This window comes from Magnolia sinica, chromosome 15 (genome assembly GCF_029962835.1).
Source record: "Magnolia sinica isolate HGM2019 chromosome 15, MsV1, whole genome shotgun sequence".
In the NCBI taxonomy this organism is placed as follows: domain Eukaryota; kingdom Viridiplantae; phylum Streptophyta; class Magnoliopsida; order Magnoliales; family Magnoliaceae; genus Magnolia; species Magnolia sinica.
The window spans coordinates 23,787,222-23,859,310 of record NC_080587.1 but is presented as its reverse complement, the minus strand read 5'-3'; the positions used below and the strand labels follow the sequence as shown (position 1 = coordinate 23,859,310).

The window sequence follows — 72,089 nt, the reverse complement described above, 5'->3', positions numbered from 1 at the left end:
TGCAAGAAGAGCTTAACCAATTTGTGAGAAATGATGTTTGGTATCTTGTTCTTAGACCTAAAGATAAAAATATTATTGGAACTAAGTGAATTTTCAAAAATAAGACTGATAAACTTGGTAATATAATTCGAAACAAGGCTAGGCTGGTTGTACAAGGGTACACTCAAATTAAGGGAGTTGATTATGATGAAACCTTTGCCCCAGTAGCTCGTCTTGAGTCAATCAGACTATTCATATCTATTGCTTATTTTAGAAAATTTAAAATTTTATCAAATGGATGTGAAGAGTACCTTCTTAAATGGTGATCTGCATGAAGAAGTGTATGCAGAATAACCAATGGGTTTTGAAGACCCTAAGAATACTGATCATGTCTATCGCATTACAAAGGCTCTCTACGGCTTAAAACAAGCTCCCAGGGCATGGTACGAGAAGTTGACTAAGTTTTTACTAAGTCATAATTTTCAAATGGGAAGTGTAGATAAGAGTCTTTTTGTTAAGAAACTTAATGATCACATTTTAATAGTATAGATCTATGTTGATGATATTATTTATGGATCTACCTGTTCTAACATGCCTGTTGAGTTTGCAGCTTTAATGAAATCTAAGTTTGAAATGAGCATGGTTGGGGAATTAAATTATTTCCTTGGGTTGCAAGTTAAACAACAACCTGATGGTATTTTTATTTCTCAATCCAAATATGCTCTGAACTTAATAAAAAAATTCGGATTTGAGAATGATAAGAATTTTGATACTTCTATGAGTACAACTTTAAGACTCTCAAAGGACTCTACGGGTAAAAATGTTGATCCTAAATAATATTGTAGTATGATTGGCAGTTTACTTTATCTAACTGATAGTAGACCTGATATTGCTTTTAGTGTTGGTATTTACGCTAGATATCAGTCTGACCTTAAAGAGTCACATCTAACTACTGTTAAGCAGCTAATGCGATATGATACTAGTGTTCAATTGGTTGGGTACTCAGATGCTGATTGGGCTGGTAATATTGATGACAGGAAATCAACCAGTAGTGGTTGTTTCTATATTGGAAATTGTTTAGTTTCTTAGTTTAGCAAGAAGCAAAGTTCTATATCTCTCTCAACTGCTGAGGCTGAACACATCACAGCAAGAAATGCATGTAGTCAACTTATTTGGATAAAACGTATGTTAAGCAATTATGGAATTGCACAGGAATCAATGATATTATATTGTGATAATTTCAGTGTTATAAATATTTCAAAAAACTCAATCTAGCATTCACGTTCCAAGCACATTGACATTAGGTATCACTACATTCGTGAATTAGTGGAAGAAAAGCTAATATCTTTGGAATACATTCCTACCGAAACTCAACTTGTTGACATTTTCACTAAACAGCTCGACAAAAGCAGGTTTAATAAATTAAAATTTGATCTTGGTATGTGCAATCTAAATTGAATATTCATGCTTATTTGTATTATAATATATATATATATATTTGATAATTTATTAATTTAAATTTTAAATTTTTATAAAAATTGCATGTTTATGTTGATACACGACCAGTTGAGGACAGTCTAAGACCGGTCGTAAAGCACGTTGATCTCTTTAATTTGGGAAAAACCATCATCTTCCTCATTCCTTCTTTTTTCTCAAACAAGTCATGGCACGACTAGTCAAACCCTACTGTTTGATTCGTCAAGGTTAGTGCATTTTTTCAGTCAATCTTGTAGATTCATGTTCTATTCTCTTCATTTTTGTCATTGGAGTACTTGATTTCAAGCTTTATTGAGATTTTGGAGTTTTTCTTCTCTATTTGCTAATTTAGAAAAACCCATCTCTACTTCCTTTGTGATTTCTTGTTGCTTTGAGTAAATGGATGCTATAGGGAAAAAGAAAATATCTGTGGTCCATCTTCTTCTCAATCAACTCCTATTACTCGGCACCATCTTCGGTCACCCAAAGATGATCCCTCATATGTGCGGGATTTGCGATTGCGTAATGTCATTGTTGAACGACCTGTTGATCTTGACCACATTGTTCCTTTTGGTATTTTTCCTCTTCTCCAAGCTGTAGGATGGGATAACAACTTACATTGGGATGAGCCTGCATATCAATCTATTGCACAGGCTATGTTTGCGTGTATCTCTGAATTTTCATCTGAGAATTTAACATTTAAAATTGATACTAGAGAAGGTCCATTTGATGTAGAACGCCATCTGATTTCGGGTCTTATGGACATACCTGTCAACGATGAGGGTAATCCTATTCATACTTTAGCTGAAAAACCATCAGAATCGGAAAAACGCATACTGACTAGAGATCTATGTAATATGAATGTGCAATGAACTCATAAAGGGAATGCGCTCCCCTCAAAGTATTTGTTACCCAGATACAGAGTTCTCCACAGAATTTTTATTTCAAATCTGTATCCAAGTTTTGGTGACAAAATAGAAATAACTTCATTTATGGTTCGTATTTTACATTCCATCGTCTCTTGTACTTAAGTTTATCTTCCATCTTTGATCTGTCATTTTATCATTCAGTTTCATCTCCATCTAGGTCATAGTGATATTCTATTTGCCTATCTTGTGACTATTTTAGCCACTCATATGTTAGTTGCTATGCCAGTTGGAGAGGCTCCTATCCATCATCTTATTTTTAACAATTCGAATATTAACAAGATGAAATTGCAATTGGCTCCTGGCCAAGTAGATGTTGGTGGTGGAGCTGAAGCAAGGAATGAAGATGAAGCTGGTAATCTTCCTGATGATGTTAATATGGATGATATCTTTGATGAACTTGAATATGATTCTTCTAATGATCCTGACTATGAGCTATCTAATTTTGATGCTCGTCTTCGTGCTCTAGAGGAGAAGGTAGAGAATATGAATGTAACCCATGATTTACAGTTTACATATATGCGCAAGTATCTTAGGCACTTAAACAAGGGCCTTCATCAACTTGATCCTACCATTCCTGCGCCTTCTTCGGGATCTGATTAAGTGCTTTACTCTTTGGTCTATATTAACTCTAATACTATTTTGCTTTTATTGGTGTGTACTTTAGTTTGTAAGATCGACTTTTGTTTACGCTGGTTATTGATGTGTGAACTTGGAATTTGCTTATCTTTCTTTCATATCTTGACTAGTCATCTCCTTTATTACTCTCTTATTCGTTCTCATCTTCCATTTCTTATTTGCTTCCTTTGTCATATTGTGACAAAAAGGGGGAGAATATTTTTATGTTTGCTTATGGTGAAATGGATATGGATGGATTGTGGATAATAGTAGCATTTTTTTTTGTTGATATATGTGTGTGCTACTCAGGGGAAGTACATAAGTAGGGAAGAATTTGTACTAGTTAATGACAACTGGTGCATGATTCTTTAACCAGGCTGTAACTGGTTTTCTTATATATGTCTGGTGCATGATTCTTTTTTGAGCATGTTGTGGTTCTCTTATTTTTTTTGAAGTGTGTTTTGTCACAAATTTGACAAAGGGGGAAATTGTAAGTGCGATGGTTTTATGTTCCTTTGGTTGTCAAATTTTGTGGTGCCAAAACATCAATCCATGTCTTGTGTAGCTCATTGGTATATATGATCAAGACATTGCATCACCTCTCTAAACACTTTGCTTCAAGTCAAGAACGAAGAACTACTTCAAACCATTTCAAGAAATGCAAGTACAAGCTACAACGAAAGAAGTGATCTTGTTCAAGACCCAAGTCAAGTGTAATTCAAGCTACAAGAAGTACAACTCAAGATTAAGTGTAATTCAAGCTCTAGAAGATCTCAAGCTCAATGTTACATCAAGGAGAGAGATCTCAAGCTTCACAATCTTCAAAGGTCAACTATTATCTGAAGAAATGAAGTCTCAATGTTCATACCTCACTTTTAAGGTATGATTGACCTTAGATTAATTTTAGGGTAGGTCATTTTATTTACGTAATTCAACTTGAATTACTTTACATGTATTTGGACTATTCTAAGACCTCTTACACTTACAAAGTCTACTTTTTGAAGATCCAAGAAATTCCCGGACCAGTCCTAAGTTGTTGCAATTTTTAAAAATTTTTCATTTGTTGAAACCAGTCCTGGAGTTTGCTCAACCGGTCGTGAACAGTGTCGACTCATTTTAGGACCAGTCGTGCACCTACGACTCAAACTCCACAACCAAATCTGGTGCCTCACGACCCGATCATAAGGTGCTCATGACCAATCGTGGAAGGATCACGACCGTCGTGGGCGACTTACGACCGATTGAAGAAACGTTTTATCCGATCGTGCTTAAAATTTTAAAAATGCATTGGTTTACGACGGTCATAGTGTCCTTAGGACCGATCGTAGATGCGATTTATACATCTATAAATAGAACACGAATTTCAAAGTTTTATATCGAATTTCAAGTAAAATCAAGGCATCATTCGAGATAAGTTTGTATTCATTTTAAGCTACATTGTGCATATTTAGTATTTTCTTTTGTTAGCTTTATTTATTTGATTTTGTTTCTATATTCTAATCTAATTGAAAAGAGGAATTGTTGCATTCCTTCTTCTTGGAATCAAAATCAAATATAGCTAGCCCAACTGGTTTAATTTAAAATCAATTAGAACTTAGAGTATTGGACATTGAACTTCGCATTCGAACTTCTACTCCGATTAGTTCTTCCGGGCTACAACAAAAGGAGAAATCTAGGTATTTTACTGAATTGTAAATTTTCTTTATTTTGGTTTTTGTTTGAGATTAAGCCGAAAAATCTCAATCTATTGGTTATCCGAGGAGAGCCGGAAAACTCAGAAGTGTGGAGTTTTTGAAATGTGTAAGCCCATCTGAAAGACACAATTGTGAAGGTTTTAGGTGAACTGTGAAACTTATTTTCATAGTGAACGCTAATATCCCTGTGTGAGGATATTAGGAGTGGAATAGCAATCTGCGTGGCTATTGTTCAACAATTGGTGAACACACAGCGAACCACTTTAATTCTTTATGTATTGTGGTTTGAATGTTTACTTAATTTCCTATCTTTTATCATTCAAAATTGTGGGATGTATGTGTGGATGTGAATGTTGTAATATTTACATTTCAAGCAATATAGGGAATGTTGTAATAGTTTAGATTTCAATTCTTGATATTTCCTTTCTATTTGTTCTAGTAAGGTTGTCCTACCATAAACCTTGGTTTTTATGGTGAAAGGTTGTCCTTAGAACAACTAGATTTTGTGATTTTTTTATATTTTCATATTGATTGGTTTAAAGTACTATCTTTACTTTATTCATTTTAATTCCGTTGTTAAAGTTTTAATTTGGCATAGTCCTTTTCACCCCCCCCCCTCCTCTAGGACATATAGCTAGGCCTTTTCAAGTGGTATCAGATCATAATACTCGTCAATGAAGCAATAGTATGAGTGACTAGCTTGCCTTTTTAAAATTTGATCAATGAAGGGCAAAAGAAAGTGGTTCTTCCTCGTGACGATTTTCAATTTCCTATAATTAATACACATTCTCCATCTAGTAGTAACTCTAGTTGGCACAAGTTCATTGTCGGCATTGGCTGTGATGGTGATTCCAGACTTCTTAGGAACCACCTGAGTTGGACTCACCCATTGATTGACGGATATAAGGTAAATGATACCCACATCCAATAACTTTAGTATCTCAACCTTAACCACTTCTTTTATGTTTGGATTTAGTCGACGTTGTGGTTGTCAGGAGGTCTTTGTATTATCCTCTAGATAAATGCGGTGAGTACAAATCAATGGGTCTATTCCCTTGAGGTCCGCAATCGACCATCCAAGGGCTCCTTTGTGCTCAATGAGAGTCTCAATGAGAGTAGAGATAAGCATACTCTCCTGTTCTGGCTCAAGGTGGGAAGAGATCACCATCAGGTATGTCTTATCTTAACCTAAATAAACATATTTCAATTAAGAGGGCAACGGTTTTAGGTCAAGCTTCGATGCCTTGAGGTTAGATGATAGAGGCACTACATCAATTTGGGGTAATTCTTCAAATTATGGCGTCTCTAGAGGGTCAGAGGATAAGGTCAGAAGTGCTCTATCTTCCACGAAAGAATCAATCAGGTTAATATCGGGGGAATTGTCATCATCCTCTAACTGTTTACCTGTGTTGAAAAAGATATTCAACTCCAATGTCATATTTCTAAAAGACAAACTCATGACTCCATTCCTACAATTAATGATTGCATTTGATGTGGCAAGGAATGGGCGACCAAGAATGACAGGAATTTGAGTGCTCATGTCCATGATGGGTTGAGTATCCAGGACGATAAAATCTACTGGGTAGTAGAATTTGTCAACCTGGACCAACACATCATCACTTATCCCTCTCAGTACACGAACTGAGCGAGCAGGAAGTTGTAATGTGGTCCGGGTGGGTTTTAGTTCACCTAGACCCAGTTGTTCGTAGACCGAGTAAGAGATCAGATTTACGCTTGCTCCTAAGTCAAGAAGTGCATGCTCAATCCAGTAGTTCCCAATTACACAAGGGATGGTTAGGTTACCAAGATCTTTATATTTTTGTGGCACATCTTACTTGAGAATGACACTCACTTTTTCAGTCAGAAAAATTTTCTTTTGGATGTTTTGTTGTCTTTTGGTAATGTATAGATCTTTCAGAAATTTTGGCATATGAAGGTATTTTCTTAATGGCATCCAGTAGAGGAATGTTGACTTTCACTTGTTTAAGCACCTCTAAAATGTTCTGAGAGTTAGAGAGAGGTTTTGGTGCAATCAACCGTTAGGGGAATGGTGTAATTGGCTTACCTTGAAGTTTCAGTTCTAACTCATGTGGAGTGTTGCTAGGTCTATCAGTTTCATCTACTTTCGTGTCCTTAGAATTTTCATCCCTTATCGGAATAGATTTGTCAATTATTTTCCTACTCCTAAGGGTGGTGATAGACTTGACTTGCTCCATTTAATTTGAAGAGCTTGAGCCACTAATCTCATATTGTGGTTTTAGATTTGAGAGAGGTTGGACTGGAAGAATCCCTTTCTCCCCAATTGTTAAGTGTGATTCCATCCTTTGAATAGATGATGCAAGCATTCCCAATGCTGATCTGATATCCTAGAATGCTTGTGCCGAATTTTGATTGAGTAGCTCTTGGTCTTGAATATGTTTTTGAACCGTGTCCTCTTAAGGTTTCCTTTGATCCAAGAATTGGTTAAGGATACCTTGAGGTGTAGCAGATTGTCCATTTCTCCAATTGAAATTTGAATGATTTCTCCAGCTGGAGTTGTATGTATTTGAGGAGGTTCCTTTGAAAGGCTTCTGGTAGTTGTTTACAGCATTCGACTAGTCATTCAGTATTTCTTGAAAAGTAGGTATTGTTGGACAATTTTTAGTTGTATGAATGTTGTAAGCACAAATACCATAGACAACTTCCTTATCCTTATCCTTCTTAAGTTCAATAGCCTCGAGTTTCCTTGTGAGACTGACCACTTTAGCGTTTATATCATCTTCCTCTTTTAAGAGATATATCCCGCCTTTCTCCTTTGATTGAGTAGGCTTAGATGCGGTGATAGTTCTTAAGGAGATGTCCCATGATTGTGCGGCTTCAGCGGCATTATATAAGCATTACATGAAACATGCATTTTCACTGCACACACGCACTCACTAGGCTTAGTAGCTCAAGCTTTCCTTTTTAATTTTTTTACAAGTGAGAGTAGGGAGCTGCAGGAGTAGATGCTACAGACTCCAATTGTCCTTTTTGTTTTGTACATATCAGTGTATATATATTTTTGTAATACCCTGAATATGTACATTAGGTATAGTAAATATGACATGGTTTATGTTTTGGTTTTGCCTTGATGTGCTCAATTGTACACAGTAATGTATGTTGAATATGATGAAATTTTGAGAAATGATACGTGTTTGTTGTCTTTACTTTCAGAAATCCTCCTTGTGGAGTCCCGCTTATGGGACTTAGAATAGGATAGTTGGAAGTCCCAAAATCGAAGTTCTACGGACCTCTCTCCCTTACTTGAGTAGGCTTAGATGCGGTGATAGTTCTTGGAGAGATGTCCCATGATTGTGCGGTTTCAGCAAGTTTATCAAAGTAATCTCACACTTCATCAACATCTTTGTTCAGGAATTCCCCATTGCACATTGTCTCGACGAATTGGCACATGAAAGATGTCAGTCCTTCATGGAAGAAATTTGTTATGCGCCATGTTTCAAAACCGTGTTGTGGGCATGAACTGACAAGATCCTTGAACCGCTCCCAACATTGGAAGAATGTTTCATCTTTCCTTTAGGCGAAGTTCATGATCGACTTTTTGATGGTGTCCGTTTTATGATATGTGAAGAATTTCTTTATGAACTCCCTTGTCATGTCATTCCATCTGTCAATAGATCGTGGACGTAGTGAATGTAACCACATCTTAGCCTTTTCTTTCAGAGAGAAAGGGAAAAGTTTCAGTTGGATTGTGTCCTCAGACACATTAGGAAAGTATAAAGTGGTTATAATCTCATCAAACTCTTTCAAGTGTAAATATAAATTTTCATATTCAAGCCCAAGGAACTTTGAAATGAGTTGGATCACTCCTGGCTTGATGTCTATGTTTCTTGTATTTTCTGAAAAACCATATAGGAAGGGGTGCTCACCCACACCGGTTGTAAATAGTTTCGTAAAGTACAAGGCGGGGGTGCTCGATGTACCTCATTCTCATCCTAGGCTCGCAATCGGAGGTTGCGGTTGAATTGCGGTTGATTGGCAACGATTACTTGATCGACTTTGAGGATCTCAAGTGGTGTCTGGTCATGTGATGGATAGGCAACCCTTTGACTAATCCTCCTTCACTCAAGAGACGTAGAGTGTTATCACGGACCCACTTGGGCATAAAACACTCTCAGCCTTCAAGTTCAGAATCTAACCTAAAATCTAAAAATTGAAAACTACAACAAATAAGAAGTAAGAGAGAGAGAGGGGGAGTTAGAACGAAGTTACCAGATGGGAGATGTTGTTCACAACCCCTAGTGTAGGGTCGTGATGTAGTAATAATTGAAAACTACAGAAATAAGAAGTAAGAGAGAGTTAGAACGAGGTTACCAAATAGGAGTACTGTGATCGAGATTGTTGGGGGTCAAATATTGCATATTGAACCCCATTTATATGTTGGTTTTACGAACATGATACTGCTTAATGTCTTATTTTACTCATGTTTGTGTTGCAAGATGAATTTAATAGCTTGGATTACAAAAGGTGCTTAAAGTATAGATTTGATGCTCAAAGATCACCAAGGCAAAGAATGGAACTTAGGAGATAAAGATTGAAGATTTCAAGGTCCCAAGATTCAAGAAAACCAAGTGGAGAAGGAACGAAGCCGAAAGAACAAGTGCAGAATACACATTGACTGTGTTGATGACATCGAGGACACATTCGATGACATCGAATTTATGAAGGAAAATTGAGTTGGTCGTTGGACAAATTGAAGGCATTTTTCGATGACTCGAGAACTTGTTCGATGACTCGAAGCCTTGCTCGATGATATCGAAGACATGCTCGATGACATTGAATTTTCTGTGGAATTTTGACATAACTTGTTAGACACATTGGGCACCATTTTCAATTACTCGATGACATTGAAGACATGCTCGATAACATCGAAGGTCTCTTTAATGACATTGAATTTATTGAAGAAATTGTATTAACTCTCTGTACTATTTTGGACGCATTATCGATTCCTCGAACAACGCTCGATGACATCGAAGGCCTCTTCGATGACATCGAAGGTAGGTTAGATGACATGGAAGGTCGCAGAGTCCAGATGAAGCTACAAAAGTGAGGAAAAAGAACGTATAAAATCCAACTTCAATGACATCGAAGCCTGTTGATGTCATTGAACAAATTGCACAAAGTTACGCTGAGTTACGCTGAGTGTGTAAATTTGAGGCAGTTTCCAGATTTTTCCAAGGAGGTGTAAAAGGAGGTGTTGCACAACTATAAATAGGAGTCCCCAGGGCATCCCTGGGGATCTATCTAATCAATCTAGATTTTGGGGGAGTAAAGCACAAGGGTGGAGAGCCATCACCAAGTGCTTTTTCTTCTTTCTTCCTTAGTTTTTCATGCTTTCTTCTAGGGTTTTAGATCCAATCATGTTTATAGTTGGCTAAACCTCTTAGCTAGGGCTAAGAGGTGAAGCTTGTAGCATGATGGGATGTTTCTATTGCTTTGATTCATGTTTATGTTGAACTCTCTTTGATTCTAGTTTGATTTTTAAGGAATACTTTCAGTTCTTAATGGTTTGTTGTGACTCAAATTACAATAGATCTGCAATAACTTTTAGTATATTCTTTTCATGTTTAAGGTTGTGAAATTAGAAAATTCTGTTGTTCACCATCGTCTGTTGGGCATGGTTAGATGATGGAATTCCTTCTAATCTTCACAATTCTCCTATGTTTGATTATGGAATTGGTATATCCTGTTGTTTGCCATTGTCTCCTAGGCATGACTAGGTGATGGAATCACTTCCAGTTCTCACAAATCTCATCCATTAAGAATTAAGTTAAAGGAAGTTCAGATTTATTTTTACTTCGATATCTTCCAATTGGATAAGATGGGGCTCTGATTCCAATTGTGTCCTTGAATCAAGCATAGATCTCTCTAATCTCTACAAGTGGATCCTTGGAAACTGTAGTTCTCAACTTTGAATTTACAAGTTTTAGCTAAATAATTCACAATTACTCTCTCTACACTTTTAGATTTAGGTTAACATCTTCTAGTTTTACTTCTAGTTGTTTTCAAAAGACACACAAGTTTAGTCCCTGTGGATTCGACCTCGGTCTCACCGAGATTATTACTACATTGCGACCCTACACTTGGGGTTGTACATAGGCCTTATACCGGGGACTAACATTTGCATTTTTCTGAGATTAACTAGTCTTGGAATTAGTTTAGGATTAGGGTTTTCTGAATTATTTTAAAAACTAACTTTGCTTTCTAATTCTAGGTTTAGAAACTTTCCTTTTCTGTTTTTAGAAACTACTTTCTAATTATATGATAGAAACTTTCTTATGTTTTTTTAGAAACTTTCTATTTTCTATTCTTAGAAACTTTCCTTTTTTTTTTTTTTAGAAACTAGGTTGCTTTCCTTATTTCCTTTTTAGAAACATCTAATTTGGTAACTTCTTTCTAGTTCTCTCCCTTTCTATTTCTTGATCTCTATTCCTTCTTTTTTCTTTAAGTTAGGTTGGAATCTGAAATTAAGGGTTGAGAGTGTTTCATGCCCAAGCGGGTCCGTGACAACACTCGACCTCTCTTGAGTGAAGGATGATTAGTTGAGGGGTTATCTATCCATCACAGGATTAGACACCAGTCGAGATCCTCAGAGTTAATTGAGAGTATGGCTGCAAATCAACCGGTCAATTAACCGGGAAGACAACCTTAACCTCAGGTTGAGGAAGTCTAGGATGAGAATGAGGTGCATCAAGTACCCCCGCCTCGTACTTTGCGAGACTATTTACAACCAGCGGGGGTGAGTACACCCTCATAAATGGTTTTTTCAGAAAATACAGGACACATGGATATCAAGCCAGGGGTGATCCAACTTCTTCTAAAATTTCATGGGCTTGAATCTAAAAATCCGTACTTACACTTGAAAGAGTTTGATGAGATTATAGCCACTTTATATTTTCTTAACGTGTCTGATGACACGATCAGGCTGAAACTCTTTCCTTTCTCCTTGAAAGAAAAAGCTAAGACGTGGTTGCACTCACTACGTCCGCGATCTATTAGCACATGGAATGACATAATGAAGGAGTTCATAAAAAAAATTCTTCCCATATCATAAGACGAACACCATCAGGAAGTCGATCATGAACTTTGCTCCAAAGGAAGATGAAACATTCTTCCAATGTTGGGAACAATTCAAGGATCTCGTTAGTTCATGCCCACAACACAGTTTTGAAGTGTGGTGTATAACAACTTTCTTTCACAATGGACTGATATCTTCCATATGCCAATTTGTCGAGATGATGTGCGATGGTGAGTTCATGAACAAAAATGTCAATGAGGTGTGAGATTACTTTGGCAAACTCGCTGAAACCGCACAATCATGGGACATCTCCCCAAAACTGAGCACCACATCTAAGCCTACTCAAGCAAGGGAGAGAGGTGGGATATACTTGCTGAAAGAGGATGATGATATAAATGCCAAAGTGGCCAGTCTCGCAAGGAAGGTCGAGGCCATGGAACTTAAGAAGGATAAGGCTAAGGAAGTTGTTTGCAGTATGTTTGTGGTATTTGTGCTTGCAACATACCCGCTTTTCAAGAGGCACTGAACGAGCAATCAAATGCTGTGAACAACTACTAAAGACCTTTTAGCGGACTCATCTTTAACACATACAATCCTAGTTGGAGAAATCATTCGAACTTTAGTTGGAGGACTGGACAAATGGCTACTCCTCAAGGAATCCCTAACCAATTCTTGAATCAAGGGAAACCTCAAGAGGATCCGGTCTGGAAACATATTCAAAATCAAGAGCTTATCAATCAGAGTATTGCAAACCCTTCAAGACCTTTTAAAGGCCATACAAGGGCGTGAGACAAAAAATTCAATTGGGAAAAAGGGATTCTTCCAGCCCAACCTTTCCCCAATCCTAAATCACAATATGAAATAAGTGATCCAAGCTCTTCAAATCAAATGGAGCAAGCTAAGTCTATCACCACTCTTATGACCGGAAGTAGATGAAACTAATAGACCTACCACACTCCATGACAGTTAGAACCGGAACTTCAAGGTAAGCCGATTGCACTATTCCCCCAACTATTAATTGGACCATAACCTCTCTCTAACTCTTAAGACATTCTAGAGGTATTGAAATAAGTGAAGGTCAATATTCCGCTACTTGATGTCATAAAACAAATACCTTCGTATGCCAAATTTCTGAAAGACTTGTGTATAACTAAAAGGTAGTAAAGTATCAAAAAGAAATTTTCTCTGATAGAAAAAGTGAGTGTCATCCTCAAGCAAGATGTACCACAAAAATATAAAGATCTTAGTAGCCCAACCATCCCTTGTGTAATTGGAAATTACTGGATTGAGCATGCACTTCTTGACATAAGAGTGAGCGTAAATCCAATTCCTTACTCGGTCCACAAACAGCTAGGTTTGGGTGAATTAAAACCCACCCGAACCACATTATAACTTGCGGATCGCTTAGTTCGTGTACCGAGAGGGATAATTGAGGATGTGTTGGTCCAAGTTGACAAATTCTACTACTCGGTAGATTTTATTATCTTAGATACTCAACCCATCGTGGACATGAGCACTCAAATTCCTGTCATTCTTAGCCGCCCATTCCTTACCACATTAAATGCAATCATTAATTGCAGGAATGGAGTCATGAGTTTGTCAAAAATATGACATTGGAGTTGAATATCTTTTTCAATACATGTAGACAGTTAGAGGATGATGATGATTCCCACAATATTAACCTGATTGATTCTTTCGTGGAAGATAGAACACTCTTAATCTTATCCTCTGACCCTCTAGAGATGTGCTTGGCCTACTCCCATGATTTTGATGATGATATGAGTAGGGAGATGGGGACCATACTGGATACTGTGTCGGTACTTGAAGTTAACTGGTGGAGGTCATAATTTGAAGAATTGCTCCAAACTGACATAATGCCTCTACCGTCTAACCTCAAGGCACCAAAGCTTGACCTAAAACCTTTGCCCTCTGATTTGAAATATGCCTATTTAGGTCAAGATGAGACATACCCGGTGGTGATTTCTTCCCACCTTGAGTAGGAATAGGAGAGTATGCTCATATCTACTCTCATTGAGAATAAGGGAGCCCTTGGATGGTCAATTGCAGATCTCAAGGGAATTGATCCTTCGATTTGTACTCACCACATTTATCTTGAGGATAATGCGAAGACCTCTCGGCAACCACAACATAGACTAAATCTAAACATGAAGAAAGTAGTTAAGGCCAATGTTCTTAAGTTGTTAGATGTGAGTATCATATACCATATATTCGATAGTCAATGGGTGAGTCCAACTCAGGTGGTTCCTAAGAAGTCTGGGATCACCATCGTAACTAATGCTAACAATGAACTCATGCTAACTAGAATTACTACTAGTTGGAGAATGTACATTGACTATAGAAAGTTGAATACCGTCATAAGGAAGGACCATTTTTCTTTACCCTTCATTGATCAAATTTTGGAAAGGCTCGCTGGTCATTCATACTATTGCTTCCTTGATGGCCATTTGGGCTACAACCAGATAGAGATAGCCCCTGAAGATCAGAAAAAGACAACATTCACATGTTCTTTTGGCACCTTTACTTATCGAAGGATGCCATTCAGACTATGTATTCCCCTATCACTTTTCAATGATGCATGATGAGCATTTTTTCTAACAAGGTGGGGCAATATTTAGAGGTCTTTGTGGATGACATATCTGTCTTTGGTCCATCCTTCAACGATTATTGGGAGAATCTTAAATGCGTGTTGAAGCGATGTGAGGAAAAGAACTTGGTACTAAATTAGGAGACATGCCATTTAAGGTTCGTAAGGGAATTGTCCTTCGACATATCATCTCATCCAAGGGAAATGAGGTAGATAAGGCTAAGATTGATCATATCTCTAACTTATCTCCACCTAAGAACATATGAGACATGTGCGATCCTTTATAGGACATGCCGGTTTTTATAGAAGATTCATAAAGGATTTTAGTCTCCTTTCTCATCCTTTATGTAATCTACTTCAAAAGGATGCACCATTGAGCAATGCTAGGAAGCTTTTACTAAGCTTAAAGGCATGTTGACTACCGCACCTATCATGGAGCCACCTGATTGGAGCCTTCCTTTTGAACTTATATGCGATGCATCTGACTATGCTCTTGGGGCGATTTTAATCCAGAGAAAAGAAAAGAAGCCCTACGTTATTCATTACACAAGTAAAACTTTAAATCCTACCTAAGTGAACTACTCGACTACGGAAAAGGAACTCTTAGCCATCGTGTTCGCTTTGGAAAAATTTAGGTTCTACTTGATCGGATCTAAGATCGTCATTTACACAGATCATGCGGCGCTCAAGTATCTTCTTTCTAAGAATGATGTTAAGCCTTGCCTGATTAGATGGATCCTCCTACTCTAAGAATTTGATTTAGAAATAAAAGATAAAAAGGGAGTAGAGAACATAGTGGCTGACCATCTTTCTCACCTTAATCTTTATGATTCCCTTGAGACAACATATATAAATGACATGTTCCCTAACGAACAATTATTTAAAGTCTCTCATTCACCTTAATTTATGGATATTGCTAATTATCTTGCTACAAGTTTCACGCTAACACATTGAATTGCGCAAGATAAGAAGAAATTTTTCACCAAGGTATGGAAATTCTTCTGGGATGATCCGTATTTATTTAAATATTGCCTAGATTAGATTTAAAGGAGATGTGTGCTAGACAATGTACACCGGAGTGTCATCTCCTTCTGTCATTCTCAGGCATGTGGTGGTCACTTTTCTGCTAAAAAGACCATGGCCAAAATTCTACAGATTGACTTTTATTAGCCCATTATGTTCAAGGACACTCATGAGTTTTGCAAAACTTGTGAGCGTTGTTAGAAGTTGGGAGCATTGTCCCATAAAAATATGATGCCTTTAAGCCTCATTCTGATCATTGAAGCATTTGATTGCTGGGGCATCAATTTCATGGGACCATTCCCTCAATCTTTTGAAAATTTATATATTTTGCTCACTGTAAACTATGTCACTAAATGGGTCGAAGCGATTCCATGTTAGAACAATGATCATCAAACGGTCATTAAATTCTTAAAAGAGAACATCCTTTCCCGGTTCAGAACGCCTCGGGCCATCATTAGTAATGGAGGCTCACATTTTTGTAATAGGCCATTCGCAAACTTAATGAAAAAATATGAGGTCTGCCACAAGGTGAGCACTCCATAACACCCATAGACAAGTGGGCAAGCTGAGATTTCTAATATGAAGATTAAACACATTTTGAAAAAGACGGTTAACCCTAACCATAAGGATTGGTCAATCCGATTGACCGATGCTTTATGGGCTTATCGTACAACATTTAAGTCCCCTATAGGAAAGTCTCCGTTTAGACTTGTCTATGGGAAGGCTTGCCACTTTCCTATGGAGTTGGAACATAGAGCCTATTAGGCAATCAAAAATTTGAATTTCAATCTTGACAACGCTGGCTCACTGCACAAACTTTAATTGAATGAACTTGAGGAGATCTGGAATGATGCGTATGAGAACTCGAGAATTTACAGGGACATGATGAGGTGTTTCATGACCAATATATTCTTCAAAAATCATTCACACCAGGTCAGAAGGTTCTTTTGTACAATTCTCGGTTACATCTCTTTCCGAGTAAACTCCGATCTCGTTGGATCGACCCTTCACTATTACTAATGTCTATCCTCATGGGGCTATCGAGATTCGGAATCCAAACAATGGCAATGAATTCAAAGTAAATGAACATCGATTAAAGCCATTTTTTCAGAAATTTGATTTAGAGGACATGTCCATACTTCTGACTGATCCTATGTACCAGGATTGATCTCCTAGTCTAATAGAGGTATAGGTAGGTTTATCACTTTCATAGGACTAGGGTAGTTTGCTTCTGCTTTTTTAGGATAGTTTGCTTATATTCTGTTGAGTTTTGTTTTGTGCTAACCCATCTTTACAATGAGATCATTGGAAAAGCCTCAGAATTCCTTCTTCAAGTATTACCTTTCCATTACTTCCCTCTTCTTTTCAGTGTCTCTTTTGTTTACAATACTTAATTCTTTTACATTAAGGATGATGTAGATTTTTCGATTGGGGATGGGAGATTAGGTAAACTAATTAATGTTTCCTCAGTTTTAAGCAAAATTTTTAAAAAATTTCAATGTTTCAAATTGAAATCTGTTTGGAAAGTGATGAATTGTGAACTTGAGAATGCCTTAAGTATGATAAGATGGAGATTGAATCTTGAATTGCTGGAGCCTAATCATCTAAGTAACTTATCACCTAAGTTCTTGCACTCAATTGATTAAGAGGTACTTTGAATGTCATGTTAATTTAAATCACAGGACACAGTAAATTCAATATTGCCTTCTGTAAGATGTACTAGAATTTCTAAGTGTTAATATGTAAATCATTGATAGATGAAGAGAATCGAGTCTGGAGAATGTTATCCACCTTAAAAGAAGAAAAAAACCAGTTAAGAAACAGGAGATAAACAAAGAGGTCATGAAAAAGAATGAAAAGAATGAAAGATTTGGAAAAGAATACAAAAATAAAAAGAATAAATAAAAACTGACTGTCGATATAAAATCAAAAAGTAGAAAAAAGAAGAAAATGGGATAAGTTCGGAATCAGTACTTGAGTTTCAAACTGATCTTGAAGTGATGAGCATGGCCAACATGATGAATTGATAGTGTTCATATGGGAAGTAAGCTGACTTTCACTAAGCACTTTGAAAAACTTGATATACAAATTATGCATCGATTTAATGGATAAAGAACCTGTTTGATTAGTTTCTTATGTGATTGGGTTATAGGTCTTCAACGTCTCACTTTCGTAATTTATTTATACCCATTTATACTTGAGTGAATAAAAGATTGTTTCTTGAAAAAAATTTGACATTAAGCAATGAGGTTTATTTCACGCATACTTTGCTCGGGACTAGCAAAATGCTGGTTGGGGATTGTGTTGAGGGTCAAATATTGCATATTATCCCTCAATTATATCTTGGTTTTATGAATATGATGTTGCATAATGTCCTATTTTACTCATGTTTGTGTTGCAAGGTGGATTAGGTGGGATGGGATTCTCATGTCCACCATTCAATCCACCATCAGCTTTTGGATAGGTGGACCCAGCAATCACCAGCAAACCGACTTTTCAATCCCATGTTTATAGCTAAGGAATTGGGAAGTACACCCCACGCAGCAGTCGTACTCGAACTCATCCCTGGATTCGAAAGAGGGATTTGGAGGGAAAATCGAATCCATCTCTCCCCATTCGTGCCACATGCATGTAAGAGTTGAGTTGAACTTCCACCATCCGCATTACCGTGTAGGGAATGGTAGCACATCCTCTATATAGGGATGATCGAGCCTTCCTCACGGTGTAGGACTTGGATTCATGAGCAAGGGAAGGGGGTTCTGTTGTGTCTTGCGGGCGTGCGGGTTTGGGTGGTCTCCACCCTTATATGAATTTCATTTCCTGCAATTTCATTATTTATCCTATATATCGCATGGGGCCTGCATTTTCAAGTAGCCAAGTACTCCCATGCTTGAAAACTTTTACTCATGTTTTGCATTTTCCCTCATGGGTTTGCTATCGCACCACCTTCTCGCCATCCTATGCATGGGAAGTGCATTAGGTTTTACCAATCATTCGGGGCTAATGGCACATCTCAAGAAATGAATAACATGCGATGGTATGTCTAAGGCCCGTGCTTCATATTTGTAGATGCTCGGTATATGCATGCAATAAAAACAACGATTTTGGGTACATCTCCTTCCCACTTTCTATTTTGCCTCCCAGCAGACATTACCAAAATCAACAGTCTTTGTTGGCATGGCATGTATGGTTTAATCCCTACTTGTACCGATTAGACCCTCATATGGGTTCGAAAGGAGATATTGCATAATATCCCTAATGATAATTAGGCATAGAGCATAAGCCATTCTGACATATTGTAGATTTTTTTGCCTATGTTGGTATGATTAAAACCCATCACATTGCCATTGTGATGTGTTTTCTTGGGATCACTTATCAATTGCGCCCATGAAGATGTATTCTTGCATCGGGTTGACAATCGAGGTTATAGGAGCTATCTGTATCATGCGATATCATACATCCACCTTCTCGGTGTCTACAATATTCTACTAAGTCCTTATATTCCCGAGCTCTACCTATGCCTAGTAGAGCATCTCACCTAATCGGTTCCCCTTTTGTTATATCCAATATCCTAAAGTAGGTAAGCTCTTATTCTTTATGCTTTTGAGGATGATAGACTTATTTTGTCCATATGAAGAGATGTATAAGATCTTCATGCCTATTTGCAATTGATTAGGGAGTAGGTATCCATGATAACACTAATCCATGCAATGAACTATGAGTAATCGATGTGTAACCATGGTTTCTTTATTATGTGTAATTATAAGACCCAATTTCACATCCGAAATAAGGATAAGTTCTATACTTAACTTATTTTCAAGTAGAAAGTTATGTATACGTCGATTGCTTTGATAATGAAGAGATGGCTTATCAAACGGTGTATTGTTGTTTACTTTGATAGTTGGAGGTTCTCACCTAACATGTTGGATGTCTTCTATTTTTCGCTAATTACGTTCAATGGTTTATCTGCAGATACTCGATAGAGCACCTTTTCCGAGAATTCTCCCTTTCTCTAATTGTGTGTCATTACTAGGTAAGTTTTAAATATATTTAAAATTCAAATTAATCTAGTAGAGCAATATTGTCATTCTTTCTTACACCTTATTGCATGTCCTGCGTATGGTACCAACTACACATTACTAACGGTCCAACCACTATAATTGTCCATTATAAGAAGCCTGAGATGATGAAGTAATGCGAATTCTATACTTACATGAGTCACCCAAAATAAATGGGTGACTTATCATGCAATATAGCTACGTGTACTTTCAATTGCAAGGGTGTGGAGTAACCTCTATGATGTATCACAATCATGACCACCTAAATCGGGGCATATTGCGATTACAATTGTGTCTAGTCTCCAAAATAAGACAATAAAATTTTACATCCACAAGTAATGTGTACATTTTCATGAATGCCTTAATTACATTCATGAAGCACAACCCAATTTGCGATCAAATCTCTTCGCATCTCCATTTATATGAGTTAACAACTCGATTATGTGAGACCCCACGCTTACCCATATAGGGCATTTGCCTCTTTGGGCTTCAATTCTTCGTGATTGGACCAAAATTTAAGTCCTACACCGATATTGTTTTGCTACAATTATCTCTATGACTTTTGCCCATTTCTAAGGATAATAAAATCTACACTGAATAGATGCGTAGAGAAACTCTTGTGAAAGCTTCTACCTAATTCTTTATTTGTAAATCCCAAACGCCTAGATTTCCACATGTTAATGAAAGCCATCTTCTTATGAACTTATATCTACTTCTCCTTTACATAATGAAGAGTGATCGAATTAAAATTTTAGGTTGCAATTTCTATATGTAAATCTTCATACCCCACCTATGACATATTGTAGAGGTCGCCAATAGTTATTGAAGTCTTTCTCTTCCAAAAGTGTAGGTGATAGATAGGTGATGGAAAATGAAGATGATGAAGAGATAACTGAGTTTGTCGTTGTTCCTCGCGATGACCGCATGCGTTGCCGTTGTTGGGGAATATTGTCGTCATTACATGTTGAGATAACCAACACGTCAAGGGGATGACTAGCAGGCAAGATTTATCAACTCTATCGTTCGTGCTAGTGACAGAGATTGTGTTACTCAGTTGAGGATGAAATAAAAAGCATTTTTCCATCTATGTCAAGTAGTGCATGAGCGGATGACCCTACGCGATACACGAAATGTTAGTTTGGAGGAACAACTAGTCGTGTTCCTATATACACTAGGACATAATGTGCATAATTGCATGATAGGACATAGGTTCTGTCGTTCAGGTGAAACTATAAGTCGTCACTTTCACCGAGTTCTGGACGCAATAGTCTCCTTATACCCTGAATATGTTAAGCAGGCCGGCGTAGAAACCCCGAATGAGATTCAATCAAATCCACATTGGGCCACATACTTCAAGGTACCATTATCGAATAAGGGTTCCTTCATGAAGTTAAAAGTTAAATTTTACATCATTCATACTAATCTTATGGGCTTGAAAACTCTCCCCATATAGGATTGTGTTAGTGCAATTGACAGGACACATTCCTGCTCACCTACAAGCATCCCACCATGCGAGCTTCCGCAACATAAAATGGATCTTATCTCCAAATGTACTTGTTGCTTGTTCATTTGAAATGAAAACTTTATACGTTTTAGCCAGTTGAAAAGGTTCTGCTTTAGATGCAAGGGTCCTTCATAACGCTCTGACACGAACTGATGATCCGCTAATTGTCCCACATGGTAATCGTTGTTCATTTGAACTATTGTCATCATTTTTAAATGTAATTTGTGATTCAACACCTGTTAAAAACATCATTCATTCAAATTTGTAGGAAAATATTATATTGTCGACACAGGATACGCTCATTCGCCTAGTTTTATGAATTCCTACAAAAGTATCAAACGTGGAGAGCGCCCGCGAACATGGAGGTATTCAATTATCGATATGCACAGCTACGAAATGCAATTGAGCATTGTTTCGTAGTAATGAAAGGCATATTCCCAATCTTAAAGACAGTCGTGCAGTATCATTTCGAAATACAAGTGAAAATTGCAATTGTTTGCTATGCTACATAATTTCATACGAGAAGAACACAAATCAGACCAAGATTTATGTGAAGTTGGTATACTTGTGGGGGACAGAGTAACCCTATACCAAATGAGGTATCAACAAATTATGAGAGGCAGTAGCTAGTTCAAGTCACTCAACGGGAGAAAGATGCTTGGATCAGAGTTCACGATGAGATTGTGGAACGCATATGGGCAGATGCCCAAAACAATAGTAGGAATAGATAAGCATACTCTATTTTATAAGTACTTTTGACTCTTGACATAGACAATATTGCCACTTTGAATAATGTAAAAGCAAGTATGTGTGAATTAGGAACTTTCATTCGGATATGATACTTTCGCTTCGAACCATTATTTAGCCTTTATTACGTTCTCATTGTCATATTTGCTGCTTGTACAGTTTACAATACCTTCTTTCATAAATGTCTGTCATATGCATAGGTGGGATGTCAGACATCTGGACAAGTCCTACACCGACACCAACGCAATCGTCAGTTAAAACTCAGGTGCTCCTAACTCAATTTTTCTCCTCATGAAAAGTTGGTGAAATCCCTTGCTGAGTCTCCATCCCGAGAAGCAAAAATCAAATGGACTAGAACTATAGATCAAGTATTGTTTGACGCATTGCTTAAACAAATTACGTGGAGACGTAAAGCCGACAATGGTTTTAAGAGAGAGGCGTACCAAGCCGCTGCTGAAGAGGTGACAAAGCATACTGAAATAGTTGTGAATTGGCAGAACGTGCAGAACCGGCTGAGGTATTACAAGAGAGAATACAATTTTGTTAGGGACATGCTCACCGCCAACGGCTTTGGCTGGAATAATGAGCGAATGGTGGTTAAGGCACCAGATGAAGTTTGGGAGCAGTATCTAAGGGTAAGCTCTTACAACTTTGTTGATTACAATCCATATAAAAAAGTTTGCATGTGTTAACAGCCCATTTGTGCAATACTATTCTTTACATACTTACAAGTGGTCATTTCTTGTAGTCTCAACCCCGCACTGAAATATTGCGTGGTAAGTGGATCGAAAGAATGAATGATTTACTGGTGATCATAGGTTCTGAACAGGCTATAGGACGCTACGCATAAGGAAGTAGAAACATGGCCACATCTTCATCTTGCATTCAATGAGATTTGGATGAAGAATGGATAGAGCTAGATGATGACACAGATGCTACTGTTGACCTATCTGAGAAAAATCTCACGAATTCAACTGAGAATTATCAATTTTCAACTAACAGCCTGTCAAGAAAAAATCAATCATTCCGAAACACTCCCAATCGTACATCTGATTTTGAGACTAATCATGTCAGGAGTAATTCAAAGAAACTAATGCGACCTACTTGTCCCTATGACGTACTTGGTATGTCTCTTAAGAATGTAGCCGAGGCAATGCGTGATTTTGGACTTGGAAAGGAGGTCAATCGAACAAAGTCTTAGATATCCTCGAAGAGGTTCAAGGGCTGACCAACTTTAAGTTTGTCGATGTTGGTCAACTCGTAAGTAGGGATGAGAAGCTTGCATCATTCTTTGTTAGTCTTCGACCAAAACGTCGTATTGAATGGTTAAAGAAGACTCTCTCTGATTATGTCGAAAATGTTGGTGGCAATTGTATTTGAAGGATAGAATTATATGTATGTGAAACTTTGATAGTGTAGCTACAATATGGACAAGTATTTAGTAGGGTGGTAATTTATACAAATGGATTTGAAGGACATGTAATAACTTTATACGTATATGTGTTTGTCTCGGGTCCTAGTGGATCTTTCATGTTTTTTCTCTATAGATGGCCACATGCATGACAGGTCTATATGCAAATATATTAAAGTGCCCCCTATACTTCAACTGGCAGGGGAGCACTTTGATGAAAACTTTTTTTTAGACTCGTTTTTATTTCTATACATTTTGAAATCAATATCAATCTTCATGTAGACCAAATCAAACACCCAGCAATAGGTACAGTAGTCATTATATATCGTACATTCTAAAATTATATTCATTTATGCTTACATGTATGTGGTTTATATACATAATATTTCCATTGTCAACATGTGAACACAGATGGGTAAGGATAAATATTACGTCATACTGGTCGGCTATCGTTCGGGCTTATACTTCTCTTGGAAGGAGGCAAGGTTGCAAGTCGAAGGATTCATAGGATGTAGACATCGTTCCTTCAAAAAATGGAAAGACGTGACTTAATGATGGAATGATAACTAGAATTGTATGAATGATCCATTTGTGGGACAACCCACAAGAGTGGAAACTTGTGATGGATTAGTAGCTCCATGTTGTGATGAGGTAGTGACACTAACATCATTTGGCTATCGATCCAACGTATGACCCCAACCATGGTTTCAAGGGGTACGTCGACAGACAAGAGCTCCTTGTCGGTTGGGGATAGAGTGGCTGGATTGGTAATTGGCATCATGGTTCTATTCTTCATTTTATATATTATCATTAAGCTCTAAGTTGTCCATGGACTTATTTTTACCGACTCCTAAGTTAGTATAAATCTGTGGTCAATATGAATTGTTTTGTGGTGCCTGATGGTGGACGAACTTGTTGGTTGGAATTGTTATAGAATTGTATAACTTCATGTTACCAATATCATGTTTTCAAGTTATGGAATCGATAACTATTGCATCTAATTGTGTTATAATATTTTATTACTCCGCGTAGATTTTGTAAGTAGTTCTCAGTTAGCATACTATCCTAACCTATGCCTACCTAGCTTGAAGCATCTATTGTCAATGAGTGAGGCCTCGTAACATGCTGGATGATGCAGTGGTTTGCACTCTAAACTTCAGATCCATATTTCGTATCTAGGTATGATTATTCTCTACTGTTTGAGTATAGGTTTATGAAATGCGTGATTTTGGTTCGTACTTGTTGATATAACAATTGTCTTATGAATGATTTTACTGCATTGGGTTGAATACATTCAGTTAGTAATTTTACTTTCTGCCTATTTTATTCATATATTATTGTTTAAATGTGTGGATTGATTCATTTATACTTTCACAGGTGGCCCCGAAATCTGGTTCAGACACTGGATAGCCATTGGCTGTAGGTCCATTGGCCCCGAGAATGTTTTTACTTGATCATAATGTTGTTCTATTATCGAGCCGCAAGCTGTATTTCAACATGAGTTCTACGGAGGCTGTCAACCAAAATTTGATGTATAGTAATCCTGGATTTCTAACACTAGATTTAGGGTTGTGACAAACAATAAACAAAGAATAACATTTACATGCAGCATACAAGGTATTTCCAACATGACATGTCAATAGGACACCCGGATTGTAAGTTATGTATAGAGATACACATGTATATTTTGAGAAAATATACTCAAATGACCTCGATGTTTTTAAATTCCTTGGAATACATTAGTTCAAATTACTTAAATAACATTGTTATATTGCTACTATAAGTTTAAACTTTTCAAAATCATCACAAAACATCCCATAACTCTCCTTTTTAGACAAACGCTAATTTCAAACCATTTTCAAGTCCATACATATGAAAACCCTTTAGCAACATTCCATTTTCCAGCACTCTTTCTTGTTGAGTGTGAAGTTGAGAAGAAGAAAAAGAAGAAGAGGAAATATAAGCTGAGGTTGGGAGCCAATCCTCTGATAGTTACAGGTGAGTGCATAGATTAGGAGCACGCATATGTGTACGTTGGGGTTTCCTTCAAAACCCTTTTGCTGGATTTTCATTTAGGGTTAGAAAATTGCTAGATTTTTCGTTTTAAGGTTAGGTTTTTGCTGGCTTTTCATTTAGGGTTAATAGATTGCTGGAATTTCTATTTTACTGTTAGATAATTGCTGGAATTTCTGTTTTAGGGTTAGGTTTTTGATAGCTTTTCATTTAGGGTTAATAGATTGCTGGAATTTCTGTTTTACGGTTAGATAATTGCTGGATTTTCTGTTTTAGGGTTAGGTTTTCGCTGGCTTTTCATTTAGGGTTAATAGATTGCTGGAATTTCTGTTTTACGGTTAGATAATTGATGGATTTTCTATTTTAGGGTTAGGTATTGCTGAATTTTCTGATTTCGAATTAGGTATTGCTGAATTTTCTTGAAAGCCCTATAAAAGATGAGATTTCTGATTTAGGGTTAGGTTCTTGCTGGAATTTCTGATGGAGTTGGTTAATTTGTTGTTGGATTTTCTTTTAAAGCCTGAAGCAGACTAGCTTTTCTGATTTAAATTCGTTAGGTTATTGCTAGATTTTCTTACGGGTATGGCTGGATTTTCTGAGTTAGGTGATTAGGTTATTAATGGAAGATTAGATGATAGAGATGATTTAGTTTTGTTTGTAGTCTTATGTATTTCTAACGGTTTCTCTCTGTCCCTTACAATGTCCGCCTGCTACCTGTTTGACAAAATGTTTAAAAGAAATATCCTTAATCCTTTTAATGTAGTTAATTCTTGAGAAAAAGCATGCTAGTGGCATGAAGTCTTATAGCAGAAATGATTGTATGATTGAGAGTGGTTGAGTCAGGTGTATATCATATGCATGATTCATAGTCGTTGTATCATTGTATGATTGAGAGTGAATGATTTATATCGTGGTATGGTGATATGGTGATCATCGTGGGCTGTGTTGCGACATACGATGTGTCTATGATGGGGTTGTGTTGCGACACACGATGTGTCTATGATGAGTATGTAAACCGTCTAGATACATGATGTATTACATGAGACCCCTATGATGAACTTAAATGTATGAGGAGACCACATGAAGAAGGTCGTCCTATGTTTGCCTTGAAAACCATGACATATAGTGCTTGTGTGTGGACTTATGCGTATGGTGATTGTAAATGCGATTGAACATACTTTGTTATAACTTGAGTTGGACACCACACTGGAAATGTGTAATTCGACAGGACATGATTAGAGGGTCCGTGGGTGAAAGTCCCTAAACCCCGATTGGTACCATTGGGAGCGACCAATGCTTAGACCGGGTGGAAGAACAGAGCGCTGGAATGCCGAAATACCAAAGTAGGCAGCGACTCCCACCGACGCGTGTCGATTGGTTGAGAGGTTTGACCTGACCTGCTTATGGGCAAGCAAAGATAGGTTGTGTGTGACGAGCTCGTAAATTGTCCGCTATCGTTTTGCCAGGCGACTTATGACTTTTCGCTGTTAGGCAGATAGTGAGGTTCAACACAAGTGGGTTAGACTAGTTCGGCCCGTGAACTATGTAGTCCCACCTCTGTAGTTGACCACGGTGGAAAAGTCTATACAAGTGGGTAGCAATCATATGCGAGTCCCACCTCTGTTTTAGACTTTGGTGATCCAATTGGGAAATATGGAAAGTTGTGGAAACGTTGAAAGAGTATGTATGTTACAAGTGGGTAGAAGTCCCACCTCTGTAATTAAAAATGATTTGGAACATAAAAAGTGGCATAATGCATTGTATCTTTAGTTTATTGTTATCAATTCAGAAAGCTTGTGCATTCCTGTGCATTATATAAGCATAACATGAAACATGCATTTTCACTGCACACACGCACTCACTGGGCTTAGTAGCTCAAGCTTTCCTTTCTAATTTTTTTCAGGTGAGAGTAGGGAGCTGCAGGAGTAGATGCTACAGACTCCAGTTGTCCTTTTTGTTTTGTACATATCAGTGTATATATTTTTTTTGTAATACCCTAAATATGTACATCAGGTATAGTAAATATGACATGGTTTATGTTTTGGTTTTGCCTTGATGTGCTCAGTTGTACATAGTAATATATGTTGAATATGATGAAATTTTGAGAAATGATACGTGTTTGTCGTCTTTACTTTCAGAAATCCTCCTTGTGGAGCCCCGCTTATGGGACTTAGTATGTGATAGTTGGAAGTCCCAAAATCGGAGTTCTACGGAGGCTGTCAACCAAAATTTGGTGTATAATAATCATGGATTACCAACACTAGATTTAGGGACGTGACAGAAAATGGTATCAGAGCATGATCTGGGAAATATCTGCATAAATCATATATTGTATTTGCTATACGTTGTTGTGTTAGAGTTGTTAGGTTCATGCTTTGCGACGTAGAGGAGTTGTATGGTTATTTAGTATTGTGTATATTGTATGGGTTTACTTGTTCTTTTTAGGCTAATTCGGTGTTTTGTCTATGGGATGTCGCCTAGAAAGAATTCGGTATTTTATCTATAGGATGCCGCCTAGAAAGAATCCTGTTCAGACTCCTCTAGTGCAACCTAAGTCTAAGTCAAAATCTACGTCAAAATCTGTTCCGACTCCTCCAATACAACCCAAGTCTAAGTCACAATATACGTCAAAATCTGTTTCAGATCCTGTTATACCTATTCCTGCAACACAACTTCAACAACTGTTGTAGGCCAGTGCTCTTTTTATGGAGTTTAGACGTCTAGATCCACCTTGTTTTTCTGGCAAGCCAGATCCTATGGCAGCCGAGTTATGGAAGTCAGAAATAGAGAAACTTTTTCAAGTTATGGGTTGTACTTCCAAGCAATGTGTTACCTTAGCGACTTATCAATTGCAAGGAGAGGCAGAACAATGGTGGAAGTCAGTTGTTCGTTCAGTAGATCCAAAATTTGTGTGGACATGGGAAGCATTTAAAGACCAGTTCGATCGTAAGTTTTTCCCCGTAGCTGTTCGTCGTCAGAAAGCACATGAATTTGATTCTTTGGTTCAGGGTGAGATGTCTGTTGCTGACTATGAGGCTCGTTTTATAGAATTATCTCGTTTTGCTCCACATTTAGTAGCCAATGATGATTTAAAGGCGAGGAAATTTGAGGATGGTTTGCGTCCTAGTTTGCGATCTCGAGTTAGAGGGTTTGAGTTGTCGACTCTTGAGGGAGTAGTAGCGAAGGCACAGATTTTTGAGTCTGATTGGAACCAACAACAAAGTACGCATCCATCTACTTCTAATCAGCAAAGGAAGAGGAGATTTATTTCAGAGAGTGGTAGTAGTTTTCAGCCCTTTTCATCCCCAAAGAGGCCTACAGTTAGATATGATAATGTAACAAGACTTGATGTAAGACCCCCAGTATTACCATCTGTTCCTCAACGACAGTTTTTAGCCAAACCTGATGTCAGATCCCCAGTATCACCGTCTGTTCCTCAGTGACAATTTTTCGGAGCCTGTTATAATTGTGGTGGTATAGGGCACCGTAAAAAGGATTGTCCCAATCCGTAGAAACAGCAGCTATATCAACCACTTAGACATCAGCAGCCCCAACAGCAAATGCCACCATATAGGACACAGTATAGGCCCCAACAATAACATCTCAACAACAGTCACAACGGCAACAAGGTAGACAACCCTTACCCCTTCAAACGCAACCTCGTGTTTATGCAATCCAGAAGAGAGATTCTCAGACTAAGGGAGGAGTCATAGAAGGTATACTTGTAGTATCATCCCTTTTTGCACGTGTCCTTTTTTATTCTGGCGCATCACATTCATTTATAGCAAATAGTTTTTGTCAGTCGTTGGAATTGCCGAGAACATCGATGACCAAGGGATTAGAGCTCTTGACTCCTTTAGGGAAAAGAATGGTGTTGAGTTCTATATGTCAGGACTGTCCTGTTTACATAGCAGAGTATGCCCTTCCAATCGATTGTTATGTTTTGGAGTTGTTAGAGTATGATGTGATTTTGGGAATGGACTGGTTATCCAAGTACCATGCAGTGTTGGACTGTACAGCTAAGACAGTCACCTTTTCTATACCTGACCAGCCTCGATTTCAGTTTGTGGCTGATCCTAAAGATAAGTTTATAGAGACTTTGATGTCCTGTATTCATAACAAGTCCAAAGGTATATGTATTGAACAGTTGCTGGTAGTACGTGATTTTCCAGATGTTTTTCAGGAAATTCCAGGTTTGCCACCCGTTAGACGTACAGAATTTCGAATAGATCTTATCCTTGGCACTGCCCCTATATCCAGAGCCCCTTATCGTATGGCACCATTAGAGTTGCATGAGTTGCAAAGACAGATAGATGAATTACGTCGTTTGGAGTTTATTCGCCCGAGTACTTCACCTTGGGGAGCGCCTGTGCTTTTTGTAAAGAAGAAGGATGGTTCTTTACGGTTGTGTGTCGATTATAGAGGACTTAATAAGGTTACGATTAGAAACAAGTATCCGCTCCCAAGAATAGATGATTTATTCGATCAGTTGAGTGGTGCGCAGTATTTCTCGAAGATAGATTTACGGTCTGGGTATCATCAGATTCAGGTTCGGGAGGAAGATATCCCGAAGACAGCTTTCGTGACTCGTTATGGACAATTTGAATTTCAGGTCATGTCATTTGGTCTGACTAATGCACCTATAGTATTTATGCAGTTGATGAATGACGTATTTCGTCCTTATTTGGACCAGTTTATTGTTGTTTTTATTGATGATATTTTAATATATTCAAAGACAAGGGTAGATCATGAGTGTCACTTAGAGATGATGTTGCAAACGCTTTGTGCTCACCAGCTATATGCATATGCTAAACTAGAAAATTGTGAGTTTTGGCAGGAAGAAGTAAAATTTTTGGGGCACACAGTTTTGAAGAATGGAGTTTTAGTTGACCTAGTTAAGGTTGAAGCAGTTTTGCAATGGAAACAGCCAGAGAATGCATTTGAGATTCAGAGTTTCTTAGTTCTAACAAGGTATTATAGACATTTTGTTAAAGGATTTTCTCGTATAGCTACCCCACTGACTTGATTGACTCGAAAGGATGCAATGTTTGTTTGGAGTGGAGCTTGTGAGTGGGCGTTCACAGAACCAAAAACTCGTCTTATAATGGCACCGATTCTCACTCTTCCATCTGGGAGTGAGGGATTCGTTGTATATATAGATGCCTCGCTTATAGGTTTGGGGCGTGTCCTAATGCAACAGGGCAAGGTAGTAGCATATGCATTTCGTCAACTTAGGCCTCATGAGCAAAATTATCCCGCACACGACCTAGAGTTAGCAGCGGTAGTTTTTGCCCTCAAAGTATGGAGGCATTACTTGTATGGGGTTAGATTCGAACTCTTTTCAGATCATAAGAGCCTGAAATACCTCTTTTCCCAAGCCGAATTAAATATGAGGCAGAGACGTTGGATGAAATTGATGAAAGACTATGATTTTGATCTTCAGTACCACCTAGGAAAAGTTAATATGGTGGTGGATGCTTTAAGTCGTCAGCCACAGGCCCAAGTGGCACAATTGATGATGCGAGAGTGAAAAATGGTAGAAGATATACCTGAATTTGATTTTGAGATGACTCTACAGTCCTCAGTTGTACAATTAGCAAACTTGACGATTCAGCCCTCTTTGATATCCCAAGTAATAGAAGCCCAACAGTTTGATCAATGGGCGTTGTTTTGTAAAGATGTGATAATAGGGAAAAGTCAACCGAAGTGGCAGATAGGTTTGGATGGACTTCGGTTTCAAGACAGATTATATGTTCCAGATATCTCAAAATTGAAGAAGGCCCTTATGGATGAAGCACATCGCACACAGTTTACTATCCACCCAGGATCTACGAAGATGTATAAGGATATGAAAAGGCAATTTTGGTGGACTGGAATGAAACGTGAAGTTGGTAGGCATGTGTCAGAGTGTGACGTTTCCAAACGAGTAAAGGCAGAGCATCAAAAGCCCGCAGGCGAATTGCAACCTTTGGAGATACCAGTATGGACGTGGGAACATGTAACTATGGATTTCATTGTGGGTTTACCAAGAACCTTATGTCGACATGATGTTATATGGGTTATTGTAGACCGTTTGACAAAGACAGCCAACTTTCTTCCTATTTGTATATCTTGGTCTAAAGATCGGCTCGCAACTTTGTTTATAAACGAAATTGTTAGATTACATGGTGTACCTGTGTCGATTGTATTTGACTGAGATCCGAGGTTTACATCAAAGTTTTGGAAGAGTTTTCAAAAAGCAATGGGGACGACTTTAATATTTAGCACAGCATATCATCCACAAACAGATGGGCAGTCCGAAAGAGTTAACCAGATTCTCGAGGACATGCTCAGATCATGTGCCTTAGATTTCTCTGGTAGTTGGGACGACCACTTGCCGTTAGCAGAATTTGTGTATAATAATAGTTTTCAGGCTACTATTGGCATGGCACCCTATGAGGCGTTATATGGTATACCTTGTAGGTCCCCAAATTGTTAGAGTGAGATTGGTGAGCGATGTCTTTTAGGTCCTGATGTTGTCCGAAAAATGTCTGAAAAGATTGATCTTATTCGACAACGTATGCTTATAGCTTAAAGTCGGTAGAAGAGTTTTGCAGATCACCGATGTAAACCCTTAGAGTTTGTCAAGAGAGACCGTGTATATCTCCAAGTTTCACCAATGAAAGGTATAACACAATTTGGTGTTAAGGGAAAGTTAGCCCCGAGGTTTATAGGGCCCTTTGATATTGCTGAACGAGTTGGCACCGTAGCTTATCGTCTCGCTTTGCCACCCCAATTATCTGGAGTTCATAATGTTTTTCACGTCTCGATGCTCCTTAAATGTGATCCGAAGATAATAGCACCTATTATTGACTGGCAATCCTTAGTAGTTCGGGAAGATGCATCCTATATCGAGCAGCCAATTTGTATCGTGGATAGAAAAGAACAAGTTCTTCGTACTAAAGTCATCCCCTTAGTTAAAGTCCAATGGGGTTATCATTCTGTAAAAAAAGCAACCTGGGAACGGGAAGTAGAGATACGCAGTCGTTACCCTCATCTATTTGATTCCTAGGTACGTATAAATATGATATGGTTATTATTGTATTGTATTGTTATAACCGGATATGTTTTGAAATTTCGAGGACAAAATTTTTTAAGAAGGGGAGAGTGTAAGACCCGAGGCCCTGAAATCTGGTTCACACACTGAATAACCGTTGGCTGTAAGTCCATGTGCCCCGAGAATGTTTTGACTTGATCATAATGTTATTCTATTATCGATCTGTAAGTTGTATTTCAACCCAATGTCCGAATTTTAAGATACGGATTTAAAATTAAACAATCTGAGAAATGACAATTATGTCTTTATTTTATCTAGCGGAGCCCCACCATCGAGTTTTCAAAATCCGTTAGGTACGAGAGCCTAACCATTGTAACCGTAGTCGAGTTACGGAATTAATGGCGAAAACGGCATGTCAATAGGACACCCGGATTGTAAGTTATGCATAGAGATGCACATGTATATTTTGAGAAAATATACTCAAATGACCTCGATGTTTTTAAACTCCTTGGAATACGTTAGTTCAAATTACTTAAATAACATTGTTATATTGCTACTATAAGTTTAAACTTTTCAAAAATCATCACAAAACATCCCATAACTCTCCTTTTTAGACAAAAGCTAATTGCAAACCATTTTCAAGTCCATACATATGAAAACCCTTTAGCAACATTCCAGTTTCTAGCACTCTTTCTTGTTGAGTGTGAAGTTGAGAAGAAGAAAAAGAAGAAAAGGAAATAGAAGCTGAGGTTGGGAGCCAATCCTCTGATAGTTACAGGTGAGTGCCTAGATTAGGAGCACGTATATGTGTACGTTAGGGTTTCCTTCAAAACCCTTTTGCTGGATTTTCATTTAGGGTTAAAAAATTGCTGGCTTTTCATTTAGGGTTAATAGATTGCTGGAATTTCTGTTTTACGGTTAGATAATTGCTGGATTTTCTGTTTTAGGGTTAGGTTTTCGCTGACTTTTCATTTAGGGTTAATAGATTGCTGGAATTTCTATTTTACGGTTAGATAATTGCTGGATTTTCTGTTTTAGGGTTAGGTTTTCGTTGGCTTTTTATTTAGGGTTAATAGATTGCTAGAATTTCTGTTTTACGGTTAGATAATTGATGGATTTTCTATTTTAGGGTTAGGTATTGCTGAATTTTCTTGAAAGCCCTATAAAAGATGAGATTTCTGATTAGGGTTAGGTTCTTGCTGGAATTTCTGATAGAGTTGGTTAATTTGTTGCTGGATTTTCTTTTAAAGCCTTAAGTAGACTAGCTTTTCTGATTTAAATCCGTTAAGTTATTACTGGATTTTCTTACGGGTATGGCTGGATTTTCTAAGTTAGTTGATTAGGTTAGTAATGGAAGATTAGATGATAGAGATGATTAGTTTTGTTAAAGTCATACGTATTTCTAACAGTTTCTCTCTTTGTCCCTTACCATGTCCCCCCGCTACCTGTTTGACAATTTAAAAGAAATATCCTTCATCCTTTTGATGTAGTTAACTCTTGAGAAAAAGCATGCTTGTGGCATGAAGTCTTATAATAGAATAAATCCCGGATTAGATTTAGATTTAGATTGGCTAAATCAGGTGCATATCATATGCATGATTCATAGTCATTGTATCATTGTATGATTGAGAGTGAATGATTCATATCATGGTATGGTGATATGCTGATCATCGTGGGTTGTGTTGCGACGCACGATGTGTCTATGATGGGGTTGTGTTGCGACACACGATGTGTCTATGATGAGTATGTAAACCGTCTAGATACATGATGCATTACATGAGACCCCTATGAAGAACTTGAATGTATGAGGAGACCACATGAGGAGGGTCGTCCTACGTTTGCCTTGAAAACCATGACATATAGTGCTTGTGTGTGAACTTATGCATATGGTGATTGTAAATGCGATTAAATATTATAACTTGAGTTGGACACCACACCGGAAATGTGTAATTCGACAGGACATGATTAGCGGGTCCGTGGGTGAAAGTCCCTAAACCCCGATTGGTACCATTGGGAGCGACCAATGCTTAGACCGATGGAAGAACAGAACGCTAGAATGCCGAAATACCAAAGTGGGCAGCGACTCCCACCGATGCGTGCCGATTAATTGAGAGGTTTGACCTAACCTGCTTATGGGCAAGCAAATATAAGTTGTGCGTGACGAGCTCGTAAATTGTCCGCTATCGTTTTGCCAGGCGACTTATGACTTCTTACTGTTAGGCAGATAGTGAGGTTCAACACAAGTGGGTTAGACTAGTTTGGCCCGTGAACTATATAGTCTCACCTCTATAGTTGACCACGGTGGAAAAGTCTATACAAGTGGGTAGCGATCATATGTGAGTCCCACCTCTGTTTCAGACTTTGGTGATCCAATTGAAAAATGTGAAAAGTTGTGAAAATGTTGAAAGAGTATGTATGTTACAAGTGGGTAGAAGTCCCACCTCTGTATATAAAAATGATTTAGAACATAAAAAGTGGCATAATGCATTGTATCGTTATTTTATTGCTATTAATCCAGAAAGCCTGTGCATTCCTGTGCATTATATAAGCATAACATGAAACATGCATTTTCACTGCACACACGCACTCACTAGGCTTAGTAGCTCAAGCTTTCCTTTCTAATTTTTTTTTAGGTGAGAGTAGGGAGCTGCAGGAGTAGATGCTACAGAGTCCAGTTGTCCTTTTTATTTTGTACATATCAGTGTATATATTTTTTTGTAATACCCTGAATATGTACATCGGGTATAGTAAATATGACATGGTTTATGTTTTGGTTTTGCCTTGATGTGCTCAATTGTACACAGTAATGTATGTTGAATATGATGAAATTTTGAGAAATGATACGTGTTTGTCGTCTTTACTTTTAGAAATCCTCCTTGTGGAGCCCCACTTATGGGACTTAGTATGGGATAGTTGGAAGTCCCAAAATCGGAGTTCTACGGAGGCTGTCAATCAGAATTTGGTGTATAGTAATCATGGATTACCAATACTAGATTTAGGGTCGTGACATTTTCCTTGATAAGTATGGTAGCCGAATTAAATACCTGGAGATGCTGGGTCTCACTTGTAAGTTCTACCATATGATGATGTTTTAATGGTTTGAAATCCCTTTAAGTCTGGGTCAATAGTATCAATTCGATTTTAACCCAATTAGTTTGGACAAGATAGTAACTTGAAGACAATGCTAAAATGAGCAATTGTAATTTAATGCTACTTGTTTGTCGAAAGAAATTGTTCGACCACGAGGCATTTGTTTCACTGTACAATACTTTTACCCTCACTTGTCGAATGAAATTACGTTACCAGGTTTAGATGTATTAGTACTGTCTAATTTAGCGAGCCTATCAATTCATGACAAGGAATGACTTTTTCGGAATTAAGGATCAATGTAGAAAGGACCGACTTTCTATAGTCAAGAATCCCATGTACGTAGGGATAAATGATTAGGTTTGGTACCTACTGTTATGAGATCATTTTTATGTTTACGTATTTGGTGTTACTTGAATTTGTTGAACATGATCATATTGAGAAAAGATGTTGCATGCCCTCAATTACATCATCACAACAAGATTAGTTGAAGTGAAAGCATCCGAAAAGAGGCATTGCACAATCTGGTGAGAAATCTGTACCGAAGCTTATCCTATAAAATGAATGCCATATGGAAAATGTATTGAACGTGGATGGCGGTGTGGACATAATAAACAATTGCAGTGGTTGAAATCTTTAAATTTAGGACAACCTTTCATAGGTTTACGCATCTACGCTAGCCTCATTATATGTATGGATGTGTAGGCCACATGGATGTACAATCGATTTCCCGTGGCATGCATGTGAAGCTCTCATGAGCCAGTGAAGTTTTCCTGTGTCTCACCCCATCACAGGATGTGCAGCTAGTTGGATGAGTGGTCTACAGTCAAATAATACCACAATATTCATAGTCATCTACTTCGACTCATTGTAGTACATAAATACCAAACAGTTCAAATGTTACATATTGAAATAATTTTGTGACTACAAGTGTTTTGACTAATGAAGTCCGATCATGAAGTGGTCAATTAATCTATTTGGTTTGTTGAAGACTAGATATGAATATAGTCTGTAATGAAGTGTGAGTAATGATCCTCTTTTGTATGTGGGGTTTGGGTGCACCGTTGTATTAAATAAATAAGTGGTTACAAAATATCGGAGCAGGTAGGAAGATGCTCGCTAGTCGTGGATCAGGCTGAAAATTACATGCCCAATCTTGCTTGAATCGCTGACAGGTTCAAGTCCATTTAGGTCGAGATAATTGTTCCAAACGGTGGACCAAGGATGCGAATCCTTGTTCATAGTCTAAAATTAAGTTGGCTACAGTGCATGGGAGTGGAGAGACATATTGTAGCATTGTACCCCTCTGTCCCATATCATCCAACCCTTACAAACAGTCCACGACATATCTCATGTTATCGACTAAAACCCATAGCTGCGCCAAACGTGGATAGTCCCAACTCCCATGGAATTGTGGATTCTTGTGGTTAATCTAAACATGACATGCCACGGGCTCCCGTAGATCTCTCAAAGAACTTTATCGATCCAAACAGGTTTCGTGTATATGCAGGACCCGATCTAAGGAATTGCACGGGTCCGTGCAACTCAATTCCTAAAGAAAATATTTTTGATCCTTCAATTTGACTTGACGATCAGTCAAACATTGGATCAAGGGGGCATCTGTTGGAGAATAAAAAATCGAGTAAAAGAAGATTGAAGAAATAAGATTGAAGAAGAAAGGTTGAAAGAACAAGTTGCGCAGGACAACAAGTTGCGCAGACGCGCGCAACTTGCCACGGTTGCGCAGTCCCGCGCAACTTGTCAATAAGATATTCGTGCAACAGATGCGAAGTGGGGTCCACAGCACGGGATTCGAGGGCTCACACGTGCGGAAGCTTATAAATACCCCCTTCCCCCTTCAGTTTAGGGATTCAGATTCTTTTAGAAGATTGGTACCTCTAACAGGCATCACAGAGAGGAGAGAAGGAGAACATAAGGCCAAACCGTGCAACTCACATTGAGTTGCGCGGGGCCGCACGACTCCTCGAGCCATGCAACTTAGTGCTGAGTTATGTGGATGACTGAAAGAGGGCTTCTATTTTACAGTTTTGAAGAAGTTTTCTTCAAGATGTTTCAATATCTTGTCATATTATTCATGAAGACATATATGTGGAGGAAAATCCACACAACTCATCTCCTATGGAGACTTGAATGATATGAGCCGAAATGCTGTTGAAATTTACATTTGAATCCGTTTAATATTTGTATTTTCTTTATCTTGGAATCAAAGAATAGAAAGCATGTAAATGAATTCAGAACATAAATAAGATACGATGATTATTCTCTTCACTTTGTTTCCTTTGTTAATATTAAGTGAGATAATTCCTTAATCAAACAATTTTCGTTTCTGGTCGAAACACGTAGACAAAATACTAGTTAGATCTTAAGTTCACATCAGTCCTCTATGACACTTTATGAAGATTGGCTCAACTCTCAAGACTTAAGGACTTGGCATGGTTTCAAGATAAAGATAAATGTATATGCCAATCATCAGGTTATATGACTCTAGAAAGACCTTAGTCTAGGTCATTTTTGAATCGTGGTATTTAAATATTTAATATGCTTAATTTACAGTATAAGTTCACTGAAGTTCAGTCAGCCCAACATACTTCAGCTAACCCAACTTCATATTCAGCAAAGTTTTCAGACTTAATGGAAAATTTGTTACAAGTTCGGTCAGCCCAACTTTGGGGTGATTTTCCCACAGCCCAATGTCCATAATAGCCCACCTAAGGCTCAGATTTTCTTTTTCCTTTTTACAAAAGTATACATTTTAATGAGCTTATTAATATCATTCTATCAAATATGATACACACTATTTTGGTATATAAAAGCTATTTAGTTAATCAAATCTAAGTCATGAATATATTAAACAATTTCCATGCCCTCCAATGGACGGACGACGTGGTTAAGACACATACATAAGCATGGTGGGGCTGGGCGAGTTTATTGGATAAGTGGTTTGTTTCCTGCTACACGGACGCAGATTTACCGCGAAAGCCTTTCACATGCAAGTACTGTGTTGGAATGGTATGTGGGGCCCACAGTGAAGTTCGTGAGAAATCCACTCCGTCCATCTATTTTTTGATCAAATTTTAGCATGAAAAGTGAACACAGAGGTCAATCTAAAATTCAAGTAGGCCACACTAGAGGAAACGGTGGGGATTCAGTGACCACCGTTGAAACGTTCATATGGCCACAAAAGTTCTGTATTAGGCTAATTTTTTTCATGTTTTCACTTCATCCCAATGGGAATGACCTTATAAATGGATTGGATGGGGCATAGAAATCTAGGTGGAGCCTAGGAAGGTTTCAACGGTAAGCATTTCTTTCCCCAATTTCCCTTCTCATGTGGCCCACTTGAGATTTGGATCCACGTAATTTTTCATCACATGTCCTAAAATGAACTCGAAAAATGGATGGATGGTGTGGATTACCCACAAACATCATAGTGGTCCCCACCTGTCATCCCAGCGCAGGAACTTCCTGCGAAAGGCTTTCGAAAGGTAATCCACTTCGAAGCCTATTTCGAAGCCTATAAAGGCCAGTTGTTGTGCAGCCGTGCATAGAGAGAGAATAGGAGGAGGAGAGGAAGAACATGTATGAATTTTATTTTATTTTTTTACTTTTTTATTTTTATAGAAAAAGCTCTTACATATTATCGTGGATATCGGTATTGTACTAACAATACCATGCGATATATTGAAAATAACGCATTCTATCATCGTATCACCAATACAATGCGATAAACCAAAAGTACTAATAAATTTGAGTTTCAATTGGGGTTATCTAGAAAGCCTATTGATATACAAGTATAATATAATTTCATTAGAAGTAATACTTGTACAGAATCCCACATTGTTTTGTTTGCTAGCAATCAAGAAAATTACATTATCCATGAAGAGCAAGAAACCCTAATTTTATCAATTGACCATGTATTAGCATCACAATACGGCTACTACATGTTAGAGTTTTGTTTTGAATTCTGTTGTAGGCGAGGTTACTTTGTATGTGTTCATCATGCATGGACCAACTTCAAAGTGGGTCGTCCATCATGCAGGGCCCAACTTTGAAGTGGGCCATCCATCAAATGGGATGTGCCTTGGATGTGGGTCATTCATCATTAGGGGCTGACCTTCAATGTGAATTGTCCTCATGTCGGGCACACCTTGAATGGGTCATCTATCATGTGGGACCCACCATCAATGTTATTGTCCATCATGTAGTGCCTGCCTTTAATACCCACTGCCTATAATGTGGAGCCCACCTTGGATGTGGACCTCCATCATGTGGGCCCCACCTTTGTTGTGGTTCACCCAGCATGCAGGGCTACCTTCAATATCCACTGCCCTCATGTGGATTCCACCTTTGATTTGGACCATCCATCGTGTGGACAATCCATTATGTGGGCTCGCCTTGATGTGGGGCCCATATTTAATGTCAATCGTTTATTTTGTGGGCCCCACCTTTGATGTGGGCCATCCATCATGTGAGGCCTTCTTTTATGGACCATCTATCACGTGGGGAGAGAGAGAGAGAGTGGTTGAAAAGCAGAAAAGAAAAACTTATGTGGATAAATAACTTTCATCACCTATGTTACTTTTACAACAGTGTTTACTAAACTAAAGTTAAAAAGTAACTTATTAACTTACGGAAGTTAAATTACTTGTTGCGTAGTATACAAATGGGCCCTTAGTGTTTGCTCACACACGGTTGCTTTGATATGTTTTACTTCTATCTTCTATCGAGTCTCACATGGAAATTAGAGGAGAACGTCCTCTTAGTTACTTATCTACATAAAGAGTGAAGTCATATTGCATGTTAAACAGACCCATCTCCAATAATTTCTGTTAGAGGATTGGCTAACATTTTTTTCTTTCTTTGGTAGTCGACCAACTACAATGTCTTCATGCCTCATAACATCTTTCACATGGTTGATACTTAACTCGATATGCTTCCATCCAGCATATTATATGTGGCTTTTCATAGCCTTCCGGAGACTGTAAACTTCTACCCTTTTGAGCACCCTTCTCACATTGGTGAATAAAACAAAATGAGAAGAAGAGAAGGAAGAAGGAACGAAGAAAGGAGATAAGTGTTAGGGCAACAAGTTGTTGTCTTAGCCACAAAGACACACATATATTAACTTGAGAATAACATATAATGCTCCAAAGGAGTACATGTATAGCAACACACGACCACATGTATTTCTTACACCACCTCAAGCTAGAGCATGGATATATAGATCATGTCCAGCTTGGAACACATACGAAGAAGATGATAATGATCAACTTGGACCACAACTCTCATTTAACCACAAAATGTGGAATACACAATCTTTAATCGCTGCTTGTCTGTAGATTGAGCTCCCATCGTCTGTTGAACCTCCATTAAGTATTAAACCTCCATTTACATGTAAAATCCTCTAAAAGACTGGTGTAGCAGGCATTTGTTTATTTCTTATAAAGTTTTTCCTGCTGAAACTCCAGTGTTTTCCACCATTTTCACAGCTCGGGTTTTCCACCTAAATGAAACACTAGCACAAAAAATTTATTGTGTATGCTAAAGTTGTCACAAAATGTCATAGGTGAACATTCTGTCATCTGGTGTTACTTTCGCAGAAAAACTTTTATACTCTAGAAAAGTATGATATCTGAACACATGCACTAGGTTGATCCACAATTTAAATATACCATCAGCCAAAAATTATATTGACGTGTTTCTATAAATAACAGATTTGAGAATATTAGTTTACCACTTAACTGAATAATAGCCAACAATTCTAATTTAGAAAAGACATTACCATAAATCAGACATGAGTATTGTTTGTGGTTCCAAAAAAAATTTGTATGATTTAGGTTGAATGAATGTGTGATTCGATACAGTTTATATGAGTGTCAGTGTATTAACCATAACAGTGTGCCAAAGTAAAAGGCAACTCTCTTTGAATCCATTACTTTTGCAGCACTCTACTTCAATGGAAAGAAGAAAAAAGAGAAGAGGGATGAAAAAAAGAGAAAGAAAGAAAAGAGAGAGTAAGAATGGAAGAGAAGAACCACACCATCCAGTTGCAGATCCATCCCTCGAACCCAATCTGCCCTGTCCGGTATGCAGATCCGCTACTTTGAACAAGAAGTCGACTCAGTCGAATTTTCCAAATTGACTTAACTGAGTTTTGTACAAGACTCATCGAGACACTCGATGCAAACGAGTATTTCAGTCGAGCCATCCCTTCTCTGGTTGGGTTGAGTTCTTTCAAGATTTTAAACTATGGGTTGAAACTCTAGCAGTCAATGGTCTAATGATGAAAAAACCGAGTAACATTGTTTTTCTTGGCAATTTTATGCAGGTAATGAAGATGGAAGCCAAGAAGTCCCGCATGCCTCCCTATGGAGCAGCCCCGTGGCTTGTCTTTTCTCATGGAAAACGGGAAAGAACCAAAACCTTCTTCAATGTATCTGAGGGGAGTTACTATGTGAGAAATATACCTGAGATGCGCCGATCAGATTGTCTTGCCTCTTGCTATGGCTGGTTGGTGATGCTGAATAAAACTAGTGGTGACCTTTTTCTGCTCAACTCAGTCTCATTGCAGAAAATCCAGTTACCATGTTTGAGTGAAAGCTATAGTTTTAATCTGTGTGTTCTCTCATCGCCTAAAACCATGGCACAAAGCGATAGAAATCCACTATGAAAGCATAAATTACAAAGAAAAAGGACTTACCTAATTTAACAACCTCGAATCTCACCTTTTGCTACATCCTTTAAAACCCTATAACTATTTAGAAACCCTCTAGAATAGTTTAGGAAATCTTGGAATATCTTAGAATGACTCAAGGAGCACCCTAGGAACTTCTATTTATAGTTTGGGAACTCCAACTTTCGCACCGACTTGGAATAATCCGAAAATCGCCTCAAATTTACGTAATCCGCGCACAATCTACGTAACCTTCGACTAGTCGAACTAAAGCTCGGGCTAGTCGAAGGACACTTCGACTAGTCGAACTTATCCTTCGACTGGTCGAATTTCTTAGAAATTCCAAAATAAATTGTTGCTAGAATTTCACCCGAACTTTCTCGGGCTAGTTGAATTTTCTTAGATTTAAGACATTTATTAACAACAATCTCCACCATGTCTTCAATCTTCAAACGTGTAGCTTCTTGACCTCTTCTCTTATTACTGCATCACATCATAGCTTCAATCAATACTTCTCATGCATACTCTATCTTCCTTTTACACCATCGCCAAGCCTAGAGAAGTTGCACAGAACTTGAACTTCTCTGTAGGAATGACCTTGGTGAGCATGTCTGCTGGATTCACGTTGGTGTGAATATTCTCCAGAATTACACCTCCTTCAAGCACCTATCGGATAAAGTGGTGACGGACATCAATGTGTTTAGTACGAGAGTGATAAATGGAAATTTTAGCCAAATTTATAACGTTTTCGTTGTCATAATTAATCGACACGACTTCCTGCTGAAGCCCGAACTGATTTATCATGCCTCTCAACCAAATACCTTCCTTAAACGCTTCTATCACTGTCATATACTCTGCTTCGGTCGTGAAAAGAGCCACCATGGACTGAAGCTCAACATCCAACTAATTAATCTACCCACTAGTACAAACAAGTAACAAGAAGTCAACTTTTCAGAATCCACATTGCCTGCGTAGTCTAAATACACATACCCTACCAACTTTGTCCCTATCTTTCCAAAAGTTAAGACATAGTCTTTTGTACCTCGAATGTATCAAAGTAGTCATTTCACCTTCCTAATGTTGCTTACTGAGATTTGACATATATCTAATCACAACACCGACTGCCTGTGAAATATCTGGTCTCATACAGACTATGATATACATTAAACTATCAACCGCATTCGAATAAGGCACATGAGACATAATTTGCTTTTCCTCAATTGATTTAGGACATTGTTCTAAAGAAAGCTTGAAGTGAGCCGCATGAGGAACGCTCACCAACTTTGCCTGGTCTATCCCATACTTGATAAGCACTTTTTCAAGGTATTCTGCCTATGATAACTAAAGCTTGCTCCTCTTCCTGTCATTATGAATATCTATGCCGAGAACCCTCTTTACAGCCCTCAGATCTTTCATCTCGAATGTTCCCGATAACTAAGTCTTCAGTACATTGTTTTCAGACATATCATGACAGATAATCAACATATCATCAACATACAATACTAGGATGATGAATTTGCCATCACTCGGTGTCTTGTAATAGACATAGTGACCGTATCCACTCCAAGTAAATTTCTGACTCAACATGAAAGAATCAAACTTTTTATATCGCTGGCTAGGCGACTGTTTCATGCTGTATAATGACCACATTAACCTGCAAACTTTTTTCTCGACCCATTTAACTTCGTAGCCCTCTAGTTACTTCATATAGATTTGATCTTCCAACTCCCTGTGCAGAAATCTAGTATTGACATCCATCTGTTATAGCCCCGAGATCGTACTGGGCAACTAGCACTACTATGAATCTGATAGATACTTGCTCAACCGCCGGTGCGAATCTCTGTGAAGTTGATTATTTCTCTCTAAGCATACCCCTTCGCTATAAGCCTCGCTTTGTATATATCATGTTTCCTTTTAAATAACCACTACCATCAGATCACTTTTTGTCCCACTGGAAGCTCCACCAGCTCCCACTTTTCTGCATCAGGCTCACTATGAGCCTCCTGAATAGTAGACGGCCCTCCTCATCTGTAACGAGGGCATATGCATTATTAGAGTCGTCCCTGTATCTTGCCGGTAACCTGCGATCACGCAGTGAGTTTCTTCTCACAGGTGGCTGCTCCACTTGATCCTGTACCTTTGTCTGCGCATCCGTCTCTGCTTGAGTATCATTTGTGTCAATTTGGATGTCTATGATCGACCTTTCTGGTTCCTCTTGCTCCTCTTGATCATTCTTGTGAAATAGGGAGCTTTCATCGAATCTAACGTCACGGCTAGTGATGACCTTGCATGTGACCTTGTCGAATAACCTGTAACCTTTCACACCAACACCATAGCCAAAAAAAATATACATTGTGGCTCTATAGTCTAGACTGATGGTACATGAGAGTAAGCCTCACAACCAAATATGCACAAATTTGAGTAGTCCAGCTTATGACCACTCCATACTTCCTCTGGGATTTTACATTCAATTGCTGTAGAAGGAGATCGGCTCACCAAATAGCAAGCCGTGTTAACGGCCTCAGTCCATAAGTCCTTGCCCAACGCAGCATTACTTAACATGCATCTGGCCCTCTCCAAGAGAGTCCGATTCATTCGCTCAGCCACACCGTTTTGTTCGGGCGTGTGGCGCACTGTGTTGTGCCTAATGATCCCTTCATCCTTGCAATATTCATTAAACTCAGTGGAAGTAAATTCTCCACCATTGTCAGTCCTTAAAACCTTTATTTTTCACTTTGACTATTTTTCCACCATTGCCTTCTATTGTTTGAATATGGTGAAAACTTCGGATTTACGTTTCATGAAGTAAACTCAAACTTTCTTGGAGTAGTCGTCAATGAATGAAATAAACCATGATGACCCCTCAATGGAAACTTTTGGCAATAGCCCCCATACGTCAGAGTGCACATAATCAAGCACTCACTTACAAACATGTTTTCCAGATTTAAAAGACAATCTAGATTGTTAACCATATATACAATACTCGCATATATCTAAATCAGGTTAGCTTGCTCGGCTCGACTCGGTTTGAAGCTGAGTTCGAGCTGAGTCGAGCTGATTTTTTGAGCTCGTAGAAATTTTGAACTGAGTTCGAGCTTGCCCGAGGTCGCCTCGGCTTGAATCAAACCCCAACTCGAATCAAACTTGGATCAAACTAGTTGGGTGACTTGGTTACTTTAATATTGATGTTGCTCACCAAGTGTTTGATGAAATGACTCAATGAAGTGTGGTTGGTGGCAAGGAAGGCATGTATATGAAACAAATACCCTTCTTTTCTTGATTTTTATGTTGCTTAGAAGGTGTTTGATAAAATACCTGTAAAACCATCGCTGCTGTTTTACGATGCAGTGAGATTTTGAGGGTGCAGTCTAGGAGTTTGGGAAAATGCTGCACACGTGAACTCGGCTCGATTTTGGCTCGAACTGGCCTGAGCTGCTGACCAAACTGAGCCGAACTGGCCAATCAGGCTCGAGGACCGAGCCAAGCCGAGTTTGAGCTGAGGCCAACTCAACTCTGTTCGACTTGATGCACACCCATATGCTTTCCGCTAACAGTAAATATATGTAATTTATCCACGTCTTCCATCCGTTTTTCCTGCTCATTTTAGAGAACGGGAGCAAAATTTAAGTACAAATCTCAAGTGGACCACACCATAGAAGAGTGTAATTAAATGCCGACGTTGAAAATTTCTTGAGAGCCACATAAATTTTGGATCAAACTGACATTTGTGTTTTCCTTATATCTATATCTATGTTACTAAGAGAAATTAAACTCTTTTTCATATCAGGAACGTGCCTGACATCAATCAAAGTACGCTCCATCTCATCAAACATCTTGATGCTCACCGTACCAATAACCACAACATTACAGGCATTGTTATTGCCCATAAAGACCAATCCACCATCACATTCCTTGTAACTAGCGAACCAATTCCAATGAGGAGTCATGTGATATGATGTTCCTTTGTTAAGAATCTACTCATCTCTAAGATTGTCATGGAAGTGTCCAACCATAGACACAGACAGAACATTACCTCCACTTGTTTCTTCATCAGATGTGACAACATTAGCCTCCCTAGAAGAAGCCTCTGAGTTTTCTTTCTTCGCTTTAGGATTTGTGCAATCCTTCTTCATGTGTCCATTCATCCCACAGTTCCAGCACTTTATCTTTCCTTTGCACTTGCCCTTGGATTTGGATCTAAGTCTTGAAGATCATGTACGTTGTTTAGTATTTCTTTCCCTTGTAAAAAGTACATCGAAAGATGACCCCAACCCACCGTTCATCTTTCTCATAACTTTCACTTAAAGGGCTGAGATAACGATGTCCACACTTAAGGTTTTATTTCTGGTACACAATGAGTCCTTGATGACTTATACAATGGCGGTAGAGTATTCAACAATATACATGCCTGATCCTCATCTTTGATCACTTCCTTCATGTTTAGTAATTTGCAAATCAGTTTATTAAAATTACTAATATGGGCCTCCATATCTTCACCATTTGCTAATTTGAAGGTGAACAACTATAGCTTCAAGTGTAGACGATTCTTAGTGGATTTTTTTAACATAAATGTCCTCTAACTTCACCCATAAACCACCTGCAGTTTTTTTCCTTTAAAAGATTATAGAGAACCTCATCCATGAGACATAAACGGATTGAGGATAAGGCCTTTTTATCAAGAGTATTTCATTCATCATCAATCATGCTAAACTTTCTCACCTCAAGAGCACCATCCTCACCTTGCTTGATTAAGGAACTGATCATCTAGATATTCCATAACTCAAAATTATTTTTCCTTGAGTACTTCTCAATATCATACCTAGTGCTTCCCATTATTAGTTATCCCTCAAATTCAGACATGTGCCCCAACGATAGCTCTGATACCACTTGTTGGGAATTTGTGTGGCAGAATCACACAGATATGGATTTAGGATAGCAATCCAATGACACCAGACAATCACAAGAGAACATAAAGTTTTAACGTGGAAAACCATTTCGGGAAAAAAATAACAGTACAAAGCGACAGAATTCCACTATGAAAATAGAAATTACAATGAGAAAGGACTTACCTGATTCGAACAACCTCGAATCTCACCCTTGCTACACCCTTTGATAACCCTAAAACTATTTAAAAACCCTCTTGAATAGTTTAGGAAACCTTGGAATATCTTAGAATGACTCTAGGAGCACCATAGGAACTCCTATTTATAGATGGGGAACTCCAACTTTCGCACCAACTTGGAATAATCCGGAAATCGCCTCCTATTTATGCAGTCTACGCATAATCTGCGTAATCTCTGACTAATCGAACCAGAGCTCGGGGTAGTCGAAGGGCACTTCGACTAGTTGAATTTCTCGGAAGTTCCAAAATACATTGTTGTTGGACTTTCACCCGAACTTTCTCGGGCTAGTTGAATTTCCTCATATTTAAGACATCTATTAACAACAAAAACTTATAGTGACCTTTTTCTGCTCAACACAGTCTCATTGCAGTTACCATATTTGAGTGAATGCTATACTTTTAAACTGTGTGTTCTCTTATTGCCTCCAATTGATCCTGATTGTGTGATTTTATGGATTGTCTGTTCAATTGATTTTTTTTTTTATGTTGTCATCCGAGCGATGACAAATGGATCAAACGGAAGTATCGAATTCTGAAAAGGGAAGCTTCCTTTATGGAATTGGTCTCCTGCAATGGAAAATTATATACTTACGGTTATAGTAAGCTTGGAATTATTGATGTGAATGCTGATCCTCCGATAACATGGTTGGAAGAAGCAAGGAGCACAGAGTGGCCCCCATTGGTTGTAGCAACGAGAGATTTTCTGGTGGAATCTTTCTGTGATATCTTTCTAGATAAGGGGACTATTTCCACGAAATTGCCTTGTCCGGACGTTCGTCCACCTTGGCTTCAACCTTTTTGGGTAATGCCTCTGTCTAAAACATTTGTTTTCACGACAAACTCAGTTTACGTTGTTTATAATATGGTGGAGTTTCTATCTTCTTCTTTTTTTCACTAACTTCCACCCACTCTCTCTTCTCTTTCTCAAAGGTGGCCCCGCATGATGGACGGCCAACATAGGTGTGGCTCACATTAAAGGTGGGTTCCACAAGTTGGTAGCCCCACATCAATGTTAGCCTTACATTATGGACGGTCCACATCAAAGGCCAGCCCCTAACAATGACCGGTCCTCATCAAGGTGAGCCCTACATGATGTATGGCCCACATCCAAGGTGGGTCTTACATGAAGGATCAACATCAATTAAAGTAGGGCCCACATGATGGATAACCCACTTCAAGCTGGATCTACAATATGGATGGTCCAAGTTAAAGGTCGGTCCCTAAGATGAATGGCTCACATCCAAGGCCTGCATGATGGACAACTTGCATCAAAAGTGGGCTCCACATGTGAGTGGTGGATATTGAGGTTGGGTCCACATGATGGATGATTCATATCAAAGGGGCCTCATATGATTGATGGATGATTCATATCAAAGGGAGCCTAACATGATGGATGGCTCATATCAAGGTGGGCACAACGGGATAGTCTACATCAAAGGTTGGGGAAGTGGATTGCATCCTACCATTGTCACTACGGGCTTGGTCCTGGCAAGGGCTCTATGGGGTCCACATGACGAATGTGTTCTATCCACGCTGTCCAACAATCTTAAAAGATCCTTTTTAAGGTACGAGTCCTTCCATTTTAAAGGATCATTATAAAGCATGAGTCCAAAAAGGAGGAAGATCTATGGCTGAAGTGGGTCACACTACAAGCAGTGGTGATAATGGTGCCACTGTTGAAACCTTACCAGGGCCCACCGCACAAATGGCCCCCAAGAAGCTTTCAATCCCCCTATTTCTCGTGGTGTGGTCTAGAGAGACCTTGCTAGGACCGAGTCCCTCCTGGCAGCTGTAGGAATCTGTGTCCGAAGGTTGGCTCCTAATGATGGGACACGGCTTCAGAGAATTCCTTATATCCACTCCTTTCATGCATTTTGCAAGCTCATTTTAATTTTAAGACAGAGACCCAAAAATCCAACATAACTAAATCTCAGTGGACCGCACCATAAGAGAAGGCAATGATTGAATGGCTAACCATTAAAAACTTCTTGGGGGCCATTTGAATGTTTATTTGCCATGCAACCTGTAAATAAGGTCACGCAACCTGGATGAGCGGACCACACAGATATCATCTAGATCCAAAACTTTTGTGGCCCTGAGAAGTTTTTAATGATCAATCACCATGGTTTCTTTCGGTGAAATCCACTTAAGATTTGGATTTGCTGCATTTTTGGGATTATGCCTAAAATGATTAGGTAGATTTGGATCTGCTACAATTTTTGTATTATACCCTAAAATAACCTAGGGAAATAGATGGACAAAGTGGAAATAAGAAACATGCATCAAGGTGGGCCCAACAGTAAGGGTTCCACCAAAGTAATATCCCTAATGATGAATGGCCCACATATAAGGTGGGCCCCGCATGATGGACTACTGACTTCGAAGTTGAGCCTTGCATGATGATGGATGGTCCACATTAAAGGTGCCCCCAATATCACATCCAATGTCCAACATGATGGACAACCCACATCCAGGGTGGGCCTTACATGATTGTAGCCCTTCCACATTGAAGATAGGCCCCACACAATGAACATTTCGCATTGAAGACAGGTCAAGGTGGGCCCAACATAATGAACATTCTACATCAAATATTAGTGTATTAAATGGAAGGTTGATAACCAATTGAGCAAAAGCACAAAAACAATTTTCTACATTCAAATGGGGAAAAAAAACTTAATTGAACTAAAATCACTACAATTTTTCCGCTATAGCACATCTACTCACTGACCCATCAGATCAGTGGCCCTAATCGCTGACACTTTTGCACATTATGTCCTGTCTTTGAAGGGTGACATAACTTTGGCCTCTGTCACGCCTCTAAATTTTAATACCAAGTAGGGCTACTCTAGACCTGAATTTTAATCATATGATCTAATCTTTTTTTTTTTTTTACAACACCTATTCTCATTTAAATTCAATTAAACATTCACACCCAACATAACTAAAAATCATCATTGAACTTAAAATTTAATCGAAATAAATAATCACACCATACTATCACTACTTAGTCATCACCCTTAAAGTACTTGTTCAATTACATTGAAACTTAAATTCCAAACTAAATCTTAAGAAAGAGTTTATTCAGTAAAGTATGCGTGCATGTGTCGTGCCCACCTTTCTAACGTACAAGAAAGATGGCATGTGGCGTATGTGTGTGGATAGCGGATCCATCAACAAGATTACCGTTAAGTATCGGTTTCCTATACCGCGTTTTAACAATATGTTGGATATGATAGCCAATGCCACACATTTCTCCAAAATAGACTTCAAGAGTGGGTATCACCATATCCGCATTTGTTCATGTGATGAGTGAAAAAGCGGCCTTCAAGACGAGGGACTGGCTATACGAGTGGCAAGTCATGCTTTTTGGGCTGACCAATGCCCTAAGTACATTTATGCGAGTGATGACTCAGGTATTAGGGAAGTTCCTAGTCATGTAATCTGACAAAATCCTTATTTATAGCATGACTAAGGAACAACATCTCCACCATCTGAGGAAAGTATGTGGGATCCTTAGGACAAAAGAGTTATATGTCAACCTTAAAAAGTGTTCATTTTTTTTTTTTCCTAATAATGTCATCTTCTTAGGTTTTATAGTGTCATTTGAGGGCACGTATGTGGATCTTGAGAAAGTCATAGCCATAGTTAATTGGCCTAAGCCGGGTAATATTCATGAGGTACATAGCTTTCACAGATTTGCCACATTTTATAGACGGTTCATTGGAGGGTTTAATTCCATCATGGCTCCCATCATCAATTGCATTAAAAAATGGGAATTCCACTGGACTAAAACAGCCTTTAAGACATTCAACGAGTTCAAGGTTAAGATGATTGAAGCTCCTATCATGCGACTTCCAGATTTTTCCAAGGCTTTTGATACCACTTGTGATACGTCTGGTGTAAATATAGGTAGAGTGCTTAGTCAGGAAGGATACCATGTCGCTTTCTTTAGTAAAAAACTGAATGAAGTTAAACAAAAGAATTCTACCTATGACAATGAATTTTATGCAGTGGTGTAATCTTTGCACCATTGGCAACATTATTATTACCGTATGAGTTCATCTTATTCTATTACCATTAGGCTTTGCGCTATCTCAACTCACAAAAGAAGTTGAACCTGAGACATGCCAAGTGGGTCCAAGTTATCCAGGAGTACACTTTTGTATTGAAGCACAAGGTTGGAATTGAGAACAAACTTGTTAGTGCATTGAGTCATAGGGTTCCGTTACTCCACTCCATGAGCATCAAAGTCACTGGGTTTGAGCATTTAAAGAAAGATTATTCAAGTTACCCAGATTTTAAAGGTGTATGTGTCGTTAGATGGTCAGTCTAGTGGGAGTAGTGTGTCTTGGTCAACGAGTTTTCATTTAGAGGTGATAGATTGTATATACTTCGTACATCCATCAATAACTTTCTTATATAGGAGCTTTATGTTGAAAGGATTATTAGTCATTTTGGGCGTGACAAGACTATTACTTTTGTAGAGGATCGCTTTTATTAGCCAAGTCTCAAAAGAGATGTAGCTAACATTATAAGACAATGTAGGACTTGTCAACTCGCAAAGCAGATGAAGCATAACACCAATTTATGTATCGTTTATCAGTCCTTCATGCCCCATAGGTCGATATTAGTATGGATTTCGTGCTTGGACTCCCTAAGACGATTAAAAAGCACGATTCCATTTTTGTAGTTATGGATCGTTTTTCGAAAATGACTCTCCCATGTTTTAAAATATTTGATGCCACTAACGTCGCTAAGATATTGTTTAGGGAAGTAGTCCATTTGCATGGTTGGCCAAAGACCACAATGTCAGATCAAGACATGCAGTTCATAAGTTATTTTTGGAAAACTCTATGGCGCATGATGTGAATTAAGTTGTAGTTCTTTTTGGCATACCATCTTCAGATTGATGGTTAGATAGAGGTTATTAATCGAAGCTTAGGGAATCTTTTACGATGTCTAGTGGAATACCATATTAAGACCCAGGATGTGGTTTTACCCGTAGTTGAGTTTGCATACAACAATTCCATCAATAGGTCCACGGGAATGAGTCCATTTAAGATAGTATTTGGGTACAAGCCTAGAACGCCTATAGATTTCATACACGTCCGCCTCACATAGGCCATCTAAGTCCTTAGAAGCATTTGCACGGCATATTCATGACTTGTATAGCAAGATCAAGGGGCGCATTAATGCTACTAATCAACATTATAAAATCTTTGCAGATTCACATCGTAGGTTCAAGGAGTTTCATGTGGGTGACTACATGGTCTGCGTTAGGCCCGAATGATTCCCACAGGGAACCGTGAGGAAATTGCATGCCCGCAGTGCAGGTCCAAATAAAATTTTGACAATAATGGGTCATAATGTGTATGTGGTGAATCTTGTATTTGACATATGCATTAGTGCAACATTCAACGTGGAGGACCTTCTGCTTTATGACGAACCCACACATTCATTTTCTAGCCTTCTTGCAAACTTTCTCCTATCCCAGATGATGGTGTCCCTAACCCCATCCCCAACCTGTGGCCTTTACTAGACTTTACTTCCCACCCATTGCCTTCTCTTCCATCACTACCTGGTCCGAAAGAAGAAATCGACGATGTTCTAGACAACCAAACGGTCTTTACTAGAGGATAAGGTGAGAACCCAGCCTCACCAAAGACAGTACGGCCCATACTGTGGGGCCTACCTTGATGTATGTATTCTATATCCACGCCGTCCGTCCGTTTTTATATAGATTACTTTACAGTATTATCCAAAAAAAAAAAAAGAAAGTAGATCCAACTATAACGGGGACCAACAATAGGAGACAGTGGTGATTAAACTTACTACCGTTAAAAACTTGTCAGGTAGCCACTTTAATGTTTTTATATTGTTTATTTTCCATCCAATCTGTTGATAAGGTCACATAAGCCTGGATGAAGGGAATGGACAAAATCAGCTTGATCTAAAACTTTTGTTTCGTAGTCTATGGGCCGTCAAGGTCAAGTTTAAGGCAAGAGTGTAACGCCCTGAAAATTGGGGGTCGAACAGAAGCTCGACTCCCGAGTTTCAACGCATCACTTATGCAACATAGATAATGATGATTAAATGTTGTCTATATTAGCACATTAAACATAAATGGGATTACACGAATCAACATATCATACTCCAAAGACGATTAAATTAAGCAAGCGGAAGACTCGTGATAGATATATAAAGTGTATAAGTGGATATAAACCCCAGTGTATGATTAGGTCACAAGTTAAATAATTACATGCATAGTTCCAAAATATACAAAATGATAAAGTGTAATGGCATCGAATCCATATCCTGTAGCTGGTGACGCAACTCCAGTCTACATAGACCCGCCAGAGAGTTGCGGTAGGAGAACTCCTCCTCGTCATCGAAGAAGGCAGCTCCATCTCGTAAGCCTCGCCATCATCCGAAACTAAAACAGGTCTAATTGGTGTTTTAAAACACCATCCCAGTGGGAGTGAGTGATCAACTTAGTGAAGCTATGAGGTAAAGGTTAACATGTTATCAATTCAATTAAGCGAATGATAAAGCAATACAACAAGCATTCCTAAGTACTGATTAATGCAAGAATGGTATGTATTAATAATGCATACCCTCGCCGCACTCCCTCTGCGAAATCATCTCACGGCCGCGCATGCTAAACTCCCAATGTGCTTAACACCTACGCCAAAGGCACATGCAATGCGGTGTATGGTCGTGTTAGCCAAGTTCTTACTTAGACTTATTCATACAGATGTTTGGGAAGCCAAGGTACCTCCCTTTATATCATTGACCCAAACAATGATCTAAGGTCATCAATCCTAGTTAATCACACGTAATAGGCAAGTTCGTGAGTTTACATTATAGGTTGCTACGGGAGACTCGTCACCTCGGCGTAGTCTTAATTCACACTCGAGGTCACTATAAGAGGCTTGTCACCGATCGTAGGCCTATTTTATACTCAAGGTCACTATGAGAAAGGCTCATCACCTTAGCGTAGGCCGACAGTTCAAATATAGTGTCCCATACCACCATATTTGGCTCACGAGTGTGGTTTGCTCACTTGGACACTATGGGAGGCTCGTTACCCCGGCGTAGGCCGATGGCTTAACCACGGTGTCCCATACCACCATGCCCAACTCATGAGTCTTATCGGATCATGGTACTAAAGTTAAACGGGCTTTTCACTGGAAAGTTGGTACCTTAGATTCAAGCGAAGCGTCCATACATGGTGAACATACATTGGGCCAATCGGGTTACTTGAGAAGCTCGAGTACGAGCGTACATTGAATTGATCGACATGGAGCGCATACGCACTCCTCGTGTCCTAACCACTATCGATAATCACGGTATGACTCAATTCATCGAACGTATCCGTTGTGGCGAAACTAGTTCGGCCACCGATCGTAAACTATTACCTTACCTGAACTACGTATTAGTCCCAATTGTACTCAAACACAATAGGCATTCATGTGTGATAGTCAAAGCAACATGTGACAACCAATTCAAAAATAAATCTCATTCAAGCATTTTAACAAACACATAAAGTACATGTTATCATATATAGACATTTCATCTATAAATCACGTAGTAGCGAGATGAAGGAAACTATAACTATAGATAAGGTAATTGAGAATCCTATCTCAACACCCTCATTAAATACATTTCAACAAGCATTTTCTCATTCAGGCATTTTATCAAACACTTAGACTACACATATTTACATACATGTAATAAATTGGTTATAGCATATATTATAGCAAATCCTTTCACAAAGGAGTTGTTACACATACAACAATCATGTATTCTCAATCAATAATCACGGCAAGTACAAATCATAATTCCGTATTCATTCAAACATTTCAACAAACACATGGAATGCATTATTTTCAACATAGTTTATATATGTGTGTAATATACGGAAAACATTGTATCAAAGCATATGTGATAGCAGTCAAGTCAGACATAAATCATTGGTGACATTGAAAACCTTGAAAACCATAACCTAAACGTTTATAGTCCGCACCTTTACCGATAGACTCGTAACGAACTCAGTTCGAACTCTATGTCTTTGTCTACGGCACAACGGCTACCTGAATCACGAAATAGGTTAGCTATTTCATTGATTCATCTACTTGGATACTTAAAATAGATTAGGGTTAGGATTTCTTACCCATAAATGGATTCAGATTTGTCGATGTAGTGACACAGGAGAAAGGATTCAGCCCATAGAGGGGAAGGAACGAATCCCGGCATCTATCCCTCACTCTCTCACTTCTCCTTACATTTTTCTCCTCTTTTCTCTCCTCTCTCCTAGGGTTTAGGAATTTCATATGGAATGAGAGAGGGGTGGGTTAAGGTCTTTATATAGGCCCAGAACTAACGCAAATGGCCTCATGGCTATTGTATACTTAGGTTATAGCTAAAAGGCATCTGTTTCGGGCCAACGGAGCTCATCTGGAGGTCCTTTACCTATACATGGTCAGGGGAAAGTTCTCTGACATTGGATCTAAGTCAGGTTAGGATTTTGGTTCGATCAGATTAGTGGATCAACCATGGAGGGCGATTTCGATTCAACGGTCATCGTCACTCGATCGGGGCCATAAGTACATCGACATTGTAGGAAAATTTCTCGATCCGAGGATATAGTTAGGTCGAATTTGAGTCTATTTTCTAAAGATATTCGCGTTCCTCACACACTTCGCTCAAGGCTTAAGTTGTGCATTTCTAGATACTATTTGAACTTGATTCCTGAGAATGTTGTCAAGCCCAGTAAGGCGGTCATAACCATATAGTTTCGCAGTAATCAAACTTTCGACGCGTGATCCAGGTCCGATACGGAGTTTCAATGTGCTCTCGAGAGCAACTGGGTTTTGAGATTGATCCTAAGTTTTTAGGTAATGTAGAGTTAACGATTTTACTAGTTTTGGGTCTTGTAGTTCGTATAGAAAGCAGTTCTGGCTAATATACTAATTAATTCATTTTAGTACTTAATTAAATTTTGTTTAATTTCTGCATAATTTGATCCTTAGCGATTTCTGCCTAAGGTGGTACTTGGGTCTTTGTCCGGAATTTTCCCACTTGATAATTGGATCTCTTTAATTTTTAGGATAATACCCTAAAAGTTTTTGGAAAATCTGATGGACGGCGTGGATATAGAATAATACATCAAGGTGGGCCCCGCTGCAAGAGACGCACCGTGTAGGATGAGTCCCGGCATAACCTAATTCGCTCCCACTTCGTAGAGGTCTCGAAATAAATTGCCACTCTTCATCTACCAATTTCAACTTTCATCCAAAGGTCAGGATCCTCCCCCGTGGTGAAAACTTGATGCCCTAGAATCCCCCTCTTAGACTTGACTTGACGTGGAGCAGTGTCCATTCTCGAGAGCCCCTAGTCAGCCTCATCAAAATCTCAAGAGAGAGAGAGAGAGAGAGAGAGAGAGAGAGAGAGAGAGAGAGAGAGAGAGAGGTGTTCATCCTCTGCCGTACGGTAGAAACGAGAAAGAGAGGAAGAAAGAATTGAAAGGTGTGGTTGCTATTAAATTTTTGAATGATTACTCTTGAAAATTACGCTCTTTTCTTGCAAAGATTGCATCTTTATACGAGATTTTCATCAATTTGCTTGTAAAGATCTCATCTTTGTCAGAGAAAACTTGGATTATTGAATGTTAATCATAAAGATCATATCTTTATATAATAAACATGATCAAAATTGAATCTTTACCTTGAAAAAAGATGAATTCTTTCACATCAAGATTAAAACTAACAAAGAAGACCGATCCGGCCATTTTCTGACTGGATCTTGGGCCGTTCGTACTGGTTAGATTTCATCGAATACACGCCTTCGGATCCACCAAGGTGGGTGGATCTTTGACTGTTTGGGCCCACCGTGATGTATGTACCATAAATCCCGATGGACCCAATAGAGTTCACTTAGTACCCAATCCCTTGATTTAGTGGGTTCATTAGGTCCATGGATGACCAGATATTGGGCCTTTGTATACAATCTATCCAATAATTTATGGGACTAGTTACACTGTGGTGTCCAAGTTGCCTCTCTGGCTTTGAGGATGAAATGTACGTTTTGACTTGAGGTCAAACACTACAAAATTAATTAGGACACCAAAAGCTCAAGGGTCAATGGCACATCAGCCTAGGCCTAAGTCATAGGAAATGTAACAACCCCCTTTTCAACATGTTTGGATGTGCAGGAAGAAAAGGACAGTGTCCTGATTTTTTATTTTTTGTTAAGACTTATTTATTTATAGAAATTATGGAAACATCATATGTCATTTTTCTCTTTTTGTTGAAAAATGAATAAATTGATTTTAAGTCCTTCCCCTTGGGAAAAGAATTTTCCTACAATTGAAGGAAAATGGATAATGGATTTTTCAAAAACCAAACGCGTATGCTATAGCCTCACGTGTGAATGTTCCACCGTCCATCTTCTATTGTGCCATGCTTGGGCCACCTCTGCCAATGCGTTGAATGTGCCAGCATCGATCATCACTTGGGCTTAACATGTACAAAGCGCATCAAATACACTTCATGTGCCAACTTTTCATTGTCCGCGTCTTCTGTTGTCTATAACATTTGCCACCGTTCATATTCATTTGGGCTCACATGTAAAGTGCCTCACATGTGCATGTGCTAGGAAGTTTGAATTTTCCATCTCATGTTATGTCGTACATATGCCATTATCCATTTTCAATCGCTCTGTGCCACATTTAACAACATCCCACACATGCGAATGTGCCTAGATGCACATGCCACATGTATCGAATGTGCTAATGTGTAGCTTGTGTCACATGTGCCATCATCAGAACATCAAGCACCCTTCATGTGTTATATGTGAGACACCATTAATCTTTAGCACTCACTCCATCTTCAAATGTAGCACACGTGTCATATGTTAATCTTGCATGTGCTAATGGCCATGAGGAAAATTTTCTCTAGATTTTTATTTATTTATTTATAAATTTACCAAATAATAAATTGGAAAATCAATCCCAATTTTTTAAAATCTTATTTAAAAACAAATTTGAAAAATAAAGTTTTCTGATACGAATTTGGTCCCTTGATGCACCGGTGTTGTTCATGTTTTAGGAAGTAGCAGAATAATTGTTGTTGGGGTGGCTCGGATCCACCGATGTTCGGGGGTCGAGTAGAGCTCAACTCCCGAGTTCCAACGCATCACTTATGCAACATAGATAATGATGATTAAATGTTATCTTTATTAGCACATTAAATATGAATGGGATTACACTAAATCGATATCATACTTTAGAGACAGTTAAATTACGCAAGCGAAAGACTGTGATAAATATATAGAGTATATAAGTGATTGTAAGTCCCCGAGTATAAACGTCACCAGGTTAAATAATTACATGTGTAACTCCAAAATTTACAAAATGATAAAGTGTGATATCGTCTATCTATATCCTGCTGATGCAACTCTAGGTCTACGTAGACCCGCCAGAGAGTTGTAAGTAGGAGAACTCCTCCTCATCGTCGAAGAAGGCTGGCTTCGTTTCGTAAGCCTCACCGTCCTCTGCAATGACAACAGATTCTAGTTGGTATTTTAAAACACCATCCCAGAGTGGGAGTGAGTGATCAACTCAGTGGAGCTATAAGATAAAAGTTAACATGTTATCAATTCGATCAAGCAGTAATGATAAAGCAGTACAACAAGCATTCCTAAGTACTCTGGTTAATGCAGGGATGATATGTTTTAATGATGCATGCCCTCTCTTGCACTCCCTCTGTGACATCATCTCACGGTCGCGCATGCAATACTCTCGTTGTGCTCAACTCCAACGCCAAAGGCACATGCAACGTGGTGTATGTGTGTGATTAGCCAAGTTCTTAATTAGACTTATTCATACAGTAGGGTCGGGAAGCTAAGGTACCTCCATTTATATCATTAACCCAAACAATGATCCATCTAGGGTCGTCAATCGTAGTTAATCACATACGATAACAGTTCTAGGTCGCTACGGAGAGGCTTGTCACCTCAGTGCATGCCTAGTTTATACTCGAAGTCACTACGGAAAGGCTCATCACCTTAACGTAGTCCTAGTATATACTCGAGGTCACTACGAGAGGCTCGTCACCTGATCGTAGGTTGACAGCTCGAATACAGTGTCCCATACCATTGTATTCGGCTCACGAGTTTGGTTTGCTCACTGGACACTACGGGGAGACTCGTCACCCCAGCGTAGGCCGACAGCTCGACCACAGTGTTCCATACCAACATGCCTGGCTCATGAGTCTTAGCAGATCGTGGTATCAAGGTTAAACGGGCTTTTAACTGGTAAGTTGGTATTTTAGATTCAAGCAATAACGTCCATACATGGTGAATATACATTAGGCCAATCGGGTTACTTGACAAGCTTAACTACTACGAGCGTACGTTGAATTAATCAACATGGAGCGCATATGCACTTCTCGTGACCTAACCACTATCGATAATCACCGTACGACTCGGATTCGTCGAACGTATACGTTGTGGCGAAAATAGTTCAGCCATTGTTCAAAATGCATTACCGATTGTCCGAACTACGTATTAGTCTCAAATCATTCTTCAAATACAATAGGCATTCATATGTGCTAGTCAAAACAATATGTAACAACCAATTCAAATATAAATATCATATAAGCATTTTAACGAACACATAGAGTGCATGTTAACATACATAGGCATTCATTCATAAAACACGTAGTAGTAAGATAGGTTATATGAAGGAAACTGTAATTATAGATAAGGTGATTGAGAATCTTACCTCAATACCCTTATTAAATACATTTCAAAAAGCATTTTCTCATTCAGACATTTATCAAACACTTGGACTACACATATCAACATACATGTAATAGATTAATTATAACATATATTGTAGCAAATCCTTTCACAAGGAGTTGTCACACGTACCACAATCATGTATTCTCAATCAAATAATCATAAGCACAAATCATATTTCCATATACATTCAAACATTTCAACAAACACGTGGAATGCATTATATTCAACATAGTTCACATATATATGGAAATCATTGCATCTAAGCACATGTGACAACAATCATCACATAAATCATTAATCGACATTGAAAGCCTTGAAAACCATAACCTAAACATTTATAATCTGCACCTTCCGTCGATAAACTCATTTCGAACTCGGTTCGAATACTATGCACTCGATCTATGGCACAACGGCAACCTATAACATGAAATAGGTTAGTCATTTCATCATTTACTCTATTTGGATACCTAACATAGATTAGGGTTAGAATTTTTACCCAAGAACGGAATCGAAATCGCCGATATAGCGACACGGTAGGATGATTTGGCACGTGGAGCGGTGGGATCGAATCCCAGAACTATCTCTCACACTTTCTCTCTTCTCCTCACTCTTTCCTTCTCTTATCTCTCTTCTCTCTATTAGGGTTTGAAAATTTGTATGGAATGAGAGGGGTGAGTTAAGGCCCTTATATAGGCCCAAACGATGTAAATGACCCCAGGACCATGGTATACTTAGGTTATAGCCAAATAATGGTTGTTTCGGTCCAACAGAGCTTATCCGGAGGCCCATTTTCTACATACTGTCCAGAGAAAGTTCTCTGACATTGGATCTAGGCCAGGTTAAGATTTTGGTTCGATCGGATTAGTGGATCGACCGCGGAGGACCAGTTTCATTCATGGTCATCGTCACTCGATCGGGCCACAAGTACCGACATGTGTTGGGAAATTTCTCGATCCGAGGGTGTAGTTGGGTCAAAATCGGACAGTCTGAAACTACAAGCGAAGAGCCCAAATCACTTAAGTTTGAGTTCATTTTCTAAAGATATTCGCGTTTCTCATACTCTTCGCTCTGGGCTCAAGTTGTGCGTTTCTAGATACTATTAGGACTTGATTTTCTGAGATGGTTGTCATGCCCAGTAAGGCTGTCATAAGCACATAGTTTCGCGGTAATCGGACTTTCGACGCGCGGTCCAGGTCTGATACGGAGTTTCATGATGCTCCCGAGAGCAACTGGGTTTTGAGATTGATCCTAGGTTTTTAGGTATTATAGCGTTAGCGATTCTACTGGTTTTGGGTCTTGCAATTCACATAGAAAGCGGTTCAAGCTAATCTACCGATTAATTTAGTTTAGCACTTAATTAATTTTTATTTAATTTCTAAAGGATTCAGTCCTTAGCGATTTCTGCCTGAGGTGGTACTCGGGTCTTTGTACGGATTTTTTCGAGACGTTACAATCTACCCCCCTTAAAGAAAAATTTTATCCTTAAAATTAGTCCCTTTTCGTACTCCTCAAGAATCTGAGAGTAGTTCTTGTGAACTTCGGCTTCTGTTTCCCAAGTAGCATCTTCCTCAGTGTGGTGTGTCCACAGTACCTTCACAAGCGGGATAACATTGCACCTTAGCACCTCCTGTCTAGGATACGTGTCGTTCGCAGTACATTAGTAGCATCTTCACTCAACTGTACTGCTCCCATTTGATAACATGGGAAGGATCAGGAACGTATTCTTCAACATCGATATGTGAAATACGTTGTGTACGCCTGCAGAGTGATGTGGGCAAAGCAAGGCGTTACGCTATCACACCCACTCGATCTAGTATCTGGAATGGGCCAATAAATCTCGGCGTGAGTTTCCCTTTCTTCCCAAACCGAAGGACTCCTTCATGGGGAGACCTTAAGAAACACATGGTCCTCGACCAAACTCTAGTAGTCGCCGCCTCGTATTGGCGTAGCTCTTCTATCTACTCTGTGCTGCCAGAAGTCGACACCTAAATAATATCAATCTTCTCTAAGGTCACCTGTACTAACTTTGGGCCAATCAAACTCTTCTCGCCAACCTCTCCCCAATGCGGTACTCTACATGGGCGCCCATACAATGCCTCGTAGAGAGCCATGCCAATACTCACCTAAAAGTTGTTGTTATAAGCGAACTCTACATAAGGAAGACAGTCATCCAAACTGTCTTTGAAATCGAACACACATGCTCGCAAGATATCTTCCAACACCGATTCACCCGCTTTGCCCGCCGTCGCCATGAGTGGAACGCAGATTAAACTTCGTTCCACACCCATTGCTTCATGGATACGAGTCCGAAGATAGATGTGAATCGCGTGTATCAATCCGACACGATCTCCATAGAAACTCTATGCGGATGTACTATCTCCTTGATGTATAGCCTAGCCAAATTGTCTACCGAGTTTGAAACTCTAATAGGGAGAAAATGAGTCAATTTTGTCAATCGGTCCGTAATCACCCAAATGGAGTCATGTCCCTTCCTCGTCTTCGACAATCCACGAGATGAAATCCATATAAATGAAATCTCATTTCCATTCCTCTATGTGCATGAGCTGAAGTAGTCCAGGAGGTCTCCTTGACCTGCTGGTACATGAGACAACGGGACACATAATCGCTATGTGGGCCTTCATGTTGTCCCACCAATACGAACGCTTCATGTCTCGGAACATATTCGTACTACCAGGATGTATCGCCATCCTCGAATTATGAGCGGCTTCGAGCACTTCCCTTCTCAAGTCATGAAGATTCGGGACGCAGCGGCCACGATATCTCAAACCTCCATCTAAGTCAACCCTCCATTCGGAATCTTCACTGTCCAATCCGCTCTCTCATCTTGGCCAATAGCTCATCGTCTCTCTGACCACAATAATCCTGTCATCAATGAGTGGCTGCATAGGAAATATGCAACGCTCTCAAACGGCTCATCTACCGTAAGCTTCTACTCGAAGTCTCGCACAAATCCCACCATGTTCCACTCGTCTATTATCATGAGCCGCAAATGCTATAGTCTTCTTGCCGCTCAACGCTCTGCCACAAGGTTAGCCTTGCCAAGATGGTAGGAGACCTCGAATTTGAAGTCCTTTCAAGGTTTCCATCCATCGCCGCTACCTCATATTTAGGTCCCTCTACATGAATATGTACCGAGGCTCTTGTGGTCGCAAAAGAGCTCGAACTACTCTTCGTAGAGGTAATGTCTCCAGAGCTTCAATGCAAATATGACGGCCGCTAACTCCAAATCATGCGTAGGGTAGTTTTCCTCATGCTTCCTCAACGCCGCGATGCATAGGCAATCACTGTCCTTCTTGTATACGAACACAACCCAAACCAACACGAGACGCGTCGGTGTATATCGTATACTTGACCCCTTTCTCTGGCAATACACAGGGGAGAACGTCAACTTGTCCTTCGATTCCTGAAAGGCTGCTTCTCATTCCAGGTAAACTTGAGATCTTTCCGAGTTAGCTGAGACAACGGTCCGGCTATCTTAGAAAAGTCCCCGATGAATCGACGATAGTAACCAGTCCAAAGAAACTCCTCACTTTAGTAACCGAATCGGGCTGCTCCCAGTCCTGAACTGCAGTCACCTTAGCAAGGTCCACAGCTATTCCTTCCTTAGACACCACATGTTCCAGGAACTTGACTTCTTCTTTCCAGAAGTCACACTTCTTGTACTGTGCAAACAACTGGTTCTTTCTGAGAGTATCAAAGACTGCTCGTAGGTGCTCCTCGTGATCTACCCAACTCTTAGAGTATATCAGGATGTCATCTATAAATACGATGACGAATCGGTACATATACGGCCGAAAAACCCGATTCATCAGGTCCATGAACATGGCCGGTGTATTCGTGAGTTCAAATGACATCACAAGGAACTTGTAGTGCCCAAAACTAGTCCTAAAAGCTGTCTTCTATACGTCCTCATCCCTGACGCACAACTGGTGATACCATAACTGTAAGTCGATCTTTGAAAAATACTGTGCCCCTTTCAACTAATCGAACAGGTCATCTATCCTGGGCAAAGGATACTTGTTCTTCACCGTCACTTGGTTCAACCTGCGATAATCAATACACAATCGTAGTGATCCATCTTTCTTCTTCATGAATAACACAAGCGCTCCCCAAGGAGATACACTCAGTCGTATGAAGCCTGGATCCAACAGATCATTGATCTGTCTCCTCAGTTCCTCCATCTCACATGGAGGCGTGCGATAAGTAAAGTCAATCTCGGGCCGGTAGAGATATAGGTGTCGCACCAGGTACAAGGTCGATTGTAAAGTCGATCTCGCGCCAGGGAGGTAACCCAGGTATCATTCTGAACACATCCGTGAAATCTCAGACTACAGGTGTGATCCCCAGTGTCGGACCATCAACATTCTCCAGTAAAGAAGCGTAACAACTCATGCGGTAGGGAAAAATGGCCTGAACTGGAAAAATAAAGGCCGTGCCCTCCAGTGCACGAGCTGTCACCACTCTGGTATCACAATCTATCTCTGCCTTCATCTCGATAAGCCAATCCATACCGAGGATAGCGTCGTAATGGTATAGTGGGGCAACAATCAGGTCAACGAGTATTGTCCTGCTTCCAAAGTCTACCAACTAATCCTTACAAATCTTGGTAATGTCTTAAAAGGTCCTTGTGGGGGTAAGGATTCTCACCCCCTTTGTAGGAGCTGTTTCCAACAATAGTCGTTTGACTGCTACACATGATATTATAGAGATAGTGGACCCGGTGTCCACTAATAAGAAGACTGGTGTACTTTAAATGTGCGCAGTGACTTCAAAAGCCAATGGTACTGCGGTTGTTATCTCGGATGCCTCAGCTGCAAGTGAGTACACACGTGCCTGATGAGAACGGTTCAGCTGCGGTATCATGGGCCGTTGAGGCGGCCTAAATCAAGGTGCAAGTGGCCGAAAAGATGGATGTGCAGGCAGTACAGAATGTAGAGGTGAAGCTAAGATAGCTGGTGGTATCTGTCGATTGATCTTCTGAGGAGGCATAAAGTCATTGTCCCTCATCTTGGTGAAGCAGTAGGTGTCAGCATGGCCCGACCTCTTGCAGTAGGTGTACCATATGTCAGGTCACCTCGGCTGTGTCAGTGGAGCCGTAAGCTGAGGAGGAGAATCTGGACATGGCCTCTTGCCGAGGAACGACCTGCTTAGCAAATCTAGTCAAGGCCTAAGAGCCATGGGTACACATGTACAGGATAGCCTGTTCTCGTCCTGCTCAACTCACAGAGACATATCCACTAGCTCAGCATAGTTGAATATGCTAGCGCAACACATCTTTAAGCATATATCAAGTCGTAGACCCTCAGAAAATCACCGCATTCACATCGGCTAGTTTGCTAAGATCAAGGGAGCATATCTGGCCAGCTCCGTGCACCGGTTCTCATACTCTACCACTGTCATCCCTCCCTGTTGGAGGTGAAGAAACTCTCCCTCCTCATTACGGTAGGTGAGAGGGAAATACTTCTCATGGAAGCACTTCTCAAAGGCCTCCCATGTCCATATGTAGCCAAAAGCAATCGTCCTAAGGACCCTATCCTACGAGAGATTGGCCTCCTTCTCAAACATGTAGGTGACCAACTCTACCTGTTCTGCCTCAGCGCAGTGCAGCGGCTTCAGCATCTTAGAGATGCAGTCAAGCCAATACTCAGCTTCCTCGGGTCTGTGAGTACCCGCAAAAGTGGGAGGTTGGAAGCACTGAATTCACTTGTATAAGCCGCTGGTACTCAGATTTCTAGCAGGTTGCACTGGTGGTGCAAGTGGGACCGGGTGCAGGTTTTGAGCAATGACCCTCGTAATGGTGGGAAAAAACTGCTGCTGATGTTGTTGCTGCTACTGCTGCATCAAGAGCGTCATCTGCTCCGACCTATCAGGAGGAGGAGCCGACTAAGGTACGTGTGGCGTTGAAGTAGACGCACGGTTCTGCTTAGGAACCGGTGGTGCAACAGGTATCGGCCTATTAGTGAGGCCAGTGGCCGGCTGAGAATCCGGCATAGTCTTGTGAATCGGGCTCAAACTAGGGTCTATATGACTATCACTTAGGGGAGGTGCCCCGTCAACCGAGTCGCCAAGTATGAGACGTGTCATGGTCTGTGTGCTCTTAGGTGGCATTCCCTAAATACAACATAGGGTGCAACCCATGTCAAATTCAGCACAAGATCATACACGCATCCTCACATCATACGCATTTAAATCTAAAGAAGCTTCATGCATTTCATTTACCAAAATTGTCACAATACATGAGATGCAGTGTTACCTAAATCATGACAGAAAATGCATGTGAGCTAATCTAAGCAAGGTTCCACGTACTAAAACCTACAACCCACTCTACCACATTACTAAGCCTATCAAGGCTATAACATAGAAAACAGAAAGCAAAGAAAACTCAAGACGACTACAACATAGGACTATTCGTCCGAATATGGTGATGGAGGAGGAGCACCCTTGTCCTACATACAACACAAGATAGCCTTCAAGGTGCGAGACACCTTCTTGAATTTCTGTTTCATGAAGGCCCTATTCTCCTCAAGCTTGGCCGGATCTCACTGACCTCTTGTCACAGGATGACCTGGCCGACCTCAATCTGAGCCAAGCAGGCTTCTATAGCAGCCCGATCACTGTCGTGCTCATGTATAGCAGGAAGAGAGACCTCATCAGTCTTGGGCCTCCTCTTCTTCCTCTTCCTGCTCTTCCTCTTCCTCACTTTTTTCCTCTATCTCATCTTCGCCTTCTTCATCACTCTCTTCTTCTTCATGTCTTGTCTCATCCTCACTCTCATCAAGTCGGCCCTGACGTTGTCGTGGCCCAATATTCATATTGTTGAGAGTAGTGTCGTTGATGAAATGGATCGACGCAAGCCTTTCTGAGCCAAGTCTGTAGCCGAATCCACGAGCAAGCTTGCATATAAGTCAACTGAATGGGAGTGAAATGGTTGTGCGGTCTGAACTATCTGTAGTAGTACATATGTAGGCAGGCATAGGTTGTCTACCTGCCCAGCTCGGTACAGAAAGTCTATCATTAGACGCGTGCACTCGCTGTGATTACTCCATTTGGGATACACATTGTAGGTGAAGATGTGGTGGAGCAGGCGGAAGTCAGAGTCATTCTGGATGCCAGGAGGCAATTGTCTGGATTCCAGTGGACCAGTCAGCCACAAAGAAATCGCATGCAGCAATCTCTTTCACACGCACTCCTGAGGCTCTTCTCACTAGCATGAACCTCTCCACACGGCATCCTCATGATTCGGGCTATCAAACCAACATCAACTGTGGCTTCCTGCCTCTCCACGGGAATTTTGAACTGTGAAGGCTCCAGCGATGGCTCTTGTATATGGGCGTAGAAGGCTCGGACAGTGCTCTCATTCGCACGTGACTTGCCCTCAAATATGGGACCCCATCCGGCTTCCAACAGGCGATCTATTGCCGGATAAAGCCCAAAGAGCTTCTCATCCATGTGTACTTTAAAAAGAACCCTACGGCCTCAAAACCTTCCATGTGACATATCCACCAGTAGAGCTCTTTCAAGGAGAGCCTGGGGATCGAGATCCCGCTTCGTCCTTATCTCTCGATCGACGCTTGTACTTACTGTGGTGCCTTTCTGCCTCCTCGATAGGGCGGCTAGGCCCGACTTCATCCGTGGGAGCCCTCTTCTTTCCCATGAGAGAAAGAAGTGTGGAAAGCGAAAATATGGCTGCCACAAGCTCAAAGAGAGCCATGAGAGTGAAATAAAATGGAGGGATAGGATGGATTGTTGGACCTTGAGATTTTTGAGACGCAAAGTAGGGTTTGTGTACTCAAATGGAAGGAAATGAGGGAGATAGGAGATGGGTTTAAGGGATATGATGGAGAATGGGTATGTAGTAAAGAAGAAGAAGATAGTATTAGAATGGAGGGAAGATTTGAGAGGGGAAATCAAAGTTTTGGAGGGGTTGGAAAGGCTTATACTCTAGGTGGGGGTGAAATGAAGTAAAAAGGGAAGAAATAGGGGTCCCCATATGAAAAAATAGCCCCACATGTGTGTACAAGTGCCTCAGTCCGCCTGGCCCGTCGACCCGTTGTGGCTGGACCACGAGGCCTGGCCGTTAGGGCGATGCCATCGCGGTCCGTTGGACCTAGGGCGATGGCATCCCCCCCACCCCCCAGGGTGCCAAAAATGTGCGGGCCTCCCCCGAATTCCACTGTTTCATGTGGTTTGGGCCTTGATGTTCGTTCGATGTGGTTTCGGGTCCCATCTCACATATGTTCGCGTGTTTCGAGTTGTTTGAGTGTGGAATATGCCGAATCATCGCCTAAACCTGTTGATGGATGGTCTAAGAAGGGATTAGGATCATTCCACATGATCTTACATATATATGGGCTACATTTTGACTGTCAGTTTCACCTGTCAGTGACACGTGAAACCCTACGGTCGTTTCTACATTTTATTGCTCCCTCCTAAGTCATAGTACATCAGCGTGCATCGTGTTACCATAACTCAGGTCCAGTTTAATCCAAATCATGCTCTGTATCAACTTGTAACATCCTGAAAATCGGGGGTCGAGTAGAGATCAACTCCCGAGATCCAACGCATCACTTATGCAACATAGATAATGATGTTTAAATGTTGTCTATTAGTCATTAAACATGAATGGGATTACACTAAATCAAAATGTCATACTCCAGAGAGAGAATATTAGGCAAGCGGAAGATTGTGATAGATATGTGAAGTATATATGTGTTTCACAACCTCCATAATATGAGTGTGTTAATGGGCTGAATAAATACATGTTTTGTTCCAAAATATACAAAATGGCAAAATATGAAAGTCCAACTAAATCATATAATCCCTGTAATCCCATCAATCAATACATGGTCTACATAGACCCGCATGATAGCTGAACGTAGGAGAACATCATAGAAGTCAGGCTTCACCTCGTAAGCCTCGACATCACTTGAAACTACAATAGAGTCTGGTTAGTGTTTTAAAACACCGTCCCAGAGTGGGAGTGAGTGATCAACTCAATGGAGCTATAAGTAATGATAAACCAATACAACAATCATTTCATAAGTACTCTTATTAATGTAAGAATGGTATGTATTAATGATGAATGCCCTCGCCGCACTCCATCTATGACATCATCTCACGATCGCGCATGCAACACTCCCTGTACTCAACTCCAACACCAAAGGCACATGCAATGCGGTGCATGTGCATAATTAGCCAAGTTCTTAATTAGACTTATTCATACAAAGGGTTTGGGAAGCTAAGGTACCCTTTATATCATTGACCCAAACAATGATCCATCTAGTGGTCGTCAATCCTAGCTAATCGCATACGATGTTGTGGTTACAGGTCGCTACAAAGGGCTCGTCCTTAGCGTAAGCCTAGTTTATACTCGAGGTCACTACGGAAAAGCTCGTTGCCTTAACATAATCCGAGTGTATACTCGAGGTCACTACGAAAAAGGCTCGTCACCTTAGTGTAGGCCGACTGCTCGTAGTATCTCATACCACCATATTTGGCTCATGAGTTTTGTTTGCTCACCGGTCACTACGGGAGGCTCGTCACCCCAGCGTAGGCCGACCTCGACCACGGTGTCCCATACAATCATGCGCTCATCTCATGAGTCTTGGCGGATCGAGGTACCAAGGTTAAATGGGCTTTATATTGGTAAGTGGTACCTTAAATTCAAGCAGTAGCATACATACATGGTGAACATACATTGGGCCAATCGGGTTACTTGACAAGCTCGATTGTACGAGTGTACGTCGAATTAATCAACATGAAGTACATACGCACTCCTCGTGGCCTAGTCACTATCGATAATCACCGTCGACTCGAATTCATCGAACGTATCCGTTGTGGCGAAACTAGTTCACCCACTTGATTGGAAACTATTACATTGCCTGGACTACATATTAGTCTCAAATCATACTCAAATACAATAGCCATTCATATGTGCTAATTAAAACAACATGTAGCAACTAATTCAAATATAAATCTCATATAAGCATTTTAACGAACACATAGAGTACATGTTAACATACATAGGCATTCATCCATAAAACATGTAGCAGCAAGATAGATTACATGAGGGAAACTGTAACTATCAATCTTATCCTGAGTAAATATGCATGCATCAAGATTTCTTCAAAGTAACTCTAATGAAATAGGTTAGCCATTTCACCATTTACTCTATTTGGATACCTAACACAGATTAAAGTTAGGATTTCTTACCCAAGAATTGGATCAACACCAGTGTAGCGATAAAGGTATGATGATTTGGCACATGGAGCGGTGGGATCGAATTCCAGGAACTTATCTCTCATTTTCTCTCTCTTCTCCTCACTTTTTTCTCCTTTTTTCTCTCTTCTCTCTCCTAGGGTTAGAAAATGGAATGAGATAGGGGTGGGTTAAGGCCATTATATAGGCCCAGAAGTGATGTCAATGGCCTCAAGGCCATGATATACTTAGGATATAGCCAAAAAGCATTTGTTTCGGGCCAATGGAGCTCATTTGGAGGTCCATTACCTGCATACCATCTAGAGAAAGTTCCCTGACAATGGATCTATGTCAAGTTAAGATTTCGGTCCGATCAGATTTGTGGATCGACTGTGGAGGACCAGTTTCAATTCAACGGTCACCGTCACTCGATCAGGGCCACAAGTATTCCAAAGGGTGTAGGAAAATTTCCCTGATCCAAGGGTGTAGTTGGGTCAAAATCTGATGGTCTGAAATCTTAAATTTGGTCTGCAAGAGAATGGCCCAAATCACTTAAATTTGAGTTCATTTTCTAAAGATATTCGCGTTTCTCACACACTTCGCTCCAGGCTCAAGTTGTACATTTCTGGATACTATTTGGACTTGATTCCCATAATGTTTGTCAAGCCCAGTAAGGCGGTCATAACCGTATAGTTTCATGGTAATCGAACTTTCGACGCAGGTCTAGGTCCGATACGGAGTTTCAATGTGCTCCCTATAACAACCGGGTTTTGAGATTGATCCTAGGTTTTAGGTAATGTAGCATTAGCGATTCTACTAATTTTGGGTCTTGCAGTTCATATAGAAAGTGGTTCAAACTAATCTACCGATTAATTTAGTTTAGTACTCAATTAATTTTCTGATACGAATTTGGTCCCTTGATGCACCGGTGTTGTTCATGTTTTAGGAAGTAGCAGAATAATTGTTGTTGGGGTGGCTCGGATCCACCGATGTTGGTGTATCCCTGCTGTGGGGGCCATTGTGATATATGTGCCTTTCATCCACGCTGTCCATCCGTTTTGATAGTTTAGAGACAATCCAGAAAATAAGGATGCGGATTGCTTCCTACCCCTGCCCATCTCTAGCCCCGATCAAGCAGTTCTGTGGGCGGGCCTACCGTGAAGTATTTGTTTATCCATGCTGTTCATCTCTCTTCTAATATCATTTTAAGGCATGAACAAAAAAATGAGGCAGATCCAACGCTCAAATGAACCACACCATAGATTACTCTTGCATTTAATGCAACAATCATTTCATGCTTTGTGCATTTGATGCAACCAAGTTTATTATTTGGTGAGGTCCACTTGATCGTCGGATCTACCTCATTTTTTTAATATATATATATATATATATATATATATATATATATATATATATATATATAAGAAGAGAAAAAAAAAAGGAGAGGGAGATACAAAGCAGGGGAGAAGAGAGATCGCTGAGGAGGTAATCAACAACTAGACTCCAAGAAAAAGAAAATCTACATCTTTAAGGCCCACTACATAAACAACCCATTCGATCAAAAGATGCTTAGCTTTGCTGGCGATAACTGTTTCCGAGTTTGAGACGTCCCTAAAGCATTTATTGTTTCTTTCTTCCCAAACCGACATGGATCTACCTCATTTTTTTTTCTTCATGCCTTAAAATGATATGAGAAAATGGATGGATGACATGGATAGACAGATAAATCAACGTGGGCCCACCTACAGAACTGCCCGTTCGGGGCTAGAGACGGGCGTGGCAGGATGCAACCTGTGTCCAGAAAATGAAATAGATCCAAAGATTTGGCGGAACACACTACAAGAAATAGTGGTGATTGAATACCCACCATAAAAAAATAAATTCTTGGGGCCATCACAATGTTTATTTTCCATCCACCCTTTTGATATATTTACAAAAGATGAGGATGAAGGGACCACACAAATATTAACCTGATGCAAAACTTGTGTAGCTCACAGGAAGTTTTTAATGGTCATTCACC

At 39.6% G+C, this 72,089-nt stretch overlaps 2 protein-coding genes and 1 long non-coding RNA gene across 3 annotated transcripts; all 3 read left to right on the top strand.

The window, feature by feature from the left end:
- Nucleotides 1-24,907: 24,907 nt before the first annotated feature.
- On the top strand, nt 24,908-25,697 carry LOC131227507 (uncharacterized). Its single transcript, XR_009162321.1, has 3 exons — nt 24,908-25,208; nt 25,360-25,481; nt 25,512-25,697. It is a non-coding gene; the product is annotated as an uncharacterized LOC131227507 (long non-coding RNA).
- A 2,116-nt stretch (nt 25,698-27,813) lies between these two features.
- LOC131227506 (uncharacterized) lies at nt 27,814-28,927 on the top strand. Its single transcript, XM_058223292.1, has 2 exons — nt 27,814-28,547; nt 28,788-28,927. The coding sequence occupies exons 1-2, from the start codon at nt 27,814-27,816 to the stop codon at nt 28,819-28,821; spliced, it is 768 nt and encodes a 255-aa protein (XP_058079275.1). The 3' UTR covers nt 28,822-28,927.
- A 12,027-nt stretch (nt 28,928-40,954) lies between these two features.
- LOC131226890 (uncharacterized) lies at nt 40,955-51,380 on the top strand. The gene is made up of 3 exons (XM_058222596.1): nt 40,955-41,337; nt 41,581-41,895; nt 51,129-51,380. The coding sequence occupies exons 1-3, from the start codon at nt 41,122-41,124 to the stop codon at nt 51,378-51,380; spliced, it is 783 nt and encodes a 260-aa protein (XP_058078579.1). The 5' UTR covers nt 40,955-41,121.
- The last annotated feature ends 20,709 nt before the right edge of the window (nt 51,381-72,089 follow it).

Coding starts and splice junctions, on each gene's coding strand:
- LOC131227506 (XM_058223292.1), top strand. CDS start 27,814: ATGGAGTTTAGACGTCTAGATCCACCTTGTTTTTCTGGCAAGCCAGAT. Junction 28,548..28,787: donor GTATCACCGTCTGTTCCTCA/GTGACAATTTTT, acceptor TATGCAATCCAG/AAGAGAGATTCTCAGACTAA.
- LOC131226890 (XM_058222596.1), top strand. CDS start 41,122: ATGAGTGTCAGTGTATTAACCATAACAGTGTGCCAAAGTAAAAGGCAA. Junction 41,338..41,580: donor AACCCAATCTGCCCTGTCCG/GTATGCAGATCC, acceptor AATTTTATGCAG/GTAATGAAGATGGAAGCCAA. Junction 41,896..51,128: donor TCTCATCGCCTAAAACCATG/GCACAAAGCGAT, acceptor TATTACCATTAG/GCTTTGCGCTATCTCAACTC.